At 56.6% G+C, this 60,948-nt stretch overlaps 2 protein-coding genes across 4 annotated transcripts; one reads left to right on the top strand and one right to left on the bottom strand.

Moving 5' to 3' along the window:
- The first annotated feature begins 7,949 nt into the window (after positions 1 to 7,949).
- Positions 7,950 to 21,463, top strand: Lrp3 (LDL receptor related protein 3). Its single transcript, XM_005081769.4, has 7 exons — positions 7,950 to 8,413; positions 10,039 to 10,086; positions 16,936 to 17,074; positions 18,547 to 18,761; positions 19,104 to 20,220; positions 20,493 to 20,625; positions 20,801 to 21,463. The coding sequence occupies exons 1-7, from the start codon at positions 8,341 to 8,343 to the stop codon at positions 21,395 to 21,397; spliced, it is 2,322 nt and encodes a 773-aa protein (XP_005081826.1). The 5' UTR covers positions 7,950 to 8,340; the 3' UTR covers positions 21,398 to 21,463.
- Positions 21,464 to 22,400: 937 nt separating this feature from the next.
- Positions 22,401 to 37,660, bottom strand: Slc7a10 (solute carrier family 7 member 10). 3 transcript variants are annotated; one of them, XM_040735471.1, is made up of 11 exons: positions 37,155 to 37,659; positions 28,163 to 28,367; positions 26,619 to 26,770; positions 26,222 to 26,347; positions 25,975 to 26,128; positions 25,059 to 25,182; positions 24,861 to 24,964; positions 24,421 to 24,517; positions 24,037 to 24,186; positions 23,103 to 23,221; positions 22,401 to 22,803 (listed from the first exon to the last, which is right to left on the bottom strand). In XM_040735471.1, exons 1-11 carry the CDS (start codon positions 37,321 to 37,323, stop codon positions 22,647 to 22,649), a joined length of 1,557 nt encoding a protein of 518 aa, XP_040591405.1. In that variant the 5' UTR covers positions 37,324 to 37,659; the 3' UTR covers positions 22,401 to 22,646. The 3 variants fall into 3 exon arrangements, with proteins under 3 accessions (XP_040591405.1, XP_005081827.1, XP_040591406.1); XM_005081770.4 differs by having other exon boundaries at positions 23,103 to 23,280; positions 37,155 to 37,654; XM_040735472.1 differs by lacking the exon at positions 24,037 to 24,186 and having other exon boundaries at positions 37,155 to 37,660.
- Between the last annotated feature and the right edge of the window lie 23,288 nt (positions 37,661 to 60,948).

The following is a 60,948-nucleotide window of genomic DNA, read 5'->3' as shown; positions in this document are numbered from 1 at the left end:
ATGCTCTTTAAATAAGAATCCAATGAACCTTGGAGACGGTTCTTCCCGAGGCCCACTGTCTGCAGTTACAGTGGGTAGGCTGTTGTGAGTCAATACTTTCTCTGGGGAAAGACACAACACACATCCATTCATCCCAACAGACCAAAGCATGGACACTACCAAATTCCAACTTGGCAAATCATGAGTTTTGTTAGGGTTACTTACAGGAGGAGTCACATACAGGAGGAGAAATGACTCCAAGACAGCTGCCGCTGCATCACCGAACCCCAGCCGGCTGAAAGCTGGCGACCCGGGCGGGGCACACTGCCCAGCCTGCCACAGCAGAACAGTTTGGAGAGTGTCCTTTCCAAGTGCCTCGGTTGGTCTGAGAGTCTTCCAGGCATTTGGGCTGGTTTCTGCTTCTCCAGGGCAGCCGGTCTGGTCTCAGAGTCTTCTTTGCAGCTTGACTCTTGGGAAGAGGGGGGGCCTGCCTAGTGAACCTGGTCGGCTTCAGGGACTTCCTGAAGCTGTTTGTGTTGTTTGCCTCCCTGTTTAAGAAGCTTGCCTGAAGAAGGATGTACTGCTTCAATCTTGGAGGAGATGGGAACAAAACAGGGACAGTGACTCTTGCCACATTTTTTTTTTTTTTGAGACACGGTCTCTATGTAATCCTGACTGTCCTGGAACCCACTATGTAGACTAGGCTGGTTTTGAACTCACAGAGATCCACCTGCCTCTGCCTTTAGAGTGCTGGGATTAAAGGAGTGAGCCACCATGCCTGCTTACCCCTTGGTTTTTTGTTTTGTTTTGTTTTTAAAGATTTTATTACGGATACATTGTTCTGCCTGCATATGCCCGGCCTGCCAGCAGAGGGCACCAGATCTCATTCAAGGTGGTTGTGAACCACTATGTGGTTGCCGGGAATTGAACTCAGGACCTCTGGAAGAGCAGTCAGTGCTCTTATCCTCTGAGCCATCTCTCCAGCCTGTTGTTTATTTTCATTTATTTATTTTTTTATTTTTTACGTAACTCATGTAAAAACAGGATTTAAGTGTGGACGAAGGAAGTCCTCACTCAGCGGATGGACTTGGTGACCTCAGTCTGAGCTCTGTCCCTTCAGCACCGAGGACAATGCTAGGGACTTGGCACGAGCTGTCTGCTGGAACGTAAATCTGTGTTTCCAGTGAGGGATACCTTGCCTTATTTATTTTGGTTATTATTTTAGATTTAGGAGCTGGAAGGACACCAAGAAGCCTCCTGGCATGATTAGTTCAGCTGCTGTGATGTTAATGATCCGCTAATTGAATAAATAAAATACCCGGGAAACCCTTTGCTGAGGGAAGGAGGAAGTTCCCAGACGCCCGAGGAGGCACAATGTCTTCCCATCTCCGTGGTGGGTTTTGCTGCTTGTTTGTTTTTGGGGCAGAGTCCTGCTGTGCGGACCTGGCTGTCAGGGAACTCTATTACATAGACGGGGCTGGCCTGGAACTCACAGAGACGGTTCTGCTCCCCCCCCCCCCAATCCTGAGGTTAAAGGGACGTGCGTGCTCCCCCCCATGCTCTGTCCTGTTTCTGAAGACTTGTTTCTTCCTCACACAAATCATACCACACAGCTCCACGCAGCCTGCAGCTACACAGTTCAGACAGGCAGCTGATGGACCTGGAAGGGGGCTCAGTTCTCAGTTGCTCTTATGGTCTCTGGTCTCTGGTAATAAAGTGGTGTTTGATTAAGGCATGTACACTGGGTTTCTTTGTTTTTTTTTTTAAACCTGGAGTGGAATGCCTAGGTGAGTTCATTTTTAAATCTCATTCAAGGTGGTTGTGTGAGCCACCATGTGGTTGCCGGGAATTGAACTCAGGACCTCTTGAAGAGCAGTCAGTGCTCTTAGCCGCTGAGCCATCTCTCCAGCCAAACATACATTTTTTTTTTTATCTGTGTACATGCTTGTACCCTAGGAGAAGGCATCAGACCTCATTATAGAAGGTTGTGAGCCACCATGTGGTTGCTGGGAATTGAACTCGGGACCTCTGGAAGAACACGCAGTGCTCTTAACCTCTGAGCCATCTCTCCAGCCCGTGGTCAAAGTTTTCTTTTAAATTATTTTTATTATTTTCAATCATGTGGTCACCCAGTACTGGGATTTTTCCACTCTCCATCCGTGAGTCCTAACTCACGGAAGCATGGGCGGAGGAAGAGGATGAGGGGCAGGCTTACCAGGTGGTGGACCGAGGAATCCAGAGATCCTTGGTTGGGAAAGTGACCCAGTTGGAGGTTACAGGGTCCCCCCCAGCATATCTCAGACGGCCACGGGCAGGCGCAAATGCCAGGAAAACCTACCGAGTCACGTGCACCAGTGTCGGGATAAAGTTCGAAGGGGTGCCTTGGAAGGGGGATCTTGGAAGGGGTGCCTTGGAAGGGGGACCTTGGAAGGGGTGCCTTGGATGGGGGGCGAAGGTGACCGAGGCTGGGGACACACACGCCAGGCAGACAGAGCTTAAGTGAGAAGTTTTATTAGAAAGGGAAGGGGTGGGGGGGGAGGAAAGAGAAAAGAGGTGAAGAGACACAGAGACAGAGGACAGAAGAGGAGAGGGAGACAGGAAAAGTCCTGTCTGCCCCAGGGGGGACAGCGGGGAGAGAGGGCAGCCGGGTTAGTGGGCGGGGTCTGTCTTTTAAAGGGTCCTTTGCATCTGCCTGCAGACTAGTAGTCATGGAACCCTGGGCTGACCAGGGTACCGCCTGAGTGCACTCTGCCAGGTGACAGGGGCAGGCCAGCACAATGCCTGAATGCCAATACCATTCTCATTTATAATTCAAAAACAAAAGCAAAATCGGTGTCTGGTCCACTTAGAACCTGACTCCCAGATGCTGCCACGTATTTCCGTCTGGCGAGTTTATCTTAGAAGCAAATGTCTGGCTCCCAATCATTTCACTGACCCCCTACTAACTTCCCAAGTGACCTGGGGCCATTTCTACCCAGGGTGATGCCGCTCGCCCACCCTGACCACCAGGGGAAGTCTGGGAGCATTTGGGGTGGAGAGCGAGGCTCTGGGGGTGTCCATGGAAGCCTCTACTGCAAAACGGGTGCCAGCGTGGCGTTGGCAACACCAGGTACCTCGGCTCCCCAGGCAGCTGCTTCTCACCTTTGAAACCCCGGCTCCACCTCCAAAGAGAGGCACTGATCCGCCTGCTGGAGCAGGGGCTGAGAGACCCCTTATTTACCTCTCAGCGGGGGCAGGACTCATCTATCAAGTGTGTTCCTTGGCCAGAGGCCCTCAAACCCCCACATCCTTAGTTTTATTTTCCCCAGGGCACTTTCTCCGTGCCTGTGGGGTGCTTGCTCGCCTGTATGTTATTCAGCTAGAACCCTGGTCCTGTAGAGTCCCATCCCTGTCCCCCAGTGCCCCGTGCACCGCCCCGCGCTCCCTCCTATCACCAGACCCCAGGCTGCGGCTGGCAGCCAGAGGGTTCCAGGAGCATGAAATGTAAAGAGAGCACGAGCGAAGACACTGTAGAGCCATGAGCTAAGGATATGTTTAATTTGATGACATTGGCAACCCCAGGCTCCTCTGAGGCCAGGGATGTGTATGTGGCCAAGGAAAAGCTCAGTGTCTGATCCATAGGGCAGAAAGAACGCGCCCGATGCATGTGAGCATGCTTGTGAGCGCGTCTGCACGTTTACAAGTCGCCTACTACCTCACACCAAACGAAGCACCCCCCCCCCCCGTGCTTAGTGGCTAAAAAAAAAAATAGCAGCAACTGGTAGGGGGCTGGAGAGATGGCTCAGCCGTTCAGAGTGTTGGCTGCTCTTGAAGAGGACCTGAGTTCAGTTCCCAGCATCCATGTGCAGTAAGTAGTTCACAACTGCCTGAAACTCCAGCTCCAAGGGATCGGACACCCTCTTCTGGCCTTTGTGGACACACACACAGACACAGACACACACACACACACAGAGAAACAGACAGACACAGACAGACAGACAGAGACACAGACAGACAGACAGAGATAGACAGACAGAGACAGACAGACAGAGATGGATAGAGACAGACAGAGACACAGACAGACAGAGATAGACAGACAGAGACAGACAGACAGAGACACAGACAGATAGACAGAGACAGGCAGACAGAGACAGATAGAGACAGACAGAGACAGGCAGACGGATAGAGACAGACAGACACAGACAGACAGACAGAGACAGACAGACAGACAGACAGAGTACAGTTTGCAGTGTGGCTCAGGATGAGACTGAAGATTCGAGAATGTGTACACATGCTCCCCCCCCCACCCCCAGTACTAGGAATTGAACCCAAGCAGCATCCCCGCTAAGCCACACTTCACCACTGAGCTAGGCTCCCAGCCGCTCACTGGCGGACTCTAGGTGATGCTCCACCGTGTCAAAGGGTCTTGTTCGGGAGGTGGAGGACTGTATTCCCACAGGCCTCCTAGTCCTCCTGGCCAGCGTTAGGTCCCCAGGGTCTTTGTGTCTTTGGCTCCAGGCGGCCTCCACACACCGTCTTTATTCCCACGGGAACAACAGGGTTAACTCACCTTGGGGGTTCTTCTCCATTAATCCAGGTACAGGGGATTTGGGTTGACTCTCCCCACAAATTAACGCCCAGTGACCACTGTTTGAGCGCATTTCTGAGTGTTCTAGCAGGGCTGGTGGGAGGTCCTTGAATGAAGTCCGGAGCTGCACCCAGAAGGTTACACAACCCAAGGAGCTCTAGTGCCTACATTGTATGACAAGAAAGGCGTGTGTGTGCGTGTGTGTGTGTGTGTGTGTGTGTGTGTGTGTGTATGCTCGTGTGTGTGCCTTGCGTGCAAGCAGGCATGTGTATGCATGTGCTCGTGTGTGTGTGTGTGTGTGTGTGTGTGTGTGTCTGTCCTTCTGTCTGTCTGAATCGTACTTTTTTTTTTTTTTTGGTTTTTATGAGACAGGGTTTCTCTGTATTGTTTTGGAGGCTGTCGGTCCAGCCCGGCCTCAAACTCACAGAGATCCACCTGCCTCTGCCTCCCGAGTGCTGGGAGGCACCACCACCGCCCGGCTGGTACTTTTATGATATACTTCCTCTTGTGATTCAAGCCCATATTTTAAAGTTACTGCTCAGCATTGAAGGAAAAACGATTTTATTGCTCCTGGTCTGTAGTCGTGGAGCCTGGGAAGATAGATCCTTGGCTAAAGGTGCTTGTCAAGAAGTTTGTTGACCTGGGAGCCTGGAGAGATGGCTCAGAGGTTAAGAGCATCGACTGCTCTTCCAGAGGTCCTGAGTTCAATTCCCAGCAACCACATGGTGGCTCACAACCATCTAATATTCAATCTGGTGCCCTCTTCTGGCATGTAGGCAGAACCGTGTACATGTAATAAATAAAGAAATAAATCCTAAAAAAAAAAAAAGAAGTCTGCTGACCTGAATTTGATCCCTGGGACCCATGTGGTTGTCCTCTGACCCCCGACATGTGCACCATGATGTGAACACGAAATAAATAAATGCACTAAAAATGCAAACAGATAGCAATGGCTCTAAGAACGTGACTAGACACGCTAGGCCATGGATGTTTCTGCAGACGAACATGGCTTGATAGGTGGACTGTGCTCTGGGAGCCTCACATGGGAACCACAACTCTACTCTGAGCCTTGCCCTCCCCATCCTGGAAGACCAAGGCCCTTGGATGACAGAGACACCGGGAACCTGACCCAAGTACCCAGGAGACTCTCCTACTCACAGAGTTCCCATGGGAATATTGTTAAAACCAAGTATCTGGCTAGTAGTGTTACTCGTGTGTTTTTAGTACATTCCGTAATGGTGGCAAGGGACAAATAAAATGGCATTTACCATTTTAAAGGTTTTTTTTTTAAGTGCTGGTGATCAAGGCCAAGGTTACACAAGCTAGGCAGGGGCTCAACCACAGAGCCACACTGCAGCCCCTCACTGGGGGATTCTAGGCGGGTGCTCTACCACTGAGTCACGCCCCCAGTCCCTCACTGGGGGATTCTAGGCAAGGGCTCTACCACTGAGCCACACCCCCAGCCCCTCACTGGGGAATTCTAGGCAGGGGCTCTACCACTGAACTGTAGCGTCATAGCACCATTAACCATTTTAAAAATGCACAATTGACTGTGTAGGTAGATTCACATTGTCACACAGCCACCGGCACTATCCGATTCTTGACCTCTTCACTCCTCTGCCTCCACCATACAGGTTTTTCCTTCTTCCCAGCCTCCGCTCTGCTTTCAGGCCATATGAGTTTGACTGCCCTAGGCTCTCCATTTGGATGGAGTCGTATAATGTCTGTCCTTTTGTGACCGGCTTGTTTGACTTGAGTAATGCTCTCAAGACTCATGCGCGCAGCACAGCAGGTCTGAGCATCTATCTTCCTGACGACAGTTATGTGTGAGCCGCAACACATCTGCTCATCCGTCCGCCAAAGGTCACTCGGGCCGCTTCCATATTTTAGCTATGGTTAATCACTCAGTTATCAATAGTGGTGTACAGGCCTCTGCTCAGGTGCCCCATTTAAACTCCTTTGAGTATGTACCCAGAAATTGGATTCCTGGCTTGCACAGCAGCTACATTAAGTCTTTTGAGAATCCACACCAAAATGTTTTCTTTGTGTGTGTGTGTGTGTGTGTGTGTGTTAATAATGGTTCAGGGTCTCGCCTCAAAATCACAGATTCCCTCTGCCCCTTCCTGGATCATGGGATTGAAGAATGTGCCGCCAAGTATTTTGCTTGCATGTGTCTATGTGTGTCATACCTGTACCCGGTGCCCAAGGAGGTCGGAAAAGAGTCTCAGATCTCCTGGGACTGAGTTGTGAACCAATGTGGGTGCTGGGAACCCAACCCCGGTCCTCTGGAAGATCAGTAAGAGCTCCTAACCACAGAGCCGTCTCTCCAACCCTGCTTCCTTATCAGACTTTTAGACCCTTCAACACTCCCGGAAGAAGTCTGTTTTAGTATAATCACAAAAGACATACAAGGAGAACAGGAAACACACACACACACACACACACACACACACACACACAAACTCAAGAGTCTCCTCCAAACAAATACTTTTGGTTCCCGCACAGTGAAAGTGAATTTGTGAATTACTGTGTCAGCACCTTTCACGAATGGACCCTTGAGGTGCTCAGCCTTCATAATGAACGGGTGACGGAGCCTGTGAGAGCGCATACTCAAGCTGGGGAGCACGGGTGTGTGGAGAGGTGAGGCTCGCCTGCGCTGGTGGAGCCTCCTCGCCGAGGGTCTTCGGGGACCCCCGGTTTAAAGGACAGCTGACGTTGATTGAGCCTAAGTCCTCGTTTCCTCTCCCGAGTCCATTCCGGCTTTTGCCTGGATTCAACCCCTTGGTTTACAGGTCGTCTCCAAATGACTGACAAGCCCACGCTTGGAAAGCATGCATCACCGCGGTTCCCTGGAAAATGAGGGGGACAAAGATGGGTCTCCAGAGGCGTCTCGGGATTCTCACTAATGTCCCTTTTACAGGCCTCACTTAGAGTCAGGAGGAGGGGATTCTCCAAGCAAGCCACTCAGGAAAGCATTGCTTTAGGAAGAAGTCAGGCCTCAGCCCTGACCCTCCACGCATTGCCTTGGTCCCCAGCGGCCCGTTTCAGTGCAACCCCACCTTCCACTGACCCCCTATGCCCGGCACAGTCTCCTGATGTCCTGGCTTCCTTCGGGAGAGAGGCCGGATCTTGGGATCGAGAGGCCAAGTGAGCGCTGCCCAAAGACCCCAGGCGCAGTGCCAGCCCTAACCCCAGGGTCCAAGACCCAGAGCTGACCCGGGGACCCGGCCGGAGCCGCGTGCGTGCGTGGAACTGTCCAGCACCCCTAGGCGGGGCGCGCGCCCCCCGGCCCGCCCCAGCCGCCTCCGCCCGCCCTGCCAGCGCCACTGCGGCTCGGCGGTGGCGTCACGTGGCTGGCGCGGCGCGGCCTCCCGGCTCCAGGCTCGAGAGAGGGGCCGGGCGGGCGGGCAGGCGGGAGGACAGCCGGATCCCACGACGCACCCTCGGTGGCTTCCGTGCTGCGCAGCGCGGGTCGGCCCGGGGACCGACGGGCAGGGCGCGCCGGGGCATGGGCGCGCCGGGGGTGTCGGTGCGCAGGCCGGGCTGGGCGAGCAGGCCGGGGCTCGGGGACAGCGGCGGGCTCGGGTCCTCCCTGGCGACCGCCGCCGAGCCCCCGCGGGGCCCGTGACGCCGCGGCCGATGTGGCCCCGCGCGTTGCGGGCCTGCACCGCCGCCGCACAAAGACGCCGCCGCAGCCGCCGCCTGCAGCCGGGTCGGAGCCGCCGAGCGAGCCCCAGCCCCAGGCGGAGCCCCGGCCGCAGGGCAGCGGGAGCCCGGGCGCGGCTCGCCCCGGCATGGAGAAGCGCGCGACCGCGGGGCCGGAGGGGCCGCCGGGCGCCAGGGCGCCGCTCGCTGTCGTCTGCCTGGGTGAGTGGGCCGCGCCGGGCCGGCCAGGGTTAAGGCTCGGAGCCCTCACTGTGATGGCTCCCGTGCCCAGGCTGCAGCGTTCGCGGCTCCCCAGCTCTTTTGGGCTACCGAGGAGGGTGACTCCCACAAAGGGGCACTCCAGGCCCGGAGCTGGGCAGGGGAGTGGGATGGGGTTGGGGACGAGCAAGAACGCTGGCCTTGGGTTCCTGCTGGTGGGGAGGCTGGGGTTTGCCTGTCGCCTTCAGGCCGGCCTGCCTGAGCTGTGCTCCGGCCTCTAGAGCCGCGGACAAAGGCTTGGATTGCTGCTCCCTGAAGAAGAAACCGTTTTCCTGCTTGGAGTCAGGGCAGGCCTGGGAGATATAGCCAAAGGGGTGGGGGTGGGGACCTCAGCTTGGGGCCTGGGGGGGGAGACCTGGGGTAGGAAGATGTGAGAATTCATTTTCCCGTTGTGTCTTCCTATACCCAGATGGCCATGGGCCGGTTCAGCCCTGATGGGGATGGGAGTCTGTCTGTTCTGGGGGGGGGGCAAGAACCTGCCAAGGCTCCTTCCCAGTCCAGGAAAATTTTCTGTCCACTTTCCTGGGGCCCGTTGCGGGAGAGGGGAAGGGAAGAGTTAAATCCTCAACCCACATGGCCCTTTATTTACCTTGATGAAGGAGGGAGGCCCTGAAGAGCTGGGGTCATTAGGGGACACCCTGTGATGTCACCACTGAGGGCCCAGGAACCCGACAGGCTCCCTGAAACTTCTGAAGTGACAAACTTCAGGGGGAGCTTGTTCGCTTTAAGTTGTAACCCTCACCTGGCCCCCAAGAATAGAGAAGGGTGAGTGTTGCAGCGGGGGGGGGGGGGGTACCACATAGGCTGTGTGAGCTAATCAAAGTAGCAGCCTATGCCCCAGGTGGTCATGGTGTCTGGATCTCCCCACCGTTGGGTTTCCCAGGTGGGCAGGGCGGAGGCAAGACCCTCCTGGCTCAGGGGATGTCCAGTGCCCAGGGGCGGGGATGGGGCGAGTGCCCCGTTCCTTCACCAAGTGGAGAATGACTGCTCCGGAGATGAGTGCCTCGATCAGGGAGGGGGTGCCCTGGTCCCCAGGAAGTTAGATTTGCTTCTCTCTTGTCGAGACTGCCTGCCTCGGTCTGCAGCCCTTGAAGCAAAACCGTAGATGGAAGTTAAGGACACCCCCTGTGCGGTGGTAGAAAAAGAAGCCTGCCCTTCAGGAGACTGGGGTGCAGGGAAGAGAGGACGGGGTTGGCACCCCGATGTCCGTCAAGGGAGGAAGCCCTTCAGGGTGGTAGGGACCCTCTTGACAGACAAAGTTCTTGGGGCCCATGTGGTGGGTAGTCTCAAGCATGACGGAAAAACCAGCTAATTCTGGATGGTGCAGTCAGGCTGTGGGTGTCTGAGGGCAAGTCCTGAGACCTTCTGAGTTCCTCTCCTTTGCCTGTTCCCAGAAGGAAGAGCTGGGAGGGAGATTCTCTGGCGGTGACCCGGGCCGTGCCCAGAGAGAGAAAGGGGCCCTGCCTTGACTTCAAATGTCTTGTCCTGTGTTCACTGCTAGCCCAAACGTGTGCCTGGCCCCCGAGAGCTCCTGTCCCCTTGCTGACACCCCTCTGTGTCTTCCACAGTGAACCTCTTTCTCACTGGGAGACTCAGCAGCGCTGTCCCTGCCTTAGGTGAGTAAGCCCCTTTCTCCTGCCTGTCCGCCCTGGGTTCACGACCTCTGAGGATGGGCCTTCAGTCTCGGCTGTACCTGGTGGCCGTCAGGCCCGCTGGCTGGGGAAACCACTCCCTAACCCCCTCACAGCATCACGAAGGAGCTGTTGGCCAAAAGCAAATATAAGTTCAGTGAGCCTTGATTTCTTTGGTAAAATGCCAGACTACCTCAAACCTGGCCCAATGGGTACGTTGAAACAATGTCCCGAGGTGTTCAGGAGGGATGGGGGGGTCTATAGCTTGGTACCACAACACACTGTCAAAAGCCCTGTCCAGTTGGTAAGATGCGTCTCTTGTGGGCTGTGGCATTCCTTAGGGGACACTGGGTGATCATGCGTATTAAAACGGTGCCTAGGGTTTACTTATAGAGGTAAATATAGAGGTAAACTAATGTTGCCACAGAGGCCAGTGCCACTGAGAGAGGAAAAAAATCAGACCTTTAAGGCACAGGCCTGTAAATCCAGCTACTCGGGAGACTGAGGCAGAAGATTGGAGTTAAGGTCTGCCTAGACTACTGAGTTAGCTCAAGAAAAGCCTGGCCAACTTTGTGAGACTCTGTCTAAAACTTTTTTTTTAAGGGCTGGACATATTGTTCAGTCGTCGTAGAGCACCTGCCTAGAATTCACCAGTGAGGAGCAGGGGGCATGGCTTAGTGGGAGAGCCCTTCCTTAGAATCCACCAGTGAGGAGCAGGGGGCGTGTCTCAGTGGGAGAGCCCTTACTTAGAATCCACCAATGAGGAGCAGGGGGGCGTGACTCAGTGGTGGACCTCTTGCCAAGCCAGGGTTCAAGACATAGAGGGTTTAGTCAGACCGACTCAGGGGAAGGCAGAAGCCACAGCTTTCGTTGGGGTTTTCAGGAGAAAGGCACAGCAAACTGTCAAACACAGCTTTGACAGCTTAGAACGGCCAGTTTGAGTCACTCTGGAGGCAAAGCCTAGGGCAGGTTCTGGCTGGCTGGTGGTACCTAGCCCTGGGATTCTTCAGGGCAGAAGAGTGTATCGGCTTGTGTTTAAGGGTCGGGAGGATGCTGCATGAGAACACGGCCCCAGATCTATGGCTCTGTGCGTGAAAGGCTAGCTCCAGGCAATCTGCCCTGCAGCGAAGAGGTCGACACGGAGGCAGTGTGCTGGCCTCTTGCCTGTCCGGTGTTACCTGGCCGTCCGGTGACCATCTTTGAGCTGTGATCTGGTGTCAGGAGAGGGAAGAGCAGCCACAGCTGCTCCTCCTTGGTGGTGGAGAGGCTCCCGCTGTTTGGAGCATGGATAGCTCGGACAGTTGTGAGGCGGGTGACTTAGGCAGTCCGCTCTATCGCCAATACGCCAAGTGAACCCCGCCACCTCTTGCTCCTCTGGTCAATACATGGCCATCTTCAGCAAACCCTAAAATGGTGTGTAGTGACTGGTGTGGTGTTGCATGCCTGTAATCCTAGCACTGGGGAGGCTGAGGCAGGAGGATTGTTAGTTCCAGGGCTACATATAGAAAGAGAGACCCTGCCTCAAAAGTAAGCCAGAGCTTCCAAAGGCTAAGTAATTGGCGGAAGTATGTTGAGGGAAGGAGGCGCCTCGGGGTGTGGTCGGCAAGGATGCGTGACCCCAAGTCTGGGGACCTGGGATTTGTGTTGTCTCTCGTACCGCCTGGTGAAGCAGGGGCTATGTGGAATTCCAGGTTTTAGGCTGCAAACTGAGCCCACTGAGACTCAAGTGGGTAGATCTAGCTGGTGGAGATTGCAAGGATTACGGGAGGTGTGCAGAGTCAAGTTTCTCTGCCTGTATAGAAGACTGGGCTTCTACTCCCCCCCCCCCCCCCATCCTCTCTGTAACCCAGCTCTGTGTTTTTCTGCAACTGGGCCTCCTCCGCTGACCCAGGCTGGCCCAGGGCTCTGCCTTAGTCAGCACTGGCCAGCCCTGCCCCGCCCCGCCCCGCCCCGCCCCGCCTGATGTACCTGACCACAAAGGACAGCCCAGTTTCGCATCCTGATTCCAGGAAAGCACAGCCTGGCTCAGGTGTCTGTGTCCAGGGTGCAGCGCGGGAAGCGGGGCGAGTGAACGCTGATACCTTGCAAGTGTGAACCCCAGACCAGCCCCTTCTGCTGCTGGTGACCGGGTGGGCATTGCTGTTCTGGAGGTGTCCCCCCCGGGTTTGCAGAAGGGATGCTCGAGGGACAAGGCTTACTCATAGTGCCTGGGAGAGGATGGCTCAGGTCCCCGTGCTCGGCTCTCTCAGCCGTCAAGACCCCAGGCCCAGCGGATAGCATCGCTCACCTCCGGGGCGGGTTGTTCGTACTCTGGTGCCTGTGTGTGGTGCCCTTGACGTTGGGAGCTAAATGCATGGCTTGTATGGCAGTGACAGGTGGTAGGGTGGGTCCCAGTGTCCCTGGAACCCAGCTCTGATCCCTCTGGCATCGCTGACCAGCTTCTCCTGGCCTACTGGACCCCTCCCAGCATGAACCGTGTGACTACATTTCCAAATACTTTCTCTATGTTCCTACCATCTCCTAGCCCTTTCTCAGCCCGCACCAGATACACCTTTGGTGCCTGAGCCCATCCCCTGCTCCTCCTGTGCCGAGTCCTCCCTGGACCAAAAGACCTACCTCCTGAGTCCTGTGCGCCCCTGCTTCCCTCTGTGGTGCTGGGGGCCAGCCTGGATAAAGCTCCCCATGCCTTCTACTCAGATTGTCACTTGGGGTGCCTGGGGGTGAGAGGAGCCTGACTCCCTGCCGCAGGGGTACAACACGCGTGTTGTCCAGGTGACTGAGAGCCTCTGGAAATCAGAGCTACAAGCCAAGCAGCATCAGGTCCTGCCCCGTCCCCTCGGGAGGGTTCGACAATGCTTCAGACCCACAGCTCAGACACTGCCTATAAAACTGCCATTCATCCCTTTCCTGTGAACTCACAAGAGCTCAGACAGTCTTCTGTAAGGACGAAGGCTGGTCTCTGTCTCAAGCTCAGAGGGACCTCTCTGAGCCCCCAAGAACCCCCTGGAGATCTCTCTTATACCAGCATCCCACGAACAGCTCTGGTCTTTATATATATACCCGGTCAAAACCCTCACTTCCCACAAGACAGTCTCGTAGACTCCTCTGTCCCACTGGTCTGGCCCCTCACACGACTGTCTGTGTCAAGCCTGTCACTGTCTTGATGGTTTCCAACCTTAGCAGTGTGCTGTCTTGGAAAGTTGGGGTTCAGGTCCTGTCGACCAAGCTAGACATCTCCAAGCGGTATCTAGTCAAGAGTCCTTCAAAGAGCTCCCAGAGAAAACCCATTGTCTCTCTTGATGTTGTAGAATCGTGGTCCGGTACCTGGGACACTCTCCAGAGATGAGGAACCAGTTAGCAATGATTCTCTGTGGGGCTTTAGGATAGGGGGTTTGTGAATAGGCTGAGCTGGTTGGCGGTGGTCCAGTCATCTGGACAGACAGGCCACCTAAACCCTGAATAAATGTGGGTACATGGGGACAGGGTCCTGACTGAGGCGGGAAGAGGGCAAGGTGTCGGCGTAGGACCTTGGTGGAGTCTGTGTGTAGGAGCAAGAAATGCTTCCGATCTCACTGGGCTCTGCCTGCCAAGAGCCACTCGCCCTGCACCTCAGGAAGGAGGAATCCTCCAGGGCATGTCAGGGTGACACCTGGGGGGGTCTCTGCAAGCTTCTCCAGCTGCGGCTTTATCTGTCCCCAGGGGCCAGGCCCAGCCTGGGGTACCTTGCGGGTCCTCTTGAGACCCTGTTCTGCTAGTTTTGGTTCCTGGCCTGGGGGTAGGGTATACAGCTCCCGTTTCCATGGTGAAGCCCGGAGACTGGGAGGCTGTGTTCTAGGACCACAGGTGAGCATCAGGAGCAGAGGACCTGGCCCATACCTCACTGAGCCGGGACCCCTGATGCTGTAAAGGATGAAGCTCTGAGGATGTCCACCCCATGTTAGGGACGAAGGTGGCCTTTCCTTCCATCCATTTGTCTTTCTTTCTTTCTTCCTTCCTTCCTTCCTTCCTTCCTTCCTTCCTTCCTTCCTTTCTTTCTCCTCCTCTTTCCCCTCTTCTATCCCCTCAAATCCCCTTCCTTCCCCCTCCCTCCCTCCCTCTCTCCCTTCTTTTCTCCCTTTCTATCCGTCTCCCTTTCCTTCCTTCCTTCCTTCCTTCCTTTCTTTCTTCCTTCCTTCTTTCTTTGCTTCCTCAGGGTCTTATGTAGCCCATGCCAGCCCAGAACTCACTGTGTAGCCCAGGCTGGCCTCTAACTCAGGCTCCTCCTGCCCCAGCCTCCCACGTGATAGTCTTACGGGCGTGTGCCACCACACCTTGTTCAGGGATGTCATTTCCAGCTCAATTCCTTGATGCACTTGCGCATAGACTGGATAACCGAGTTCCCCCCCCCCCCATGGTCACTGCTGGCAGACTGGGTGTGGTCTCTTAGGATGCTCAGAAGATGCTAGACGGCTGGCCATCAGTAGTGCCTACTGGTCACCTGCTGTATACCAGGCACTGCGCTGGTTCCTGGGTGTCAGGCCCGGAGTATCCCAGCCTGCCCTCCTCCTATGGGGACTTCTCATCAAACAATTTCTGGAGCAACAGTGAAGTCATTATGGTGGCAGAGGCGGAGGAGGAAAATAGGGGCAAGGGATAGGGGCTCCTCTGGGGGTGGCCGGGTGAGGGCTTCCCTACGGGGGGCCCCACAGAGCTGAAACGGAGGAGGAGTGGGTGAGTGGGGGGACAGCCCTCCATTCTGCGGGGGAGATCTTGAGGGGATGAGGGAAGCAAGGATACAGGAGACACGAGGCAATTCGGGGGACAGGCGAGCGTCTTCCTGAGAGGTCGGGATGCAGAGCGTTGGAGTGGGGCTTTCCGGCAGCAGCTGCCCAGCCAGCCTGAGGCCACAGCAGCCCGAGAGAATGGCAGGCACCTGCAGCGGAGGCTGAGGGAGTGAGCAGGCTTGGAGAAAAGGGCTCACTGTCTGCTCGCTGAGCCTGCTCCTCTGCCTGTAAAGGGGGTCTAGCCTTTGTGACAGGATGGATTAGATGAACGTTTGGGGGCCATGGCAGGGAAGCAGCTTAGTGCATGGGTGTACTGCCTGGCCCTGGGAGAGCCCATACAGCAGGGCAGGTGCGGTGTCTCTCACTCATGCTGGCCAAGGGTGGCTTTCTCTCCGTCCCTCATGTAGCATGCAAATGCTGGGAACGCAGGTCCCACAGCGACAGGCTGAGCCCACCGAAGGCCAGGCGAATCCTGGCCCCGCCGCTAACTGGCTGTGTGGCCCCGGGAACCGTTTGCCTTCTCTGAGCCTCGGTTTCTTTATCGGGTTAGGATGTCTACCTCCAGTATTTTTTTTCATATGTGTTGAGATTTTTTGTTTGTTCGTTTTACGAGACAGGGTTTCTCTGTATTGTTTTGGAGGCTGTCGGACCAGCCCAGCCTCGAACTCACAGAGATCCGCCTGCCTCTGCCTCCCGAGTGCTGGGATTAAAGATGTGCGCCACCACCACCCGGCCATATGTGTTGAGATTTTAAAAGCCCAAATTTTAAACTTAAAAAGGACGTATTTTTACGTATGTGTGTAATGGGGGGGGGAGCACAGGTTGTACTGAAGAGGGCGTTGGGTCCCCTGCAGCTGGAGTTTCGGTGGCTGTGAGCTGCCCACTGTGGGTTCAGTGGGTCCTGCGTCTGAGCAGCCTCTGCTCTCAAACACTGAGCCGTCTACCTGGCCCCCGAGCCCCACTTTCACACAAGGCGTGCTGTGTGAACCCCAGACGACACAAGCAGCTAGGTGTGGGCGTCGTCACCTCCCCTCGTGTCACCAGGGAGAGTCCGAGTAAGTTCTGTGTGCTCCAATCCCCAACCTGTGAGATCCACTCAGCAGGCCTGTTCCCCCTCGCTTGGTGCGCAGTAGGTACCTAGTAAATATGTACCGGGCGGCAAAGCCCCTCTTTTCCCGGGGCCGTGTTGTTTCTAATATTTGGTTCATTTTACGTGCCTACACACATGTGCCCGCGTGTGTGTCTGCGGGCCACACGTGTGCAGTGCGCACGGAGGACGGAAGAGGGCACCAGGTCCCCTGGAGTGCCACGTGCCATGTGGGTGCTGGGAATTGAACCTGGGTCCTCTGCAAGAGCAGAAAGCGTATCCATCTTTCCAGTTCCCCGGGGGCTGTGTTCCACATGGGTGTGGAGAGGACTCTAGTGAGGGTGCCTGTGTAGTCCTCCACGCGGAAGGCCCACTTGTGAGCCCTTCGCTAAGCTGAGGCCTCGGGATTGCGGCGTGGAGGCTGAACACACAGAGTCAAGACTCCAGTGTACCGCCCCTGTAAAGGGAAACCTTTTCCTTGAGAGAAGCCTTCCCGCCAGCCTGGTTCTAGAGCCGCATCAGTCCCAAATAAACACACAGGAGGTTATATTAATTAGGAAGCTGTTGGCCTTTCTTGTTTCTTACTGGCTAGCTCTGACTTAAGTAATTACCCCATAATTGTTAATCTAAGTATTTCTCTTACCGGAGAATAGTTCCGGGCTTCCTACCCCATGGCGTTACATCTTGACTCCCTGTGTTTCTCTTTCCCAGAGTCCTCCTGGACTCCTAGTCCCACCTATCTTGGTTCCCTATTGGCCCAACAGTGCTTTATTGACATAATCACAGGACTTCCCACATCACGCCCCGAGTCCTGAGGGTCCCTCCTTGAACCCCACTCACACGGGGCCTCCATGAAGGCTTGAGCTGTAGACTGGCTGGACCTCGGTGGAAGCTTGTGCCCAAGCCATGGTCAGGGGCAACCCACAAATCCTGCTTCCCCACCCAGTGGGTGAGCGGACATTGCTCAGCCTTCTCTCCCAACAGCTGCCTGCAGCGGGAAGTTGGAACAGCACACCGAACGGCGAGGAGTCATCTACAGCCCAGCCTGGCCCCTCAACTACCCGCCGGGCACCAACTGCAGCTGGTACATACAGGGGGACCGTGGTGACATGATCACCATCAGGTAAGGAGGGCGGCCTCTGTGGGACCGCGCATGCGGTGTATGTATGCTTAGCAGGTATGGGGGACGCACACGTGGGTGAGGACAGATGTGTCATGCACAGGCCCAGATCTTAGCAGGCATGGTGTGTGTGTGTGTGTGTGTGTGTGTGTGTGTGAGAGAGAGAGAGAGAGAGAGAGAGAGAGAGAGAGAGAGAGAGAGAGAGAGAGAGATGGGGAGAGGCAGAGACAGATATGTATGTGTTTAGGTGTCTACACACATTTAGGAACAGGCATATGATAGACCTGTGTGGCCACGTGTGAGCTGTAAGTGTGTGTGTGTGTGTGTGTGTGTATGTGTGAGAGAGAGACACAGAGAGAGAGAGAGGGACAGACAGAGAGAGACAGAGACAGGTATGTATGTGTTTAGGTGTCTATACACATTTAGGAACAGGCATATGAGAGACCTGTGTGGCCACGTATGAGCTGTAAGTGTGTGTGTGTGTGTGTGTGTGTGTGTGTAAATATGATCATTTAATTGCCCATTTCCTTGGCTGGTGCTCTGAGCTGGGTCACCTCCTGTACCGAGTCTTTCTTTTTTTAAGTCCCCAGAAGTGAGCCCTAGGAGCTGGGGGGCTGATATTCTGGCTGCTTAAGGTGGCAAAGGTATCTGTCTGTGTCCTGCAGGAGTGGCTTGAGGCCAGGCTGGCCTGGAGGCCAGGTCAGGCTTTCTGCAGGGACCTCAGGTGGTCCCTCAGGGAGCAGGTAGAGGGGGACAGGATAGAGTGTCTCTGAAGAGCTAGAAACCCAGACCTAGGGTGGTCATGGGAACATTTGGTTAGGAGGTCACGATGGGTCCTGTCTGCCACACTTCTAAAGGCTAAAATCCGGCAGTCTGTCCCACTGTCCAGGTCTAATTGCGCCACAGAGCTGACGGACAGGAGGAGGACAGGCACGAGCAGAATCTGCTCTGGTTTCTGTGTCCGTTTCGCTCAGCCCTGGTTCCAGTGTTTCTCCTGGGCAGTGTTAGCCATCCAGCGGCAGTGTGGGTGGCCTCATGGGCAGGGCCCCACCTTGAGTGTGCAATCCTGGGCGTTTACGCTGTCCAGTTGACTCAGGGTGAGAACAGTCTGAGCCCTTGGCCACCACTCCTCAGGGGGAGAGTGTCAGAGGGCAGCTGACACACACTCCACACTCGGTTTTGAGCCGGGGATGCTTGCCTGTGCTCTCGGCACAGAGCTGGAAGGGAGCTGGGCCGGTGGATGTGGCCCATGGGTGCCGTGATGCCTGGTGGAGCTGCCTTTGGATCCTGGGGTGGGGGCAGCGTGGACCCCGAGGAGCCGAGGGTGCAGAGCTAGGCAATTTGGGAGACGCAGGGAGGGGGCCGCTGGGTGGGACAAAGCTAGCCGTGAGCTCCAGCTTGACTACTGCTGACCAGTCCCGGGTCACGAAGCCCCTGCCCACTCACCCATCCCTGTGACGCTCTCGGCCCCACAGTTTTCGAAACTTTGACGTGGAGGAGTCTCACCAGTGCTCCCTGGACTGGCTGCTGCTGGGCCCGGCAGCCCCGCCTCGCCAGGAGGCCTTTCGGCTCTGTGGCTCGGCCATCCCGCCCGCCTTCATCTCTGCCCGCGACCATGTCTGGATCTTTTTCCACTCGGACGCCTCCAGCTCCGGCCAGGCCCAGGGCTTCCGCCTCTCGTATATCCGAGGTGACGGAGCAAACTTTTCCACGCCCCACCCCCACACCAGTTTCCCGCAGGGGCTCCCCTTACCAGCCCTGCTAATCCCAGGGCAGGGGTGGGGCTGACGTCTGAGGGTCCTTCAACACCTCTTTAGATAATAATTGACCCCAGTTTGCTGGATGTGAGCCTGCCCTCAGCCTACTAAGCTCATCGATGCTCCCGATGCCGAACCCAGCCTAGCCTTCCGCCCACGAGCCTGCATCCCACAGGCGGCCCTGCCTCTTTGGACAACACCGAACCCATTTGCCAGCTCCCAGCCTCAGGCCTGGCGCTGGGAGGAGGCTCACCCTGTCCCCTCTTTGCCTCCAGGGAAGCTGGGCCAGGCGTCCTGTCAGACAGATGAGTTCCGCTGTGACAATGGCAAGTGTCTGCCTGGTCCTTGGCAGTGCAACACGGTGGATGAGTGCGGAGACGGCTCGGACGAGGGTAACTGCTCAGCCCCTGCCTCGGAGCCACCAGGCAGCCTGTGCCCGGGGGGCACCTTCCCATGCAGTGGGGCTCGCTCCACACGCTGCCTGCCGGTGGAGAGGCGCTGTGACGGCACCCAGGACTGCGGCGATGGGTCTGATGAGGCTGGCTGCCCCGACCTAGCATGTGGCCGGAGGCTGGGCAGCTTCTACGGTTCCTTCGCCTCCCCAGACCTGTTTGGCGCCGCCCGTGGGCCTTCGGACCTCCACTGCACGTGGCTGGTGGACACACAGGACCCCCGGCGTGTGCTGCTGCAGCTGGAGCTACGGCTGGGTTACGACGACTACGTCCAGGTGTACGAAGGCCTGGGCGAGCGTGGGGACCGTCTGCTGCAAACGCTTTCCTACCGCAGCAACCACCGGCCCGTGAGCCTCGAGGCGGCACAGGGCCGCCTCACCGTGGCCTACCACGCCCGTGCGCGCAGTGCTGGCCACGGCTTCAACGCCACCTACCAGGTGAAGGGATACTGCCTTCCCTGGGAGCGGCCCTGCGGGGGCAGCGGCGACGAAGATGATAACAGCGCCGGGGAGCAGGGCTGTTTCTCGGAGCCGCAGCGCTGCGACGGCTGGTGGCACTGCGCCAGCGGCCGGGATGAACAGGGCTGCCCGGCGTGCCCTCCGGACCAGTACCCCTGCGAGGGCGGCAGCGGCCTGTGCTATGCCCCCGCGGATCGTTGCAACAACCAGAAAAGCTGCCCCGACGGCGCGGACGAGAAGAACTGCTTCTCCTGCCAGCCGGGCACCTTCCACTGCGGCACCAACCTGTGCATCTTTGAGACGTGGCGCTGCGATGGCCAGGAGGACTGCCAGGACGGCAGCGACGAGCACGGCTGCCTGGCCGCTGTGCCCCGCAAGGTCATCACCGCCGCCCTCATCGGCAGCCTGGTGTGCGGGCTGCTGCTCGTCATCGCCCTGGGCTGTGCCTTCAAGCTCTACTCTCTGCGCACGCAGGAGTACAGGTGCGCACCACGCGGCGGCCTGAAGCCCCCCAGTCCCTCCGTTTCCCTGGACGGGGGGGAGGAGGAGGAGGAGGAGGAGGAGGAGGAGGAGGAGGAGGAGGAGGAGGAGGAAATAAAAATCTCACCACGTTCCGAGCCATGGGGGTTTGGGTCATCCCAACGGGACTGCTGCTCTTGTGTGCGCATGCAGGGGTCCCGATGACCGGGTTGGGGGGAGGGTCCCCAAATCCTGCAGGTCCCTATCATTCCCCCCTCCCGCCCGTTGCTTTCAGGGCCTTTGAGACCCAGATGACACGTTTAGAGGCAGAGTTCGTGCGGCGGGAGGCCCCCCCATCCTATGGTCAGCTGATCGCGCAGGGCCTCATCCCACCCGTGGAGGATTTTCCCGTCTACAGCGCATCCCAGGTGAGCCTCCATGAGTATGAATATGAGGCCCCTCCCCGCCCCCCCCACGCACAAGGTTTCTTTCCTGCTGGGTCTGCAGCCCCAAGACCAGGAGGCCTAGCGCCAGCTAGGGGGCTTTGGGGGCCGGGGGGGTTGGAGGGAGCTCAGATAAGTCTCTGGTCTGCCCCACCGCCAGGCTTCAGTGCTACAGAACCTTCGCACAGCTATGCGGCGACAGATGCGTCGGCATGCCTCCCGCAGGGGGCCATCCCGCCGCAGGCTCGGTCGCCTCTGGAACAGGCTCTTCCACCGCCCACGGGCACCTCGAGGCCAGATCCCGCTGCTGACGGCTGCGGCTGCGCGGACCTCACAGACCGTGCTGGGTGATGGGCTCCTCCAGGCAGCACCAGGGGATGCCCCGGATCCCCCAGCACCCCGTACAGACACGGGCAGCCCCCGGGAAGCTGGAGATGGGCCTCCCGGTGGCCTTGGCCATGTACCAGAAGTGGTGCCTTCGGTGTCACCTCCGCCCCTGACCCTGCAAGACCCAGAGTACAGGCCAGAGGACAAAGAGAGCAAGCCCGGTGACGAGGAGCCCCTGGAAGACAGCCCAGCTCCTGCGGACACGCCCCCAGAGCCGTGCTCGGCCCGGGACCCCTACCCCCAGACTCCTACTGCCGGCAGCACCCAAGATCCCCACTTACCAGAGCCACTGGGGGTCTGCAGGAGCCCCCCGCCAGCCTGCTCCCCGATATTGGAGGCTAGTGACGATGAGGCCCTCTTGGTCTGCTGACCCACTGGACACGCTGGTGACCGCCACAGCCCCGCTTTGTAACCAGGGAATACACGGTTATTTCTACCCTGCCTCTGCATTCTTCCTTACAAACAGAGGCCCGCCTGGCGGCCCCGGTGGAAGGCCTGGGCGCTCGGCCGGTGGGCTACTCCGCAAGCCTATAGCCCTGGTGGGCATTGCTGGCGGGCACTCGGGGGTCTGCTACTTGGCCCGGAAGGAGGGTAGAGTGATAAGACCCCCCCCCCTTTGAGGTCGGGCAAGAGCTCAGCTCCTTGGAGTCTCACATCAAATTGCCTTTGGCAACTCTAATCCGGGGGTTCATTTCCGGAAAAGCGGGGCGAGCCAGAGCCAGGCGTTCGGCTGTGTTTCTGTGGGTTCTCTGCTCACTGGCTCCGCAGTGGCACCCGCTGCCCATCCCAGAGCTCTGCCTGAAAAGGTCACTGGGGGGTATTGGACCTCATTCATGGTGAGTGCTCTTCCCCACAGGGCCCCTGGGGGAGATGGGCTCGTGGCTTCGGTCCCATTCTTGTATCTATGGTGGCAGCATGGACCTGGCTAGGCCGGGGCCCTTCGCCCACTGGCTGCTGGGCCAGTCCCTAAGCATAACAGGTAAGACTGGAAATACAAGAGAGGACGGCCATTCTGTGCTTTCTCGGGATACAGACGCCAAGGTCCCGAGGGACAGTGGAAACATCCGTCCTGTCCTTCCTCGGAGCCTCAGTTTCCCCACCATCGAAAGTGGGTAGCATTCGCCCTGGCGACTCATGGGAAGGACGGTCCCAGCTGGGGATTTCTGGGTTCTTCTGGGGGGAGGAGCTGAGTTCAAGGGGGCATGGAGGGCTGTGGATGGAGTCTTGCTGTCTCCTGTGGGCCCCATGGAGTCAGCCTCAGGTTCCAAGCAGCAAAACCCACCAGGAAACCTCCCACATAGCACCTTCCCAGCTAGCGACAGACACACCACGCTGAGGCATGCCCCCATGGACTCCCCTTGCACACAGCGACAGCCAGCCAGCCCTGTTTATTTCCAGGCTTTTCAGGAGAAGCTAGCAGGACAGTGCTAAGGTAGGAAGCGTGACCCCAGGGGCTGACCCCTCATAGTAGGCCTCTAAGGGTCGGATCTCTCTCTCTCTCTCTCTCTCTCTCTCTCTCTCTCTCTCTCTCTCTCTCTTTCGAGAAAAAAAGTTTTTTGAAAACAAGACAAAACACAAAACCCTCGTCAATAAACAACATGTAAACAGAATCAGCTGTTTCAGTCTCTACAAGGTCTCATTGTGTCTTCAAGGGCTTGTCCGTGATGGGCAGCGGGGAGGGCTGGCCCATGGGGCCGTTTTCCTCCTCCTCCTCCTCCAGGGAGCCCTGAGGGTAAACCACGAAACACAGCTCCTGGCCCCAGCGTGTCATGGACTCTAAGAACAGACAGATAAGACAGACAGACAGATAGATCATGGAACAAGGAGCAGGGAGGGCAGGTGTTGACCCTTTGAGACAGGGCTGACCCTAACTTTAGGCACCTCCTTTGGGCAGGGAGTTGCTTCCTTTGTGGGTAGATCCTGGCCGTATCTACACTTAGCGGGAAGTTTTGAGGGAAGTCACGGGGTCATTTGTCACCAACCAGGCTGGTAGAAGGTCCTTGTCGAGGGGTGGGATCAAAGAGATACTCACACTACCCCACCCCCGAGAGGCATGGTGGCAGGGCCGGGCTCACCTGTGAGTCTGTGCACACACTTTGGTTTGCTTCTCCAGAACACTCCCAGGAAGAAGATGGGGACCCCAGTGAGGAGGATGATGACGCCGACCCCACAGACCATGGGCTCCGAGATGAAGCTGAAGACCAGTAGGAATGCCCAGAACACCAAGTACGCAACAGGAATGAGGAGGTTCACCTAACAGAGAAAGGATGGCCAGGAGCACCTGGGGAGGGGCATCACCCAGCTCTCCTTCCCGCACCACCCAGGGGTCACAGGCACTTTCTCCGCCTCTTGGGAACTGGGGCCTGCGCAGTTCCCGGGTTGACCAGTTGGCTGAACTGCTGAGGCTGTCTATTTGAGCAGTGCCGAGCTACCCTTGCAGTATTCACAGAATGCTATCTGCATTTGGCTGCGGCTCAACTAATTTTTTTAAAGGTTTATTTATTTATTATGTATACAGTGTTCTGTCTGCCTATATCCCTGCAGGCCAGAAGAGGACACCAGCTCTCATTACATATGGTTGTGAGCCACCATGTGGTTGCTGGGAATTGAACTCAGGGCCTCTGGAAGAGCAGTCAGTGCTCTTAACCTCTGAGCCATCTCTCCAGCCGCCTCAACGAATTTTTTTTTTTTGGTGCTTCATGTTTCGGCAATCTTCAGGATTTATATACAGATTCGGGGGGGGGCTGCTTTTTCTGTCACTCCTTCATGTGAGATCGCCAGAATGCCGGGCTCTGTCATGGGCAGTCCGTACGACCCTCGTCTCGTCGTCCCTGTCTGCGGACAGACTGGGAGTATTAAAAAGCACATGCTTCCTGGGGTTGCGAGGAGAGACTACGTCAGCGCACGGAAAGCCCTGCGCTCCCTGCAATGGCTGTAGTCCTGGTCGCCCACACCTGCCCCTGGCACTCGGCTTGGATGAAGGCGGCCCTGGTCTGTTCCCAGCCTCACCTTGATGGGCCTGTGGAGCGCTGGCCGCCTCCAACGCAGCACGAGCAGGCCCAGGATAGTGACTCCGTAGCAGAGGTAGTTGATGAAGGACACATAGTTGATGAGTGTGTATGTATCACCCACGAGCATGATGACTGCTGTGGCCCCGCACTGAGAGAGGACCGAGGGCTGGCAGCTGACCTCCCACCTGCCCAACCCCTGCAGGCTGCTCTGGGCCCTGCCCACTCAGGTCAGGGGGGCAGGCGACTCCCACCCAGCCCCTTCCTGCCCTCCGGGGCTCACCTACCACAGGCAGGAATGAGTTTTCGCCATTATCTAAAAGGAACCCCCCATCGCTAGGTGTCTCTGCCTGTGTGCACCGGCTGGCCGGGTTCCCGGACTTACACAGACGAGGAGGGCAGGGATTGGGGTACAGCGCCTGAGGTGGATCATGGCCAGCAGGCAGGGCAAGTGTCCCTCTCGGGCTCCGGAGAAGCACAGCCTTGACACAGGGAGGGAGACGGGTGAGGGCTGGAACCTGGAGTTGGAGCTTCCTCTGTGGCTTTGCTAGAACCCAGCTGTCACCTCTAACCTCTGCCCCGCAGGCCACACCCGCTCTCCTCATGTGGTCTGCCTCCTGGCTTTCTTGACCTCGAGATTAGGGTCAGTCATTTGTCACTGGAGAGTTCATGGCTTCAGCTTTTCCCTTCCCATGGTCCCTAGTGCGGGCCGGCACAGGCCCCTGCCTAGTCTCATCTACAGCAAGGCCCCTGCCTAGTCTTGCCTACGGCACCGCCCTCCACCCCCCCACACACCCCCAACCCGCCTTTCCTCAGTCCGGTCACCTGGATGAGGTGAACAGGTAGCCATTGATCCCTCCGAAAGTAGACAATGCCACAGAGACGGGCATGACCCACGAAAAGTAGCCCAGCAGCTTCTCGCCGAAGGTCTGCGTGGGCACAGGAGAGAGGCCCAAGCGTGAGGCTGGAGATGGGGGTGCTGGGGGGCTGGGGGCCGCAGAGAGGGCCGAGGTCCCCACTCACCACAGCCACCGCGTTGGAGGACAGCAGCTCCCGGGGGGACATGGCAGTGAAGTAGGCAACGTTGGTGAATGTGTACACAAAGGTAACCAGAGGGATGGAGACGAAGATGGCACGAGGTAGGTTTCTGGGGATCAGAGATTGGAGTTGTCGGTGACAGTCCCTGGAGCAAGGATGCGGCCCTGGGGACCCGATAATGAGGGACCCTAGGAGTCTCATGAGCATCTGCCCAGGCAGGGGACAGCTTCAGGCAGGAAAGGGAGCTGGGGACAGGGACATGCTGCTGTCTGCCTTTCCCCCAAACCCTGTCTGAGCACACGCTAACAGAAGGCCGGACAGATGAGAGCCAAGGCCACCGGGATGAGGACACATCATCATCCCCTGGGACACATCAGCCCCTGGGACACATCAGCCCCTGCGGGCAGGGTCTAATTAGCGTCTGGAGAGAAAGGGAAAGTTGCTCACAGCCAAAGTCAGCCTCAAAAACCTCCCAGAGGCCTTCGGAGCCCAGCCCTCAAGTCTAAGGGCTCCCCGGGGACTCTCCATGCACCCCTGTCCCCTCGGCTGCCACTGTCCCTGCCAAGGTCCCCGAGTCAGATGAAGGATCGTGGGCTCTGTCCTTCATATGTGTGGCGTGCATATGGATAATTTTGGACCAAATGTAAACCCACTAAACACAGCGGCACAACGATATCCAGGTCTTCCCAAGGCCCCACGAGGGATCCAGCTACAGCCACAGACGGGGAAGAACATAGCTCCGGGGCTCTCCTTCGAGCCTGTTGTCATGGCAGCAAGTGTGGTCAGTGGATGGTCAGTCTGAGGACTTGGATATCAGCAGATCTGTGAGGACAGCTGCTTTTCCTACCAGGGCCTTCTTCCTCCCCCCACCCCCCACCCCCACCCCGAGGGATCCACTCACTTGCGAGGGTCAACCAGCTCCTCGGTGACATAGTTGAGGAAGTTCCAGCCACTGAAGGCAAAAGAGCCTTGCAGGAAAGCCAGGGCGAGGTGACCCACGGACGGTGTCATCCAGAATGTGAAGGCGTTTGTGGGCCTCAGCTCTTCAAAGTGTCCTGGGGGAGTCCAGACGGCAGGGGTTAGCACGCGCCCTCCCCACACACACCCCCCCCCCGCCCTTCTCTCCAGCTCACACACCCTGCTTCTACCTTGGAAGATCTGGACGAAGCCAACGCCGATGATGAGCGCCAGTGCCAGCAGCTTCCCGCCGGTGAAGATGTCCTGGATGCGCGTGGCCCAGCGCACACTGTAGCTGTTCACCCACGTCAGAAGCACTAGGGGAGAAAGAGGCGGGGGCATGAAGCTGAGACCCTCTTTGGTGACCCACAAGCCAAATCTGGGCCAGACAACAATGGGAGCAGACCCTTCAGCAGCCAGAACCCCAGGGCTCCAGGTAGAGGTTACGGGATGGGCCGATGGCAGCTGGGACACCCCGCTCCACTTTCCTCCCAACTCAGGGAGAGCGTCATTGTGTGGGGCAGATGATGCTTTGTGAACGGAGAGTGTCCTTGGGTGCTATGGGGACAGAGGCTCAGGGACACTCACTCAGGCAGGCCATGGAGAGAACTCGAGAGGCTGTGGCGGGGGGTATGCAGTTGGGAAAGACGGGCTGAAGCACGTAGTTGGAGAAGGTCATGGAGATGACAGCCAGGCTGGTGGGGTACATGATCAGGACAGCGCTCCAGAGCAGCAGGAATCTGTAAGCAGCGGGGGCTAGCACAGTACAGGCACCCTCAGCTCGCCTACCCTCGCCTGCCTGGTCCAGATGTGAGGGTCCGGCATGGATGAGGACCAGCGCCTCCCCAGAGCGGGTGGACTGCCAGAGGCTGGGGAGGTGGGTGTTTTAGAGCAATTGGAAACTGACCCTAGTCTGCTCCCTGAACCCAGGCAGGCAAGTCCCAGCCCTCGGTTATAGAATCGTCTGGGGCCCTCGGCGCTTCGTGGCTTAAGACGATTGATGCTGAGAATGTCCCTGCCTTGATTTTGGAAGAAGAGTGATTTATGTCCCTTGTACAAGAACCCCGCCTCTGCAGGGGGAACTCGACTCTGAGCTTAGGTATGTGCTCAAGGACTGCCTTTGTCCGGAGAGGTGGCCCTGCCTGCACCCTCGGGGATGGCGTTAGCTAGTTCCTGGCTTGCTATTGAGTCCAAGAGTCTCCTTGACTCCGTCACCAAGAGTTGCCTGGGACATGCCTCTCAGTCATCACACTGGTCCGACTCCCTTTTTGTGTAACCCCATCTCCTCCCATCCCGCTGGGAACCCGGCCTGGCCACTACCCACAGCAGACAGACACCCCGGCCAGACCACCAAAGCACATCCTCTGGCCATGCTCTCAGGGCCTGGGAAGGATGCTCTCCTTGCTGAGGGGGGGGGGTGATAAAAACCATAGCCCTTTTACAAGGCTGCGTGAGCGGGGTTTCCCTACACGGTATGCACCGCATTCTCTGCTGCATAGCTGCGGACTTCTAACACACCCTCAAAGCAAGGGTCCTCTAGGTTGAATCCCATTTGAGGGACTGTTCTGCTTTGCATTATGGAAACTTGAGGTTGGGGACAAACGTGCGCGCGCGCGCGCGCGCGTGTGTGTGTGTGTGTGTGTGTGTGTGTGTGTTCCAGGTGGATTACGCAGGAGGACACACTATGCCCCTCCTCCCTCCTCTCTCAGCAGGTGGCTTTACTAGACTAAAGACCCTCCTCTAGGTCACTAGCACCATCTAGTGGCCTCAGAGAGTAAGAGTGTCCTTCCCTCCATAAGTATCCCAAGGGGAGTGGAACTAAAAGGAGTTCCATTTAGAAGCAGGTGCCCCATTCCTAGGAGGAAGGGGCATGCAGAAGGATTGATTGTGAGCTTAAGGTCAACTTGAGCTGTGTAGTAAGACTGTCCTAGAATACCAGACCAAGTGGGAGAAGAAACAATAAGATTAAAAAAAAAAAAAGGAAACCCAGAGAGGGCAAGGGTCTGATACCAGAGAAACCGAGTGGGCATTTGTGCTAACCCTCCCTAGCTGCGGAAGGCTGCCAGACACCCCTGGCTACTATCTCCATAGCAGAGAGAACATCCCCGGCCCTGCCAGAGTTTCACACTCACCCAGCCAGGCCCCCGAAGATCTCAGTGACATAGGCGTAGTCCCCACCAGACTTGGGGATGGCGACGCCCAGCTCTGCATAGCAGAGCGAGCCCAGGGCCGTCACGCCCCCACCCAGGACCCAGACGAACAGGGCCAAACCCACGGAGCCCGAGTGTTCGAGGACACCTTTGGGTGAGATGAAGATGCCGGAACCAATGATGTTTCCTGCGGAGAGAGACAGGGGCACGTCAGACTGAGGCCGTCCGCGGCTCAGGCTTCCTGGGGGGTAGGAGGTCCAGTAACTTCCCTGAAGAAGGAAGGCTGCTTGGCCTCTGCTGGAGCAGAGGCAGGGGATCTGGAGGCCTCTTGGATCTGGGCAGGCCCATTCTGGGGTCACCATTGGCTCCTCTCTGCCTCTGGCATGGGGGAATGGCACCTTGCCCAGCCAGCCAGGCTCGCTACCAGAATTAGTTCCTGACTTCTCCCGTTCCCTGGTGACTTCTCCCGTTCCCTGGCTTCTGCTCCAGGTGAGAGTGAGGTGTCCCAGCTATCCAAACAATGGCAGAGAATGGGCACTATTCTGTAATCCACGTACCCCGGGCATAGCCCAGGCTCAGGCCCCCAGTTCCAGCCCTCTGTTGCCTTCCCACCTGCTGGCCAGAGCTGGCCTCCCATAGCAAGACCTTGACCTGTCTTTCATCTGCCCCCTCCCCTTCTCCTATTGGCCTCATCTGGCTCACAGCTCGCCACCGTCTTTACCGGGCACTTCTCCCAGCAGGCAGCGGGGCACCTGCCTTCACTCAGCCCCTGCACCGGTGCTCACCGCAGGCGCTAAATCCCACAACACCCAGATAGGGCCCCACCCTGTTCTGTCTCCCGAGAAGCAGGAGGTTACGCGAATGCACGCCAAGAATCTCGTGACTTCCAGGGTCTGCTCTGCCGATCTTTGAACATTCTGGAAGTGGTGGACCGAACTCCCTTCCCAGACACCCAGAGCCCACAGTTTTGTGTTCCCCGCTCTGCGGATGAGTGCGTGAGGACATTGCACCAGGAAGCCCTTCCAGAACTCCAGCAGCTTCCCGCCCCCCTGCGTGAGGCCTCGGGGTCCTGCTACTCTCCAGGCCTCCACAGACACTCATGCACCAGCGGCAAACAGACACTTCTGTCTCCACCTCACAAATGAGGAACCATCATCCTCTGTGCGTGTGCCTGGAGGCCACGTGGGACATCAGGATGGCAGGTCATCTGTTAAGTTACTCAGCACCTGCAGTGAGTACCCATGGGGGGGCTGAGTGAAGGCAGGTGCCCCACTGCCTGCTGGAGGAGGTGCCCGGTAAAGACGGCGAGCTGTGAGCCAGAGGGGGACTCCATGCTTGGGCTCTCTAAGCTGTACAACAGGCCATTTTACAGACCGATCTGGAAAGACCAGAGGGGAGCTAAAGGGTCTGAGCCCCAGTTCCACATGGTATTGGTAGCAGAGGGTCAGCAGTCTGTGTCCAAACCCTGGGAGGGGGGATCCCCTAGGACATGCACTAGTGTCTGTGCAAACCCCAGGATGTGCACTGGTGTCTGTGCAAACCCCAGGATGTGCACTGGTGTCTGTGCAAACCCCAGGATGTGCACTGGTGTCTGTGCAAACCCCAGGATGTGCACTGGTGTCTGTGCAAACCCCAGGATGTGCACTGGTGTCTGTGCAAACCCCAGGATGTGCACTGGTGTCTGTGCAAACCCCAGGATGTGCACTGGTGTCTGTGCAAACCCCAGGATGTGCACTGGTGTCTGTGCAAACCCCAGGGTGTGCACTGGTGTCTGTGCAAACCCCAGGACATGCACTGGTGTCTGTGCAAACCCCAGGATGTGCACTGGTGTCTGTCCGGAAAGAATTCCAGTCACTGTCTGCACACAGAAAAAAGCTAGCATCTGTGGGGCCATCAGCTCAGCCCCCTCCCAGTAGGGCAGCGTGTGTGCGTGCATCTGTCTGTCTGTCTGTCTGTCTGTCTGTGTAGCCTGCTTACTTCACCTGTCGGGTCCACAGGCAGGGCTGGCAGAGGACACAGCGTGGCTGCCAATCTGCATTCACTCCAGGTTCACCCTGCCATCCCTCACCCCCACCCCCGGCCGACACAGATTCCCAGTCTGGATGGCCACGACGCCCTACTTGACGTTCTGGTCACATCCCAGGAGCCCTAAATACATCCAGATAAGGACGGAATAATTCCTGTGTCCCAATCCCCAGAGGTAAGCTGTAGCCCCGGTCTGCTTTGCGGGGGGGAATGGGGCTGGGCTTGAGGAAGTAGGGGAGGAGCCGCCTTCCATATCTCGAACAAGGGGCCCAAGGCCTGGGTGGGCTGTTGGGTTTGTAAAGAGCCTTTTGGGTTTGTTCCATCCGACAGCGGTTCTCAGGACCTGGCGGAACAAGATTTGCCAAAAGCCAGTGAAGTTTGAAGCCAGCGGGGGCTGGGTGGCCTTGGAAGGCACCGGGTATGTTGGAGCCGGGGCATCCAAGGCTCTGAGGCGCCCCCGCCTCCTGTGGAGACCCCATTGCTCTACACAACCCAGTCTGGTGAAGCCTTGCATGGGCAGCCAGCCCTTGGGGAAGCCCCACCCCACACAGGGTCTTCAGGGTCAGAGACATATCGCTAGCCCTGAGCCAAGCGGCCATGACCCCAGTGCTGGACTGTGAGTGTGTGTATGTGCACGATTGTTTTAGACACGTGGCTTCAGGCTGCCACACAGAACTTCTCTGAGGTCCTGCGGGGAATCAGAGGGCTCTGCCAGGCAGGGCAACCTGGAGTGCCGGCACCAGGTTCATGCTTGAAACCATGCAAAGAAGCCATGGCCCTCTGCTGGATGCTCTGGGTACCATGTGGGCGGGGTGGATGCAGGCAAAGAAAACCATGACCCTCTGCTGGATGCTCTGGGTACCATGTGGGCGGGGTGGATGCAGGCAAAGAAAACCATGACCCTCTGCTGCTGGATGCTCTGGGTACCATGTGGGCGGGGTGGATGCAGGCAAAGAAAACCATGACCCTCTGCTGCTGGATGCTCTGGGTACCATGTGGGCGGGGTGGATGCAGGCAAAGAAAACCATGACCCTCTGCTGCTGGATGCTCTGGGTACCATGTGGGCGGGGTGGATGCAGGCAAAGAAAACCATGACCCTCTGCTGCTGGATGCTCTGGGTACCATGTGGGCGGGGTGGATGCAGGCAGCCGCAAGGGTAATGGGGCTTGACAAGGGCAGAAGGATGCTGAGGGCAGGGCTGAGGGGGGCGCTTCTAAGTGCCTGAGTGACTATGGATGTGGAGAGGGTCCCTAGAGCAGATGTTTTAGACCACTGACTCTTAGCCTTCCTAAAAGCTGTCACCTTTTAATACAGTTCCTCATGTCATGGTGACCCCCAAACACAAGGTTATTTTTGTTGCTGCTTCAGAACTGTAATTTTGCTACTGCTGAGAATCGTAATGTAAATATTTTTTTTTGGAGATAGAGGTTTGCCGCAAGGGGTCATGACCCACAGGTTGAGAACCGCTGTTCTGGAGTGTTCTTTCTGTCAGTGACAAGCTGAGAACTCTGTTCTTGGATCCCGCCCGCATTCGAGCCCACTAGATCTGTCTATGGAAAGAAACTGCAATGGCAAAGCAGCCTTTTAGGAATTCTGCACTGGAGAAGGAGGAGGAGGGCGAGGAGGGAGGAGGGAAAGAAAGAGGAGGAGGAGGAAGAGGGAGGAGGAGGAGGGGGGGAGGAGGGAGAGGAGAGGGTGAGCCCCAGGACCCAACAGGACGAAGGTACAGAGATACGGGCTGAAGATATTACAGAGTGCTTGAGTGCGCATCTGACTGACAGATACATGGGTCCTGAGGCCTCTACGTTCCTATCCGTTCAACGGGACAACTGTTCTCTGGTCCTTGTTGGCCCTCCTGCAAGGTGGGAGGACCCCCCTCAAGTCTTCTCCCACCCCCCCTCCCTCCTGCTTTCTCTGGGTAGTTTTATCACATTAAGATGTTGGGCCTGACGAGGCTTACTTGCCTCCGGGAGGAATGAAGAAAGGGCCATTGTTCCCTGCTGCCGCCACAGAGGTGCTCGCTGGCCTACTTCTGGGAGGTAGTGGCAGACCACGGAGGTCACGGGGGTAGACTGTGGAGGTCAAATCTGCAGAGAATGAGCCACTTGCTTGCCTGTGGCCCTAGGATGCGTATGTGTGTGCGCGTGCCTGAGTGTGTGTGTGCGTGCATGCGAGTGTGTGTGCGTGTGCGTGCTTGAGTGTGTGTGCCTGTGCACGTGCGAGTGTGTGTGAGCGTGCTTGAGTGTGTGTGTGTGTGCGTGCATGCATGTACAGGCTGGCACGTGGCAACATCCCTATCCTTAGAAACACATGCAGGATTATATGCCTAGCAAGTGCTCTCTTCCGAGACTCAGTTTCCCCACCTGCTGGTGGGGCTCCAGGGTCGGCAGAGAAGCACACTGTTTAGGAATCTTGATTCTGGTCAGACTTCCTGTCCCCTGCTGTCATGAACAGCCCCCAGTCTGAAGCAGCAGCACCCCCAGGTAGCGCTCCAGATCACCCATTATGGCCCCCAAGAATCCGATCGCCACCTCAGTCTCGTGGCCCAGGTGGGTGGCTGCGAAGGGCATCTTGGCACGCTTCGGCGGGCACATCACTATTTTTATAAACCCAGGATATCCTCTGGAGACCCGGTTCCCAGAGGGACCCCCAACACCCTGGGTGAGCACTCAGAACTTTGCTGAGAGCTGGGTGAAGTCTGCCCCCCCTTTCCAGGCCTTTCTAGTAAATGTGTGTCCTTCCCCGGTGTGGCAGCGGCCCCACTGAGGTCTTGGTAGGGTACCAAGGAGGTGAGCGGGAACACCCAGGACATGCCCTGGGTTGCTAATCGGCCAGCGAGCGCGCACCTCCAGCTTAACCCACTTCCCTCTGGAGGGAGGGTGAGCAGACGTGGACAGCTCTCCGTCTGTCTTTCCCATCAAGCCCAGTACGTTTGTCAGCGCCCAGCCTCAGACTTGTCACAGTCACTAACAAACTCTAAGATACCGAGTCTGACCCTCAAGCTCCAGCCTGCATGCTCCTCAGTTAAACGGTGTCACACGGCAGGTGGCTGCCTGCCACTCACTCAGTATTCCAGCCTGACTCCTGAGCTGGTTTCCCGGGGCGCTTGGGGGGGGGGGGAGTTGTTCCTTGAGCAAGCACGCTGCTCTTGAACTCACGGTCCTCTCGAATGCAGGGGTGACAGGTGCATACGTCCATGCCGTTTCTAGGAAACTCTTTGCAGCTCCTTATTTTAAGCCTGACTTTTCACCACTGGGTGCCCAGGGCTCACTCCTGGGCCCCTTGGCCCTGCTGATTTCTGCAATCGCTGCCTTGGAGATCTCGTCCTGCATTCCCCCGCCCCCATGGCAACTCCCAGGTTTATAAGTGGAGCAGGGACCTCCCGCCGAACTCAGCCTAGGCCACGATCGTCCCACTACTGGGCCTCACTCGGAACAGAACTCCCAACATCCTGTCCCTTCTGTGGATCTGTTCCATCCTGGAGTTGTCTTCACCAATCAGAGACAAACGGCCCTCCCAACTGCTCAGGCCACCACCTCTGATACCCTGGACCTTCTCTCTCTTGTCCCTGTGTCCGGGCTACCAAAAACACATCCGGAATCGGGCTTCCTCTCAGCCCTCCACCACTGCCCCAGACTGGAACCACCATTGCCCCTGACCAAGTGGCTTCACAGCCCACCACCAAGCCCTGCTGGACTCCATGCTGCCCCAGCACACTCCTGCCTGCCTCGGCTGTCTGGTCCCGAAAGTTACTGCGGCCACTGGCTGCATGCCTGGATGCTTATTTTGTGCACTGTACTGACTGACCGCACCGGGGTACGAGGGACCGGCCTGCCCTGTCCCCCTGTTGGATGTCCAGCACACCTCGCACCGTTGAACGGGTGCATGCCCGTGTCTCTGGGGCCAGGAGGTGCTCAGCCTCGTGGCTGCAGTCGCCCTGACTCCCTACAGTATCCTAAGGGCACCTAGTTCTGAGCAGGTTGCAGCCTTCCGGCCTCCGTCTCTTTATTTGTACGTGGGGGCCGGGGTGTCCTCAGGGCCTGGGAGGAAGAGTATCTACAAGGGACTATTTGCTTATGGCCTTGGAGACCCTGGGCAAGAATGCGGGAGGCTGGTTGGCAAGGGACTGGCCTCTAGAAAGACGGGGCTCGTGGGCCAGCCCTCTGGTGTCCCCACACACATCTGAGCCTGCCGTCCAATCGGCTGCTTGACGGAAACTGAAGAGCAGTGGCCTGGGCTGCAGAGCCACGGTGACTGGACCTGTTGGGCTTGGGCATGTCTTGTCCTTGGTTGTGGATTGCATGTGTGTGTGGGGGGAGAGCCGACCGAGGTCTCCATGGTAAGATAGGAGACCCCGTGTGCACAGCCATGGGAAAGGCTGACTTTCCTGGCTCTGTGGCTGCACAGTGTGTGTGTGTGGGGAGATCTCAGTCTAACCCTAGCTCAATCCCCCGGGCCGTCCCCCATCAGAGGGGCTGAGTCGGGCCTCCATTTTGCCAAGCCCCCATCCCCACAAAGGAAGCTGGAAACTTGAATCCGAATTCCGGGAGCACCGGTGGTGGACAGCGCCGTTTAACTCTCGGCCTCAGTTTCCCACCCGTGCGATGGGTACAAACCGGCCGTCTCACAGGGCGGGCATGAGAATCACAGGAGGCAAAGTAAATCCACACCGTAACTAGAGGTGGCCTTCCGAACGGATATCCCGTGCAAGCTGTCTGTTTCCTGCCTGCCTCGTCCTCCTCCAGGGTCTACTTGCTATTTCGGCTGTGGGCACTGTCCTGCAGTTGAGGGGTGGCCTCATCCTTCCTACAGACAATCTTCTGGTATCTCCCGCTTCCCAAACCCTCACTCTCCGCCTGGGATGAGGCTGATGGCGTACCCGGGGAACGAACCCCAGAACCGATGGGAGGATCCATTGCACGTTTTGGAGATACCCAGTGAGTGACAGGTACAGACAGGCCACTCAGGGACGAGGAGGTGGCTTCCTCCAGACGTGGACGCTAAAACACGATCCTGATTTTGATCGAGCTTTCCCGGGCTAGGGATGGAGAAGGTGCGAAACTAGGGGCCGTGCCATGTGGGGAGTAGCCCCAGGGACTTGCGTGGAAGGGAGGGACCTTTGGGGCATCAGGAGGTGCGGATCTGGCCTCCCTCCCTGTTTGGTCTGTCCACCGCCTGGTCCAGTGTCTTGACGGGGAACCCTTCGGAGCCCCCGTAAGCCTGGCTCACGGGAGGCCACTGGTACCCTGGGCTGGTGATAATCACTTCTGTTCCGTTCCCACCTCCACCCCGTCCTCGGTCAGCCCAGTTGGCTTTTCCCTCCTGGGCCTTCAGTGTCTGGAGGCCAAGGGGAGCTGTGGAGCGAGAGCAAGCCGAAGCGGGGCCAGACCCAGGCTCCAGGACACGGTTACTCCCAAGCCCATGCTGGAGAAGGAAAAATGGCGGGACCCGCCTCCTCCACGCCCTACACGGCCGCCATCACCCTCTTGTAGAGGGCTGGAACCCTGGCAGCCCCTGACTCACTTGAGGAGGATGGGAAGGCAAGGATCCGCGCGCGTGTGTGTGTGTGTGTGTGTGTGTGTGTGTGTGTGTCTCTCTCTCTGAACCTCTCGGGCGCTGTAGCCAGCCCCCAGACACGGACAGCCTCTTGTTCACCAGCCCACCGGCGATACGTAGGCTTCCCTTTGGGGGAGCACAGCCCCCGCAAAGGGTGTCAGCTGCAGGCAAAGCTCTAGGAAGTCCCCTCTGGCCAAGCCCCACACTGAAGCCCTTCCTGTTGTCAGAAAGCCCGGGGCAGGGGGTTCGAGGGAGACATCAGGACCCTTCTAGAGGGCAAGATGGCGGAACTGCCTGGAGCTGGGTTCAGGGGGACTCTGGGCACGCGTGCAGTGGGTACCAGAGAGACGCCACGTGTCTCCAGCTGGGGTTTCCCACGGAGGGGCAGGAAGAGGTGAAGACTCCCGTCGTCCCCACTGAGCCTTTCCAGCTTTCTCCATCTCCAGGGGTCAAAGGGCAGAAGGGCAATGCTGTGGCTGTGACCCCCGCTGGGGAAGAGGACAGTCAGGGCCCCAACTATAGATCTTTCAGACCCCAACTCCTGGACACAGGGAAGCACAGAAATGGTCTGTCCCAAGGCCCAGCTCTCCTTCAGGAGTCAAGGGACGGGGTGTGGGGGGGGGTGGGGACAGGGGGAGGGGGAGGGGGCACCACCACCACTGTCCTTGTCTCTCAGTGTTCTACCGACCCAGAATGCCCCATCTGCAAGGCGAGCAAGAGGGCCAGGCCGGGAGAGCTCCCACTCAGGTCTGAGGACTGAATGGGAGCTCTCCTGGAGGCTGTCTGTCTGCTCATGGCTGTGCCATCGCTGGCGACTCCGCGGCCTCTCCCTGGATTCTGTGGCCACGTCGGGCAGGAAGGATGCCTCACGGCTCTCGGAGGCCATTTCCCCTCAGTTTAGGCTCTACCTGGCCGTTTATCCACAGTCTTTACCGCTTTCCAAGAGCAAGTGGCCTCACCGCCCTGGCACTTGAACCCAGCACACACAGTAGGGATACAGACAACCTGCCCTGCCCACAGTCCAGAACTTGCCACTAAAAAGCAGGCCTAGCCGTTATTTCCGTTTCCTAGATGGGGACCAGGGCAACTGCCTTGACGGAGCCCCCCCAGGGGAGGTCGCAGCAAGGACAGCATCCCCTCCCCAACCCCTGACCCAGCCCCCCCTCTCCCGCCACCACCCCCACCCGCTGCCACTTCCAGGCGCAAATTTTCAGAGAGGCCAGGGAGGTGGGGGCAAGAGAATCTGTGGCCGCTATGCCAGGTCCTGTTCCGATTGGGGTCTAGCGTACCCTGCAGCCGCAGCAGCAGGTGCTCGAAGGATTCCCTTGGCCCCGTGGTCTTGTGACCTTAGAGAGGGTCCCCAGAGCCTCCCCACTGCGTGCGCCCTGCTCACCGATGATGATGGTGCAGGCGCTCACCAGCCCGATCTCTTTCTTGAGCGCCACCCGCTCCGAGGTGCCCGGGCCGGGTCCGGGACCCGGGGAAGGCGAGGGCACAGGGCCCGGATTCCCGCGCCCTCCAGGCTGCTGTATGTGGCCTGTCATGTCGCTGTCACGCCTCATTCCAGCTCTCTGCTCTACCCCGTCCGTCCGGCCCGCCGCCAGTCCGTCGGTCGGTCCGTCTGTCGGTTCGCTCGCAGCCGGGGACAGCGCCCACAGGCGGGCGCATGCGCTGGCACCGGGCCCGGGCCCCCGGGGGCCCCCGAGCGACTGAATCCAAGGAGGGACGGAAGGAGGGCCAGCCGGCAGCCCCCCTCCCCCTCTGCCCTTAAAGGGAACTGCCCCTTCCCCCCAACTAGCCTAGGGGGGCAGGAGGGGACTTGGATCAGAGTTAGGAAGGACTCCCTGGTTGAGTGAGCGAAGGGGCTACACCCAGTCTTGGGTGAGCTGGGGAAACAGAGCTCAGAGACCAGACTGTCCTGCCCTCAAGGAGTCTGTGCAAGGCTCGCGGAGGGTGGGGGCGGGGGGTGCTGCATTCCACAACTTGTACTTCTTAAATCCCTCGTGCCCCATTAGGGAAGGCTGGGCGTTGCACTTGTGAAAATCGCGACCCAGAAGCAAGTTACCTCGTCAGGGCCTTATTGCAAACTTTCTCATAACTCCCTGGCCTCCCTGGGCTCTGACTACGGCTGGCGAGCAAGTCATAGGATGAGTGGGGGTGGTGGGGGGTCCCTAGAACAATTCTGGAGGACACGGGCTTGCAGAGAGAGGAAGACTTCAGAGATTCTAGTGGTCACTCGGGGTTGGGGGGGTCCGAGGTCATCCTGGGCGTTTTTGAAGACAGTCCCCCATCACCACCACCGAACCCATGCCTGCCTCTCTGAATCCCCCAATTCCTTTAGGGTCCAGCCTTATGTCCCCGCCGCAAACTCCTTTACACGGGTCAGAGTCAGGGCTCTGTGACTTAGACCTTCGGCCCAGGCCCATGCTGTCCAGCATGGCCCAAGGTGACCAGGCTACTGTAAATGCCAAGGAAGCACCAGGCGGGGGCAATTGTGATACCAAAGGAGGTCTCGGGGGCCCAGGGCCCAAGGGGAGCCTGCCTCCTCCCGGAAGCCATCGGACGGTGCAGCCGGGCTCGTGGGGGCAGATGCATGGGGGAGGAGGGGGCGCGTCTAAGGCCACCGGGGCGGCGGGCGGAGCGAGGCTGGCACGGGGTGGCCGGCGGCGGAACAGCTTTTGTTCCTGCTCCTGCTGCTGCTGGCGATCGCTGCTTCGCACCGTTCCCTGCATGTGGATGAGGCCACGCGGGGCCACCGGTTCTTCCTCACCCCCCCCCCCATAGCGGCCTCGGGGCTAGCCGGGGAAGGGTAGGGAGGAGCCGGAATGGAACCAGCGGCTGAAGTCCAAGAGCCTGGGCTGGGGGCGGAGCACAGCCCATCTCCACTGGCAGGAGGGAACTTCGAAGTTAGGGGCGGGGACTTGATAAATAGGAGAGGGAGGACTCTGGGGGGACCAGGAGGGGGAAGCCACCAAGCAGAACTCCTTTCGCAGAGCTCCGACGGAGCCCAACATTCTTGGCGACCTCGGCCTCCCGCCCCAGAGACGCGTTAAGCTGAGCGTGGCGGGCTTTCTTAAAGGAGCCTCTCGCTAGATGGGGTGGGAGGAGTGGTCCCGAGCCTCAGGACATTCACGATTGTCTCGGGAGGCAAGGACTCCATTGTCTTTGCAGTGCCAAGGTCTGCTGGGCCAGTGTCCAACCAGAAGTATTCCCCTGAAGCTGGTTGCCAAGGGGCAGAGGGCAGCATCAGAGTCTCCTGGGACTTGGAATATGGTGTTTGTGTTTTGAGAGGAAGGGTTGAGTCTGGGGTTCTACCCAGGATGTAGTTTGCAGGTCTCTGTCCTGGGGCATGGCTCAGGAGGTCATTTTAGTTAACCAGAGTCTGCAAACTAAAACGAGACCCAAGAGTCAGTAAGAGTAGACTAAGAGGCAAGTGTGAGACCTTTTCAACAGATGGTCATCCACGACTTGAACAAAGCAGTCTGCAAAAACTCTTCAGCAAGTTAGAAGCGCAGCTGCCTTCGTCTGGAAAACCCTTTCCACCTGAAAGCAGAGTAGTTAGTGCCCAGGAAGCAGAACAAACTCTACAGTTTCCATGGTGCTTATGGGGTGAAATCGTAAATGCTGGACCAGATACTGGAGTGAGCGGAGACAGGAGCCCACATCAGTTCTGTGCGATGATTCGAGCCTTGAGGAGGAGGAAGAGGAAGAAAGGAAGAGGGGGAGGAGGGGAGGGGGAGGGGAAAGGGGGAGGAGGAGAAAGAAGAAGAGGAGGAGGAAGAGGAAGAAGAAGAAGAGGAGGAGGAGGAGGAAGAGGAGGAGGAAGAGGAAGAAGAAGAAGAAGAGGAGGAGGAGGAGGAAGAAGAGGAGGATGAGGAGGAGAAGGAGAAGGGGAAGGAGGGGAGGGGGAGGGGAAAGGGGGAGGAGGAGAAAGAAGAAGAAGAGGAAGAGGAAGAAGAGGAAGAGGAAGAAGAAGAAGGAGAAGGAGGAAGAGGAGGAGGAGGAGGAGGAGAAGAAGAGGAAGGAGGAGGAGGAGGAGGAGAAAAGCAGTTTGAAGATTTGAAGATGGGGGAAAAGGCAAAAACTGCCATGATATGATTTGGTGCACAGGGAGTAAAATACAATGGTGAATTGCAGGTTGTTGATTTTCATCCAGTAACTTGATGCAAACTCAATATACAGAAATGAATTGTATTTCTGTATAGACCAGCAACAATTTAAAAAAACAATTGCATAAAAACAAATGCTCCGGCTAGAGAGATGACTCATCAGTTAAGAGCTCATGTCACTCTTGCAGAGGACCCTGGTTCAGTTCCCAGAACACACAGGAAGACCCACAACCTCTGTACCTCTCCAGTTCCTGGGAATCTAGCACCCTCCCCTGACCATAACTGGTATTGCACACACATACATACAACCCGTAAGAAAAATCTTTTTTTTTTTTTTTCAAAACAGGGTTTCGGGCTGGAGAGATGGTTTAGAGGTTAAGAGCACTGACTGCTCTTCCAGAGGTCCTAAGTTCAATTCCCTGCAACCACATGGTAGCTCACAACCATCTGTAATGAGATCTGGTTCCCTCTTCTGGCCTGCAGGCATAACGCAGGCAGAACACAGTACACATAATAATAAATAAATCTAAAAAATGTTAAAAAATACTAAAAAAAAAAAGACAGGGTTTCTTTGTGTAGTCTTGGGAACTCTCTGTAAACCAGGCTGGACTCAAACTCATAGAGATCTGCCTGCCTCTGCCTCCTGGGAGTTGGGGTCAAAGGCTTGTGCACCAAACACCCCACAAAAAAAACTTTAAAAAGCACTCAAGAATACACTGTGTCTGGACTTTAAAAGGTCCCCCCCCCGCCACTGGCAGTGATAGTGCACGCCTTTAATCCCAGCATTCAGGAGACATGGGCAGGCAGATCTCTGTGGATTTAGGGCCAGCCTGGTCTATGTAGTGAGTTCCAGGCTGGGAACTACACGGTGAGAATTCATTGTAAAAAAAAAAAAACGGAAATGAGAAACAAAAAAGGTCGTAGATGGGAGTTTTCCTGTCCCACAGCTGATCTCCAATAAATGCACTGAGGCTTGTATCAGCTATAAATGCTCAGCGGGTAGCTCAGGCTCGCTACTAGCTAACTCTTACATTGAAATTAACCCCTATTTCTTTCTCGTCTGTGCTTTGCCATGTGACTCGTGGCCTCACTTTCTACAGGCCCTGCTCCCTCAGTGAGTCGACTGAAAAGTCGGCACATTGCAGTGTCTTTGTGTTTGCTTGGCCCCGCCCCTTGGGGTGGGTACGGGATGGCAAGCTGATATTGGAATAGGCATAAGGTAGAGGAACACTGGAAGGTGAGCGCCCCCGTGTGGAAGACGCACGGTACTGCGGCGAAAGTAAAAAACGAATACACCGCAGAGACAAGTCCTAGAGACCACCACCGAGGGACGCTGCAGAGCAGTGTCGCAAAGACGGTCATCTCGAAACACTGTGACAGGGCAGAGTCTCCATACGGGGTCCCCGCATGGCTCCACACTGTACCCTGTAACCCATCCGCATTAGCCTCTCACACTGAAACACCCGACAGTTAACTTAGGAAGCGTTTATTTATTTTTTACATGTCTTGGTTAGCGTACAAAACAATGGATCTCCTGACAGTGTTTTCCCACGTAACTATTATGGTACCTTGTAGAGAGAAGCCTTCCCGCCAGCCTGGACCCAGAGCCGCATCAGTCCCAAATGAACACACAGGAGGCTATATTAATTATGAAGCTGTTGGCCTTGCCTGTTTCTTACTGGCTAGCTCTGACTTAAGTAATTACCCCATAATCGTTCATCTAAGTATGTCTCTTACCAGAGAAGTTTCCGGGCTTCTTACCCCTATGGCGGTTACATCTTGCCCCTCTGTGTTTCTCCTTCCCAGAGTCCTCCTCGACTCCTAGTCCCACCTATCTTGCTTCCCTATTGGCCAACAGTGCTTTATTCAACAACCAATAAGAGACAGATTTCAGAATGACGTCTCCCATCAGTACCTTGTGTATATTAGCATCTCATCAGTCTTCCTAACCCCTCCTACACACCTCTTACTGGTCCCCTGTCTCTCCTCAAAGAGACCTCTTTCTGGTTTATGTCAGAAATAAACACACGCATATGCATGTATTACATGGTTCAGATTCCACATAAGTGAGAAAATACGTGGTATTTTGTCTTATTACCCTCTCTTCCTCTCTTCTTTCCATGCCTTGTAGACACCCCATAATTCATAGTGACACAGAGAGATATCCACGGATAGATACAGCTCTGCACATAAGAGAAAAGACATGGCACGCATTCTTCTGAGTTTGGCTTATTTCCCTTAACATGATGCTCTCTGGTTTCATCCGTTTTCCTACAAATGACATAATCTTTTTTTTTAAACAGTGAATCAAATCCCATTACGTCAGCCGGGCATTGGTGGCGCACGCCTTTGATCCCAGCACTCGGGAGGCAGAGGCAGGCGGATCTCTGTGAGGGGGGGGCCAGCCTGGTCTACAGATTGAGTTCCAGGACAGCCAGAGCTGTTACACCAACATACCACATGTCCTTCATCCACTCATTGTTGGCGGACGGCTACACTGTTTCATTAGCACAGCGATAAACGCGGGTGTGCCGCCTGTACTTCTGTGGAGTGTATCTACCCAGGAGCGGCATACCTGGATCCTACGGTAGCTCTACTTTTAGATTTTGCAGAAAACCCCATAGTGATTTCCACGGTGGCTGTGTCAGTTTGAAGTTCCATCAGCACCGCAGAGTCCCTTGCCCTGCCTCCCCTCCTCCAGGACTGCAATGGGGGGCGGGGCCTGGGCGAGACAGAATCTCAAAGCAGCATGATTTGCATTTCCCTGGTGGCTGGGGATGTTTAACTTTTTTTCCCCTCCTCTCTCTTTCAAATATTTATGGCCATTTGTATTTAATCTCCTGAGAACTATTTGTTCAACTCATTTGCTCATCTATCGACGAGCTTGTCAAGCACTTAGCAGATCCTAGGTATTAACCCCCTGTCTTTATGTATGGCTAGCAGAGGTTTCCGCCCCCCCCAATCCTCTCCATTGGTAGACTGACTCTTCACTCTGGTTATTTCCTTTGCCGTGCAGAAACGTTCTAAAGTCCATGCAATCCCATTTGCCAATCCATGGGCTGTTGGGGTCCTTGTCTATGATGGTGGTGCCTTGATACGTTGCGAGTTGCAAGTCTTTGATCTGTTTTGGATTGATTTACATTGTTTCACTCTCCTCCATAGGGTGCATTCGCCACTCTGCTGTTGCTGTGATACAACAGATCCACTAAAGGCAACTTGAGGAGGAGGAGGAGGGAGATTCTTTCGCTTACACTTCAGAGGGATAAGGGTTCACCGTCCACCACGGCAGGGAAGCCTGGCAGCGAGCAGCAGGCGTGGAGCCGGAGAAGGAAGCCGGGCTCGTATCTCAGCCACAAGCAAAAAGCAGACAGCAAACAGACCGTCATGTGAGAGCTTTAATCTCAAAGTCCACCTGTGGTGCTTGAAGGAAAATGGCCCCCCCCAAAGGGAGGGGCACTGTTAGGAGGCGTGGCCTTGTTGGAGGAAGTGTGTCGCCGCGGGGGCGGGCTTTGAGGTCTCTCTCAAGCTTCCCATGGTGTGTCAGTTGACTTCCTGTTGTCTCTGAATCAAGATGTAGGGCTCTGGGCCCCAGCACACTGTCTGCCTGCCATGCTGCCACGCTCCCTGCCCGATCATGAAGGACTGAACCTCGGCTGGGCGTTGGCAGGGCACGCCTTTAATCCCAGCACTCGGGAGGCAGAGGCAGGTGGATCTCTGTGAGTTCTAGGCCAGCCTGGTCTACAGAGTGAGTTCCAGGACAGGCTCCAAAGTCACAGAGAAACCCTGTCTTGAAAAACCAAAAAAAAAAAAAAAAGGACTGAACCTCTGAAACTGTAAGCTGCCACCTCAATTAAATGTTTCCTTTGTAAGAGTTGCAGCAGTGGTCATGATGTTTCTTCACAGAAATGGGAACCCAAACTAAGATACACCCCAATGATGTACTTGCCCCAGCAAGGTCACACCCCCCTAAACCTCCCCACACAGCACCATCAACCAGGAAAGCAGGTGTGTGTGTATGTGTGTGTGTGTATGTGTGTATTGCAAATCTGTTCGTGACATATAAGAGAGCTACTAATTTTTATGCGTTAATTTTGCTTTCCGCTACTTTGCTTAAAGCGTTTATAGGTCTTGCAGCTTTCTGGTGGGAATCTCTGGGTCTTTTAAGCACAGGGTCATACAGTCTGCACAGGATGGCCCTGGCTTCGTCCTGTTTACATTCACAGGCCTCTCATTTCTTTCCCCTGACTTATCGCTCCGGCAAAGACTCAAAGCACCATGCTTATCCTGCTCATGGTTTTAGAGGGAAGACTTTCGGCTTTCCCCGATTTTGCATAAGGTCATTAACAGGCTTTGCTATATGCGGTCTTTAGTATGCCGAGGTATGTCCCTTGTGTTCCTGCTTTCTTCGGGGCTTTTTTGAGGGGGGAAAAAGATCTATTTCAGCAGCTAGGTTTGGAGGTTCTAGCCCATAACGGATGAGCCCCATGGCCTTCAGGAAGCACATCTTATTGAGGACCACATGGGGAAGGCCAAGCTGCTTGCCACACGGTAACTAAGAGGGAGGGATAAAGAGAGAACCAAAAATAAAAATGAAATGTTTTTAAAAGCTGTTTTCTGTGTGTGTGTAGGGGTGGGGGTGGGGGACTGGAGACATGGCTCAGCAGTTAAGAGTACCGGCTGCTCTTGCAGAGGTCCTGGGTTGGATTCCCAGCACCCACACGGTGTCTTACAACCATTGGTAACTCCAGTTTCAGGGGAATCTGACGCTCCGCCTTCTGGCCACCATAGATACTGCATGCAGACACTACAGAGACGTATATGCAAGCACACACGCAAAATGAAATTTAAGAAGCCTTGCTTTTTGTCTGCTTTATCTAAGTGTTGTAGAGCCGCCGAGCATTAGGTCCACCATTTGCTCCTCAGCACTGCTGTAACACACATGTAACACACATGTAACACACATGTTCAATGAGCACATAAGGTGACGACAAGAACAAAGCCAGGGCTAGCTGACGTTGCGTCCCCTGCCTCGGGTCCCTGGGAACCAGGGGATGGCAGGACACCTCTAAGAGACCCAGACTTCAGGAAAAGTCCCCCGTCCTGTTGATTGACAAGGCCCGTGACAAGCACAGGTGAGACTCCAGCCATGTTCTCCAAAGAGGTGTGAGCCCGATGTCCTCCTGCTTCCAAGGGAAGCCGCGTGGCCAGGAAGACAGACCCATCTTACCAGGTGACCCAGCCAGGACAGAAGAGTTATAGGGGCAGAAGGACGCTTCATCAGCAATACCCTGTGGTGGTTCATATCGCCGACAACCTTTGGGCGTGTATGCGAGGGGCCTTCTCGAGCGGGCTAGGTGAGGTGAGGAGACTCACCCTTCAGTGTGTGGCTGGGGCCGTTCCACGGCTGGAGCCCTGCAGCCCTGGAAAGGAAGGACTGACAGGATTCGCTTTCCCTGCTGCCCTGCCGGTGATGCCATGTGATCAGCTGCCCCCCGCCCCTGCTGCCTCTACTTCTCTGCCCTAAGGGACTGAACAGAACCCTCAGGGACCCACCCCTTAAACCAGGAGCCAGAATAAACCCTTACTCGCCCCGGAATTGCTTTTGGGTGAGTGCTTTATCGCATCGACGGAGAAGAAACCAGGACCCTGGTCTAACCACACCGACTTGCCTCGTTCTTGAATTCTGGTACGCCCACACACCGGGTCCCAGCGTCACGCCTCTTACACACACTCTCGTGCAAGCTCAAACACCCCAGCGGCTGTCACACTTGTGTGCACACTTGCCACGCCTTACCCCGCCCTCTCTCGTTGTGCCAGGGGCTTGTTTTTTACGCTTCTTCCGGGTCTCACCTCTGCTCCGCCGGCTGTCAGACTTCTGACACGGGGATTCAGAGTAGTGACTAGGCAGCCGCAGGTGACTTTCTGCTTCTCCGCGGCAGCTACAACACCGGCTGTCTTAGCACCACACCTTGTATGGTGCGGCTCCATAGCTGTGGGTGCTTCTAGAATGATCAGAGGAGAGGATGCCACTCCCGGGTTTCTTTCTTTCTTATTTATTTATTTATTTATTTATTTATTTATTTATTTATTTATTTTTGGTTTTTCCGAGACAGGGTTTCTCTGTGGCTTTGGAGGCTGTCCTGGAACTCACTCTGTAGACCAGGCTGGTCTTGAACTCACAGAGATCCGCCTGCCTCTGCCTCCCGAGTGCTGGGACTAAAGACGTGCGCCACCACCGGCCGGCACCAGCTTCCTCCCATGATTTGCACCCAGAGCCTGGTGTGCACGATCAGCCCTCTAACTGACCCCCCCCCCCGGTCACCATGCCCCCTTTCATCTCGTACAAGCACCCCCTTTCCTTGACGGGACAGTAGCTTTGTTCCTGCTGCTCGGGAGGGCACGTTAACTCCCCTCCCCCTCCCCCTCCCAAGCCATCCTTACCCAATGCTGCCCTAGGTGACAACAATCACACACACACACACACACACACACACACACACACACACACACACGATGAGGTTTTGGCACCCAGGCCATTTGTGTCCCCAGTGGAAATGATTTTAAAAATTTTAAAAAGGCACTGCTAGCCGGGCGATGGTGGCGCACGCCTTTAATCCCAGCACTCGAGAGGCAGAGGCAGGCAGATCTCTGTGAGTTCGAGGCCGGGCTGGACCGATAGCCTCCAAAACAATACAGAGAAACCCTGTCTCGTAAAAACCAAAAAAAAAAAAAAAAAAAAAAGGCACTGCTAACAACTAATCTGGGACATGGGTATGAGGCAGGGTATTTACACAAGTTGGGCATGTGCCTCTCTTACTTTATTTGTTTAATTTGGTGGTATAGCATCTCACTACACAGCCCCGATTTGCCTGAAACTCTCTGTGTAGACAAGGCTGACATCAAACTCAGAGGTCTGCCTGTCTCTGTCACCAAATGTTGGGATTAAAGACCACGCCCAGCCTAAGTCACTGCTTCAAAGACACGGCCCTTAGGCCTGCATACGAGAAACGGCTCACCTGGCCAGTGAGTCAGACTAATAATGTCTTCTCCAGGGGCCCTGCCCAGTCCCCAGAGCGATTGGCGGACCCATTCTGCGACCGCATTGTGGTTGTTCAAGGGCTGGCCTTACTCTTGGACGTGAGGCGGGGTCCCCAAAGACGCATTTGTCACCGGAATCACCTTCACCCTAGCTCTGCCCTTGTCTTATCTGGGAGAGGTCTTTTTTGCACCTGGAGTCCCAGTTCCGCGGGAGGGATCACATGGTCTCTCTGAGCATCCCAGGAGGCAAATTCTGCGGACTCGTTCCTTGTCCCAGGCTTCCTATATGTCGTGTCCTCTGCCCTGCGCGCCCACAATGGGCCGCTGTGACTTACAAGCTTCCGTAAGAAACACCGGCAAAGCTGGGTTTTGGGCTTCTGATCTGGAATCTGGAACTCTTTCTCTCCAGGTGGTTCCAACCTGGACTGAACCGGACCACAGCTTCCTGGATTGGGGACTGGGAGTGGAGATGGGGCGGGGCTCCCCGACTCCCGTGGACCTTCGTGTCCTTGTCAAAGACACCATCCATCCCAAATACAGACACTAGGGGGCAGCCTGTCTCTCTGATAAAAAGCCTCAGCTGGACCTCCAGCTTCTAAGCGTTTAAGGGCTTTGGATTTTTTGCTAGAGGGCTCAGGAAAGCAGGCGCCATGCCCTGGAGCTTCTCCCAAGACGCTCAGAGGGAGTGAAGGCCACTCTGCGGTCCCCCCCAGGCACCTTCATGCTACATGCAGCCCTAGTGGGGTTTGCCTCCTGGCCTGGGAGGTGCAGAGGAGGCTCCCCCACCCTCCCCAGGGGCCGTGGGTGCTGGCCTGGGTCAGGAAACTCATAGTGAAACCTGAACGATGTGGTGGTTAAGATTCATTCCACACCTGCCCCGGGGGAAGGCTGGGAGGGATTAGGAGGCCACACGGTGGCCCAGGTGGCTGCGGGGGCTGCCCCAGCCTTATCTGATGGGCCTGGACTTTTCTCACGGTGTAGCGGAACAGCCCTGGCAGACCCATCGTAGTCGTGGAGGTCTCCAAGGGGCTCCGCAGGCCCTGGGCTCGGAGCCCCACCTACCAGGAGCCTGGGAAAGGCGCGGGTGGCCCAAATGGGCCCCCTAGGCAGTGTGACGGGCACCGTGGGGCTGGGAGCCAAGGAGGCTTCTCTGACTTAAAGAAAGGCCAACCTTGAGTGCAGACATGAGGGGAATGTAGGTGTTTACTTCTCACAAGCGCAAAAAAGAGAAAGGGGGACTGTGCCGGATCTAAGACCATCCTGGTTGGAGTCTGACGCCGCCGCCACGGCGCATGCCTCCAGTCCCAGGTGGAGCCGTGGAGAGCTTGAGGCTAGCCTGTGTCAAGACCCAGTCGGCAAAAACGAGACACACGCGGACAGCATGAGTGGACTTGAGGGGTCGTGAGGCTGGCAGCCTCTTCTAGGCATGGGTTGGAGCTGTCCTGGGAGTTGGGAGTGCCCTCAGTTGTGGGGGGCCTAAAAGACAGTGATTGACAGGTTGGTAGGTTCTACACAGAAAGTCTGATCATCGGGCTCTCGAGGGGCCTCTCTGCCTGCATGTACATGGGGATTCTTTCTCTGTTGTTGTTTAGTTTTTATTTTATTTATTTTATTTGTTGTTTTGTTTTTTATTTTTTGTTTGTTTGTTTTTTGAGACAGGGTTTCTCTGTGTGTCTTGGCTGTCCTGGAACTCACTCTGTAGACCAGGCTGGCCTTGAACTCACAGACATCTACCTGCCTCTGCCTCCCGAGTGCTGGGATTCAAGGTGTGTGCCACCGCTGCCTGGTTACACTCTGCTTCTAGTGGGGGAGAGTGGAGGATCTGTGTTCTCCAGGATGGAGTGTAGAGAAACAGAGGCCCACAGTGCACTTCTCCACGACCCTGATGGGTTCCGGGTGCTGTCAGGTCTCAGAGTCTGAAGAGCTTCCACCCTGCCCTCCCCTGTCTGAACGAAGGCACCCCCAAATTCTAGGGGAGGTGGTCTGAGGTCTCTGTTGGAACAAGATCTGAGTCTGGCCTCTCTCTCTGTGAGTCACGGGGGACCTCTAGCTTCATGGCCAAGGGCAGCTTGGGAGTAACGTCTGCCTAAGGGCTGTCCCGATGATGGCATTAGCCTAAGGCCATTACACACACACACACACACACACACACACACACACACACCCGTCCCCGGGAAGGCATTGTCACATGGCTCTGGAGCCCTCTGCTCCACCCTCCCCTGCGGCCAGACACTCGCTGAGGCTTCTTCCCAGAACAGCAGAGTCAGGGGGAAGTCTCCATACAGGTCAGAGGGTACCCAGGGTCTCATGGTGTTTCCACGAGCCCAGAACCACTCGGGTCTTTGTTAGGGAACAGCTCCCAACCCTTTTGCCCTTCCTTTCAACCCCAGCCACCCTGGACCTGACCCCGCCCCCCCCCACTCTCAGTAAGGACGTCCTACAAGGCCTGCTCCTGTCCCCCCCCCCGTACTGTCCCTCCCCCGGGGGCCTCTCTCTCCTTTCCTTGGGGCTTACATTCTAGGTCTGCAATGCCCACTCCGGACGCTTCTGCAGACAGACCTCAGCCGCTTGTGCCCAGCTACTCTCGCGCGGATGGCCCCGTGGGCAGTGTCCAAGCGTGGTGCTGTTTTCACACCCAGCCGGCTTCGCCCTCCCTCGCACAGAGGTAAGAACCCGGCAAGGGGGTGGGGCGGCCCCGTGGTGGCTTCCTGCCAAGTGTGCACAAGGCCCCGCGTCCCATGGAGACAAACAAGCAAAGCGCTCCGGGGCGGTCTCTGCACTCCCCCACCCCACCCCGTGCTGTCCCCATACCCACGCACACGCATGCATGCGGTCAGTCAGACACACCACGGTCGGTCAGACACATGCAGGCATGTGGAGATCAGGGACAACCTCGGGAATAGTCTGCTCCTTCCTCCTTGCTTGAGACGGGGGTGGGGTGGGGTGGGGTTTGTCATTTGCTGTTAGCTGGCCTGTGGGCCTCCTGGGATTCTTGTCTCTGCCTCCAGTCTCAAAGAGCATGGGGATCACAGGCGTGTGTTAACTGTGACCCTTTTTCTATGAAGTCCCCGGGGATCCAAACTGGTTCTTGTACGGAAAGCATTTTTACCAAACGAGCCATCTCCAAAACCCATGTCTGTCTGTTTTATAGACAGGATCTCACTAGGTAGCCCAGGCTAGCCTTAAACTCCTGATTCCACTCTCCCCAGGCCTCCTGACTGCTGGGATGTCTGGTGTGTTCTCTGCACCTGGTGATGAATGGGTTCTGGCAGGAGTGGCTTTGCTAGAAGACATTGCTCTCTCTGACTCTGTGTTTAATGCCTTCTGCCGCATAAGAATGTAGTGCCTGGCCAGGCGTTGGTGGTGCACGCCTTTAATCCCAGCACTCGGGAGGCAGAGGCAGGCGGATCTCTGTGAGTTCGAGGCCAGCCTGGTCTACAGATTTCCAGGACAGCCTTCAAGGCCACAGAGAAACCCTGTCTCGAAAAAACAAAAACACACAAACAAACAAACAAAAGAATGTAGCACCTCACCAGATGCCACCACCTTGATACTAGGACTTCCCAGCCTCTGGACCACGAACTACAGAAATCTCTGTTCTTCATAAATTAACCAGCCTCGAGTATTTTTCTATATGCAGAAGGAGGACAGAGCATATTACAAGACTGCAATGAACATATTCTCTCTCTCTCTCTCTCTCTCTCTCTCTCTCTCTGACTCACTTGTTTCCTGGCTGACGTGGTTATGGGGTCAGCGAATCCTCCTCCCACCTCTTGGGAGATCCGATGCCTCCTTTTCCCCCCTAGCGGGAGCTCCTAGAACCCCGTGGAGCTCTCTCAGCCCTGATGCCCTTCTCTGGGGAGCTGCCCTCCCCCCATATCTGGACACCCCCACCCCCACCCCACCCCGCTCTCTGGACGCTCGCGTCTTGTGCTCCAGCTGAGGTCTTTCCGCAGCCTCCCAGCCCTGGCTCAGCCTGCCTCCCAGAAGGCATCATAAACATGGCAAAGTTGAGACCGTGACTCAGTTCAACTCTGTCTTCTTTCTCGGAGGCCTCTCCTGCCCCACCCCCAGAAGTACAGGCAGACCTGAAGGGGCCGTGGGCCACAGTGGACAGCGTCAAGTCCCCGGGATCCTTCGGGAAGCCGTTTGGAGTCTTGCCTCTTTGCCCAAAGCTTCTGAGTCTTCTGCCGGATTTGGGGGCGGGGGTGGGGTGGGGTGGCGGCAAGCCCGCCAGGTGCCTCAGTTGGCAGGGTTCTGAGCACAGTTGCCCTTTCCCCTAGTCCCTTTAGGTGGACTGTGATTATGGGATTTCTCTGCCTCAGAATCCCCACCAGGAAACAACAGCCCTAATCAAATAGGCAAAGAGCAGCAGGAGGCAGGGGCACCTTCATTCCCATCACGGGGATCCTGGAGGATTTCGGGCCGGTTCTCTGGGAAGTGTAAATTTCCATTTTCTTATTTTTTATTTTTATTTTTTTATTTTTTTTATTTTTTGGTTTTATGAGACAGGGTTTCTCTGTTTTGGAGGCTGTCGGTCCAGCCTGGCCTCGAACTCACAGAGATCCGCCTGCCTCTGCCTCCCGAGTGCTGGGATTAAAGGCATGCGCCACCAACGCCCGGCTAAATTTCCATTTTCTAAGGGGTCCCCAAGGGTGCTGGGCCTGGGCCAGCGTTGCAGGAAACTTCCAGCGCGTACTTCCCTTTTTATGTACCCCCAAACCCGCCCAGCCCAGATGGCTGTATGCCAATCAAACAGACCGGGCTCATGAGTAGGTGTAAGATAAGGCTGCGACTGCCCCACCCATCCACCCATTTCTCAGCCCACTGGACTCCTAAGTGCCGTCAGACAGAGACGCTACCCTGTCCCACCCCGCTCTGCCCTGTGCTGTGGGGCTGGAAGTCACCGCAAACAGTGCCCGGAAGGAGGTGCCACCTCCAAGTTAGCAGGCAGCGGTGGGGGCCACGCGGGTCCAGGGAGACAGAGACATCTCCCCGCCTTCTCCTGCAGCAAGCCCCCCTCTCCCCCCGTTGCAGGCTTTGGTCCTTGCAGCTGAGAAAGGAGCCCACGTGACAGGAACCCCCCTCTTTTCGCTGGCACGTCCACAGCGGGGACCCCTCAGGTCAGCTGGTCTTGAAGCTTCAGGCCCCTGGCGGGCACTGTGTGACATGTGTGACATGTGTGACTGTGAGTGTGTGTGTATGGCCTATACCTCAGTTGGCGGGGCTCTGGGCACTGTTGCCTACTGGGCCTCTTCCCCCAGTTCCTTGGCTCCTCCGAGTGACGCAGGCAGCCGTGGCTCAGAGAGAGGCTGCCTCTTGGCTAATGCGAGCCTGGCCTGCGTTTCAGGAGGGAGGCTGTCACCCTGCGGGCCTGCTTTTGGGCTGAGTCCTTCTAGGCGTCTGGTCAAGTGGCAGCCTTTTTCCTACCTGGACTCCAGAGCTGTTTCTTGACTCTGTCTTGGCTCTGCTGTGGGTTTGGCTTTACCAGCAGGGGAGCCCCGGGTGGGAGGATTTGGGGACAGGAGTAGCCACAGGCCCTTCCTAAGTGCTCCTGGGTAGACACCGCCGGCCGAGAGGGGGAAGAGGTGCCTGGAAAAGACCCTCTCTGCCCAGAGTGCCTGAGGACACACACACACACACACACACACACACACACACACACACACACACACCCTGCCACGGGCCCCATGAGCTGTCACTGAGAGTGTGTGTATGTGTGTGTGTGTGTGTGTGTGTGTGTGTGTGAGGGGTGAACCAGGAAGAAGAAGCTGTGATAGCGAGCGTGTGGGAGCAGACGTCCCAGAGCCCGCGTGGGGGAGGGGGGCTGTGAGAACAGGTCCGTGGAGGAGACCTTGGGGTGGGGTGGGGTGGGGGATTGCTCTGGCTTTTGGCAGATAACCCCAGAAGACAGAAACAAGTTTGGGGGGGGGGATTAGAGGTAGACAAGGCAGAAGAAAAATGTTGGCCACTAGGTGTCACCTGAAGCCCACGGGACTGAAAAGGGCTCCACTCCATCCACGCCAAAGCCGCCAGAAGCCCGCATCCCTCAAGACATTCCCACTCCTGCAGGCAGAGGGCGCTCCAGAGTCTGCCGCGGTGTCTAGGCCACTGGCCGAGGGACGTTCACGAGGACGCGTGTTGGAGGCTGCCCTGCTGCCACCCACACAGACCCAAGCTGAGGTCCCTGGTGCCCTGCTTCAGCTACAGGCAGGAGCACCCCGCCCCGGGCCTCCCCTGCCCGTGAAGTAGGTGAAGATTCCTCATTTACATCCCCACCCTTGTCCCCACCTTGACAATCAGATTCCCAGACCCCACCCAGGCTACTGTGGACCTTGGGAACTGCGTTTGGTGAGTACGGGAAGCCAGAGCTTTGGGTCATACTGGGTTTTTGTTTGTTTGTTTGTTTTTGTTTTTCTCACCCTCAGGTTCTCTCGCCCTCAGGATCCAGCCCCTAAGGCAAAAAAAAAAAAAAAAAAAAGAAGAAAAAAAGCTGGAACATTCTGGAACATCCCTGCTCTTTCTCTTCAGACCATCTTGCTTCTCCCCTGATCAGCGTTTGAAACTCTAGCTATCTCGAGTAACTGTTTTTATTTTATTCCCTTCAGTACTGAAGTATTGAACTCAGGGCCTTACGCATGCTAGGTGGATGCTCTACCACTGAGACACCCCCCCCAGCCCCTCACTGGGGGATTCTAGCCAGGGGCTCTACTACTGAGCCATGCCCCCCAGCCCCTCACTGGGGGATTCTAGGCAGGGACTCTACCACTAAGTCACACCCACAGCCCCTCCCTGGGAGATTCTAGGCAGGGGCTCTACCACTGTGCTGAGTACCTATTTTTATTGCTCATCTCTCCCCACCATGCACAGGAGAGACGGAAGTCAAACACTCTGGTTTCTTCGCTGAGGCAGAACCTGGCTCGATGTTAGTACTCAGAGACGAATAAATGAATGAACCAGTGACTGAATGAAACCAGTCAGGCACAAAGGCTGCCCCTGCCCTTTCTGCAGTCATCTGGCCACGGGCAGAGCAAGGGTTTCATCCGCCCCCTGCAGAGAGTCCCACGGGAGGGGATCTCCTCGTGGCTGTCTAGGCCAGCGTTGTGGGGGCAGCCTGAGGCCAGCGTTGTGGAGGCAGCCTGAGGCCAGCGTTGTGGGGGCAGCCTGAGGCCCTCGTGGCAAAGCCACAGACCGCCGTGGAACTGCCTTGCTTTGTGATTGCAGGGGCACACACCGCAAGGCGTGGGCTACAGACGTCGTGCTGTGCTGTACCTGTGACCCTGGGGGCGTGCAGGGGTCAGAAAAGCACACGGTAAGGAAGAGGGGATGCTTCATGGACAGCCAGGCCTTCAGGAGAGGAGCCTGTGGGTCGTTAGAATGTCTTGCCGGGTCAGGACGCAGGGGTGAGGCAGCCACTACCACTGGGAGATTCCCCGGGTAGGGACCACGGAGGCCGTTCTGCTCCAGGGGTGACCCCCCCCCCCCCGTCGCCTCTTCTGGTCTCCGAGGGATATTTAAATCGGGTTTTCGCCCGCGTTGGGCATGTGCAGCAGTGTTTAACTGGTGTCGTGCACAATCGAGGTGTAAATGCATTAAAATCCATTTCATCATGCAAACGGAAAGGTCTTATGAAGATGTACGCAGGTTAAACTAGCCTAGAGTTTTCAAAACACTTTTAGAGGAATGTCTTTAAAAAGCATAACGCCAACACCCCCCTTTCAATGAGAGCAGTAAGCAGCCACAAACCTCCAATGTGTGCATGGGAGAGCTCTGAAAGACCCCGGAGGAACCCCAGGGGCTTCCAGACGCGCTGTCAGACGCACTCCAGCTCTTCTACATGGCAGGGTGGGACTTCGTTCCCTTAATGAGAGCCTTTTGTCATGGCAAGGGCTAGTAGAGTCAGCCTGCAGTACCGCACATTCCCAGTAGGTGTCGCTGCCATGAGGAAGTCCCACGGCTCTGGCTTTATTAAAGCCGCAGACCCAAGAGGATTCACGTGCTTCTTTCTGCCTTAATGTTGGTGACCTCCAGCCTGGGTCTGCTTTGAGCCAGGGGCCACCACATGTCCTCCCAGTGGACAGAGCTGCCCTCTGGCCATGCTGCCAGCTGGCACACACTGGTCAGTAGCCCTTAGCTACAGAAGCCCCGGCCAAGGCCAGGACTACAGGGACCCGTAAGCTTCTAAGTCAGGGCCAAGCCATTGCAAGGGACAACTGCAGCAGCATTCCTCCAGGAGGAGCCCCAAAGGGGGCCATCCCAGCCTTGGGCAGGACCCAAGCACGTGCCAATACAGGCAAATGCACCCATATCCATATGTGCACACAGAGATATACAAACATACACATGCAACTGACGCACGCCAACACACACGCATGCATGCACAAGTAACGCAAGCACACGTTAGCAAACGCACCGAGTGCTGAGATGCTTGTGAAAATGGACATTCACACACACACACACACACACGTAAACACACGCACACATTCACTCATATACATTCCCATCCCCTCTCCCCAGGCTCTTGTAGGTAGGTGCTGAATTTAGCTGGGGTGAATTTGGCTGGGGAGAGAGCCTCTCTCCCACCTGCCCGTTGCCCCATCCGGACTGGTGGCTGCAGGGGAGCAGGAGGACTGGGGGGCAGCTGTGGTGTCCAGTCGTGCCTGGGCTCGTCTGGTCAGAGCAGGGAGCCTCCTCCAGGCTCACCCACGGCAGCTGTCTGTGGGTGGAGGACCCGACATTCCTTCTGCAGTTCAGGGAAGTGAACCGAGCTGAGAAATGAGTCGGGCGCTGTGGTCATGTGAGGGTCGGGAGCCTCACTGGGGCGCCTTGATGCCCAGCAACTCAGCCCCAGCCTGCTGCTGTCTTAGAGACGCCCCCAACACCTAGGTCCCTGCTGGAGGTGGAGCTGCTGCTTTCCCTCCTCCCCCTCCTCCTCCCCCTCCTCCTCTCCCTCCTCCTCATCTTCTTCCTCCTTCTTTAATCTTCTTTTATTATTTTTTTTTTTTGGAGACAGAGTCTCTGTGTAGCCCTTGGCTGATGTGGAGCTCGCTATGTAGACCACACCGGCCTCGAACCCAAAAACATCCACCTGCCTCTTCCTCCCAGGCGCTCAGATTAAAGGTTATGTGCCAGCATATGCCCAGGGAGGCAGGCCTTCTCAATTCCTCCAATTCTTTGGTTGTCTCAAACCTCGGAGAGCCTCGGAGGCAGGAGCACATGACCTCTGGTCCCTGCTGTCCCTGGCCAGCATGCTGGTACATCAGTTCAAGGGTGACGATGCAATCATCACCGTTTGTCCCTGCTGGTGAGAGACCTGGGGCCATGGGAGGGGCTCCAGAGGCACAGGCTGCTCCGCCTTGCCCGGAGCAGGCTGTGCAGAATCCAGGAACCTGGCGACGCTGACCCCCAGCCTTGCCCACAGTCCTTGGCGGGGGTCAGGGTTCTGTCACCTCCCCCCCGTTAGATCAATACCTTCCAGGCTACTGTCAGCAAATCTTTGACCTGCGACCTGGCCACACATGGTGATCCCTGAACTTATTGGTCCTTTCCACCAATCCTTGCCCTGGTCTCCGGGGTGGGTGAGGGGCTGGCCCCTGGCTCTGGCTCAGGCTTAGAGAGGAAGGGAGGGTGTGAAGCTACCTGTCCCTGTAGGTTCCAGTCTCTTCCCTGTCCTCTGGACCAGGGGCTGCGGGCGTGCGGTGGAGGCTCTGTGTGCAGACCCCTTGGTACTCCAGGGCCCAGGGAGGCTATGAGTGAAAGATCTGGACAAAAAAAAAAAAATAAACAAAACAAAAAACAAACAAACAAAAAAACCCTTCTGAGGCTGAGAGGCTGTGAGAGCTACAGCCTCAGGGTGCCTTCCTGCTTTTTCTCCAATGTCCCCAAAGGTGCCCAGTACTGCCAAACTTTCTGTGCCTTGGGCTTGGATTCTGGGGCTCACAGCCCCATTTTCAGCACGGTCTGGTTGAAACGGGGTATAGCGGGGGATGCCATAGGAGGGGAGACACTGTCTCTCTCATCCAGAGGATTCCTCCTAGCAGCCCCGCGGCTTGGATTGGGAATAAGAGGACGATTCAGAGGCCTCCATTGTGCTCCCTGGGTCATCTGCCCTGCAGCTCTGACGGGAGGGCCTCTGCCATGCCCACTCCCAGCCTGCCCACTCATCCTGCTCCTCTTTTGGGAAGCTCTGAGCATTGTCCGCTGGTGGATCTTCTGGGGGCACCACGAACCCATTCTTCTCACCCACTCCGGTTGCAACTTAAGGACTCCAAAGCTCCTGGGAAGACACCACTCACCCAGAGACTGTGGGACAAGCAGCCTGTGACCCCTACCTGACTCCTGAGAGAAGAGGCCATCTGCTCCCTGGGGCCTTCTGAAGGTCTTAGCCAGGCTCAGCCGTTCTGTGTCACAGGCCCATGGTCATCTTCGACAGGAAGGGACCACGGCTCAGAGACGCCAGCAAAGAGAAACTTCTCTTCCCAGGAGAGGAGGAAGAGCAGAGGAGGCAGGTCAGGGAGGAGGCACGGGCGAGGTGTGAGAGGCTAACACGCTGTTTGCTAACACGGGAGATGTGGGTGGGCAAGCGTTTGGCGGGAAGCGTGCTGCAGGCGGGACCCGGGCTTAGAGAGGGATAAACAGGAGAGGATGGATGCTCACTGAGGGCCCGACCCAGAGTTCTGGGACTCTCCTCTCTCCCTTAACCCCGTTAGCCTTGAGCGTATTGGCCCCAGGAAAAGTCCTGACCACAGCAGGGGCCCCCTTCCTCATCCAGGTCTTGCCTATCTGCTATCAGGGCAAAGAGGCAGCCGGCCAGGAAGGGAGGAAGACACACAGACAGCTATGCGGCCGGCAGACCTGGAGGTCAATGGATAGTGCAAAAGGTACAACCACGACAACTTGTGGTTTCTGTTTGTTTGTTTTGCAGTCTTGGGGACTGACCCTAATGTCTCATGTATGCCAAGCAAGTATTCTGTCGTTGGACAGTGCTCCCAGCCCCTCACTGGGGGATTCTAGGCAAACACTCCATCACTGAGCCACATTCCCAGCCCCTCACTGGGGGATTCTAGGCAAACACTCCATCACTGAACCACATTCCCAGCCCCTCACTGGGGGATTCTAGGTAAACACTCCATCACTGAGCCACATCCCCAGCCCCTCACTGGGGGATTCTAGGCAAACACTCCATCACTGAGCCACATCCCCAGCCCTCGTTTTGCACTGAGACAAGACCTGTGTACGTAATCTTCCTTTCCCAGTTCCTGAGAAGCTGGGATCACAGACATATACCACTAGGCTCGGCTAACTAACGGTTCTGAAGCCTGTGTCTCTCTTACACCACAGCCTTGTCTTGGACATGTCTTTGGCCAGCGCTCTGCCAGTCTCTTCTGGTCTCTCTGAGAACACGGGTTGCCCCCCTAACCAGGACTGGGATCAGTTAGGTAGGAATAATCTGATTTAGAACGCTGTGTGCATATGTAGCAGCAGATAGACCCATGCAGGCATCTGGGCCACCTGGTCAACCTCCTGGGGAAACCAGGATTGAGAATCGAGCTGTCTCCTGTGGCTCAGGGGCTGGGGATGGACTTGGAGCTTGGGTGGACTCCTTGGCATTGAGTTAACATCCCCACTGTAAGTCCCCCTCCAGGGTGAGTTGAGATGCTTGGACATGGCCCTGGTGGGTCTGTGACAAGCTTCTCTGTTCCTATGAGTACCCCACCTGGCCACAAGAAAAGGGACAGTAACCCCAGTTTCCCCAGCCCTGAGTCTCTTAAACAACATTGGCTAGGAAGGAGAAAGTGGGGATTAGGCTCCCGAGCTGGCCCCCCACAAGGCCCGGAGACTAGGTATCCACCCTAGAGAAACCGGGTTCTCCCTGCTTCTCATCGTTCTGGAGCCCAAATCTCCTGGTACTGCCAGGTCTAGACAACACGCTGCTGTGTCTAGTGTTCATGAGTGTTCTGATGAGATGGGTGCATGGACACATGCCCTACACACAGAATCACACACGTGTATATCACAGCTGCATCATGTAGTCACAGTCAGGCCAGAGACGTCATGCAACCACAGGGCCACGAGCCATAAATGCCATACAACAGATAAACAGACATACACCACATGTATAGAATACACGTACCATACAGACACAACCTATATGTCACACCACGCACAGATAGATACATGCTGCACATATGGAGGGCACGTAGAACCACGCAAACATAGCACGGATAACCACAATAGTAACACGGACACATGCTCCCCACCCTCCAGAGCATATGCACCACACAGATATAGCCCGTGGATCTCACACAGACACACAGACACACACACACACACACACAGAGTATATGCCATACTAACACAGCCCACAGGTGTCACACAAATACACACCATATACACACAGAGCACGTATATACCACCCCAATAGAGCCCACAGACATCAAATGACGTAGAGTGACGTATCACACCGGCCTCACCTACGGATACACAGGGTGTATCTTGTACACAGTCAGACTGCAGAGGCAGCAGAGTGGGCCTGAAGAAGTCCCGTGACCCCTCCTAATTCTCAGACATTCTCAGACTTCCAGTTGGCCACTCTGGCTCTTTGGAGAGGCCAGGACTCAGGGAGGAATACAGGTGTGTGTGTGTGTGTGTGTGTGTGTGTGTGTGTGTGTGTGTGTGTGTGTGACTTGCAAACCCTAGGGAGAAATGCAGGGGTCAAGTTGCAGTTGCTGATGGGGAGCTGGAAGCAGACGTCTTGGGCTGGTGGAGACCCTCAAGGGCCTCCCGAGAGACAGGTGTCCCTCCACACACCCCCTGGAGTCTGAGCGGGCACAGAACACCCCACTTACTCCTTCTTGGTTGGCCAAGGTGTCTGGTAGGACCCCCTCCCTGCTAACCCTGTGGCTTGAGACATAGGACTTCAGATATGAGTGTGTGTGTGTGTGTGTGGGGGGTTTGTTCCCATCTCTTGTGCCCAGAACAAATCACTTATCTTTGGTCTGACCTACCGTCTGCCCCAGGCCACAAGAAGGCTTGTCCCCGACCCGGGATTCTTGACCTGTGACCTGATGGGGACAAAAAGCCCATCTTGGAGATCAAGGCCTTGGGGGCCTCTGACTTACTGCTTGACAATTCCACCCTGGAGCTAGACCCTGCTGCCTCAAAGAGCCCCGGGGCTCAACTACAATGCGATCCGACTGGTGGTGGCCGTTTGGGAATTGGTTGGAAGGGCTGGGCGGGGCAGGGAACGCAGGTGAGGTCTTGTGTGTGGGGCTCCCGAGAGCAGCTGGCTTCCCATAGGCCCGAGGGCTCTTCCCGGAGGAGGTCACAGGTGGTGTGGGCAGGCAGTGGGATTCCGAGAGCCAAGGCTGCCACGCCTTCCTCAGGGTGGGCCAGCTCAGCAGTGGCAGCAGCAAAGGGTGAGGCAGAGCCAGGTGTGGCGGTGATACGTGCCTAGAATCCCAGCCCTGGAGAGGCTGGGAGGAGGGAGACTCTGTCTCAAAGGGGGAGGGGACACGCCGGGGGTGGGGGAGAGAAACTGGACAGGTAGCTGCTGGCCAGGGGCAGCCCTTTGAGGGTCCTCCAGGGCAAGGCACGGCGCTGGCTGCCTATCGGTGTCACCGCCCGGCAGGGTCACTGGCACCCGAGATTGCCGCCACTCTTTTCCAGCGAGTAGGTAGATCTTTTGTTTATTTCTCAATAATTCCAGACACAGATTGTTTACAAACAATGTCTCAACACACTGGAACTCGCTGTACTAACCAGGCTCGTACTAACCAGGCGGGCTTCACACTCACAGAGATCCACCTGCCTCTGCACCCGGGGGCTCCTCCTCCTGCCGTTAGCAACCTGCTGAGTCCCGGCTAGCGCGGCCTGCTGGAATGTTGACACGGTGTTGTGCGGGTGACCATGGACGAGGCTGAATGGGTCAATGGTGAGAGGTCACGGCGCTGGAATTCTCTCTCGATTCCTCACTGCCCACCGAGAGCCACAACTGGGAGCCCTGGCCCTGCTCACTGGGCCTCCCTGCCTCAGAAGCAT

This window comes from Mesocricetus auratus, unplaced genomic scaffold, assembly GCF_017639785.1.
Source record: "Mesocricetus auratus isolate SY011 unplaced genomic scaffold, BCM_Maur_2.0 Super-Scaffold_100046, whole genome shotgun sequence".
Classification (NCBI taxonomy): domain Eukaryota; kingdom Metazoa; phylum Chordata; class Mammalia; order Rodentia; family Cricetidae; genus Mesocricetus; species Mesocricetus auratus.
Note: the sequence above shows the minus strand (reverse complement) of the source record. Positions and strands in the feature narration are given on the sequence as shown.

Excerpts from the sequence above, each read along its gene's own strand:
- Slc7a10 (XM_005081770.4), bottom strand. The coding sequence starts at position 37,323 with ATGAGGCGTGACAGCGACATGACAGGCCACATACAGCAGCCTGGAGGG. Across the intron at positions 26,771-28,162 it reads ATCTTCGGGGGCCTGGCTGG|ATTCCTGCTGCTCTGGAGCG; the intron begins GTGAGTGTGAAA and ends CGCTGCTTACAG. Across the intron at positions 26,129-26,221 it reads CTTCGTCCAGATCTTCCAAG|GACACTTTGAAGAGCTGAGG; the intron begins GTAGAAGCAGGG and ends GGACTCCCCCAG.
- Lrp3 (XM_005081769.4), top strand. The coding sequence starts at position 8,341 with ATGGAGAAGCGCGCGACCGCGGGGCCGGAGGGGCCGCCGGGCGCCAGG. Across the intron at positions 10,087-16,935 it reads CAGCGCTGTCCCTGCCTTAG|CTGCCTGCAGCGGGAAGTTG; the intron begins GTGAGTAAGCCC and ends CTCTCCCAACAG. Across the intron at positions 18,762-19,103 it reads CCGCCTCTCGTATATCCGAG|GGAAGCTGGGCCAGGCGTCC; the intron begins GTGACGGAGCAA and ends CTTTGCCTCCAG.